Source organism: Asterias rubens, chromosome 14 (genome assembly GCF_902459465.1).
Source record: "Asterias rubens chromosome 14, eAstRub1.3, whole genome shotgun sequence".
In the NCBI taxonomy this organism is placed as follows: domain Eukaryota; kingdom Metazoa; phylum Echinodermata; class Asteroidea; order Forcipulatida; family Asteriidae; genus Asterias; species Asterias rubens.
Genome location: NC_047075.1, coordinates 8,717,479 through 8,778,426, shown reverse-complemented (window position 1 = coordinate 8,778,426; position 60,948 = coordinate 8,717,479). Strand labels below are relative to the sequence as shown.

The 60,948-nt window shown below is 39.0% G+C and overlaps 4 protein-coding genes across 4 annotated transcripts in view; 1 reads left to right on the top strand and 3 right to left on the bottom strand.

Moving 5' to 3' along the window:
• Positions 1-2,266: 2,266 nt before the first annotated feature.
• Positions 2,267-11,340, bottom strand: LOC117299090 (lactadherin-like). The gene is made up of 5 exons (XM_033782515.1): positions 11,284-11,340; positions 7,835-7,996; positions 5,870-5,992; positions 4,353-4,546; positions 2,267-2,682 (listed from the first exon to the last, which is right to left on the bottom strand). The coding sequence occupies exons 1-5, from the start codon at positions 11,321-11,323 to the stop codon at positions 2,536-2,538; spliced, it is 666 nt and encodes a 221-aa protein (XP_033638406.1). The 5' UTR covers positions 11,324-11,340; the 3' UTR covers positions 2,267-2,535.
• An 11,558-nt stretch (positions 11,341-22,898) lies between these two features.
• LOC117299636 (monocarboxylate transporter 12-like) lies at positions 22,899-28,832 on the top strand. Its single transcript, XM_033783185.1, has 6 exons — positions 22,899-23,130; positions 24,843-24,914; positions 25,010-25,243; positions 25,339-25,479; positions 26,487-27,329; positions 28,723-28,832. Exons 1-6 carry the CDS (start codon positions 22,899-22,901, stop codon positions 28,830-28,832), a joined length of 1,632 nt encoding a protein of 543 aa, XP_033639076.1.
• An 8,005-nt stretch (positions 28,833-36,837) lies between these two features.
• LOC117299635 (lactadherin-like) lies at positions 36,838-44,146 on the bottom strand. Its single transcript, XM_033783184.1, has 4 exons — positions 44,020-44,146; positions 41,737-41,859; positions 38,848-39,047; positions 36,838-36,978 (listed from the first exon to the last, which is right to left on the bottom strand). The coding sequence occupies exons 1-4, from the start codon at positions 44,144-44,146 to the stop codon at positions 36,838-36,840; spliced, it is 591 nt and encodes a 196-aa protein (XP_033639075.1).
• A 10,908-nt stretch (positions 44,147-55,054) lies between these two features.
• Positions 55,055-60,948, bottom strand: part of LOC117299516 — a 15,663-nt gene continuing 9,769 nt past the window's right edge. The window contains exon 3 of the mRNA XM_033783063.1: positions 55,055-56,033. Coding sequence (XP_033638954.1) covers positions 55,318-56,033 — 716 coding nt within the window. The 3' untranslated portion in view covers positions 55,055-55,317. The remainder of the gene's footprint in view (positions 56,034-60,948) is intronic.

Sequence of the window (60,948 nt, the reverse complement as noted above, 5' to 3'; positions counted from 1 at the left end):
AATCTTCAATTAATATACACATAATGAATGTTTATGAGTGCAATGGTGCGAATATGTTCATGAGTTGAAAGTTGGAATGTTCTATTCAACGAGGCGGAGCCGAGTTGAATGGAACATTCCAGCTTTCAACGAATGAAAAACGAATGAAAAACGAATGAAAAACATTCATTATTTGCACGAATGAAAAACATTCATTATTTGTTTTATATAACATCCTAGTAGAACCTTGTAATTTTGATTGAAAGATACAACTTTCAAAACAAACAATTTCAACTGTAGAAGCCGAATGCTAGCAATTTTACTATGCCTTCTTGCAGAACACCTGCTGCGTTACCAAAGACACGCGCACGCAGTGATGTTTTTACTCAGCTTTTTCGTTCCATCCGAAAAGTACCATTGCACGCTCCCAGCGTGCAATGGTACTTTTCGGATGGAACGAAAAAGCACGGTGAGTGACTCAGCGTGCAATGGTACTTTTATTTGCTATCACGTGACGGACAATCCTCCAATCAAATGGCAAGGATCTGCTTGGGTGTTATATAATATCGGCTGTTTAATCACTTAAAGACACTGTGCACCTTTAGTTAAGTTGTCATAAACACTTTTCTCTCTTGGTGTATCTCAACATATGCATACAGTAACAAACCCGTGAAAATTTGAGCTCAATTGTTCGTTGAAGTTGCGAGAGAATAATGGAATAAAACACACCCTTGTCACACAAATGGTGTTGTTTCAGATGTTTGAATTGAAGACCTCAGCTGCTGAGGCCTTGAATTCAAATCAAATAACTACGTTACTTCAGAGGGAGCCGTTTCTCATATTATGTTATACTATCAACAGCTCACCATTGCTTGTCATCAAGTAAGTTTTTATGATAAACAATATTGTGAGTAAAACCTATAGTGTCTAGTGCATTTAAACCTCGAAAACACAGTGCAATGGTTTGAGGCTGTTTTGTCCGACTCCTGCGACGCACTAACGGTTTTGGTTCACCCAGAACTGTCAATCTAGAGAGTTTTGGCATTTTGCGATTAGAAGTGAACAAACACTTGGCGAACCAAATGTATCAGACTAGCGTATTATAGTACATTAGATGTTCATATGTGTGTGGGATGTTTATTGGAGTACATATAAATTTAAATATGATTATAACACCCCTTACCAATATTCTGCCTTGTCATTGTTTTAGAGCGCGTCACATGATATGTCTTATTTTTACTAGAAGACGGCCGTGTCATAGTGCATCGGTTTGCCGTGCACTAGTCCGAAGACTATCACACGGCGCGCAGTACCCAGACGTTCGTTGCGTGTATACGATGATGTGATGTGTAATAGTCTGTAACCATTTCGGATTAATAAACCTTTTGTTTTGCCGTCTCCCCCTTTTTTCCCCATAGCCTTTTAGCCTGAGCCTCATTCACTAATATAAATTACTTTTTACCCAACCTCACCACCCTTGATGTTGTCCTTTGTGTTTCCATATTCTTACTTGTGGTCAAGCCAGCCCCCTTCCCTTCACCCCCCCTTTTTTTCCCCCTATTCATTGTACACCCCCTGCTTTTTTATGTATGCTTTCTAACCCCATTCATGTATTTCCACTTCACTGCTTATGTTTCACTTAGTTACCTGTTCATGTTTGTTGTGTTGTCATTTAGCCTTCGAGAAAGACTCTGCAAGGGTCGAAACGTCAGGCCATTAACTATTTTTTGCATTTATACTCTCGGTCCATTTGGTTGGTAAGTTGTTTGCAACAGCTAATTCTATTTTCTCATTTCGGATTACATGACAGTACATGCAACACAGTGAAGGTTTTCGCATTCTGCATTTGCGTCGTCCGTGGATTGTATAATTCGGGTCTGCAACTTAATAGTACAGTTTTTAGAAATGTTTGGGTGTTATAAAACAAATAATTGACTGCTTTTACTCGTGCAATGGTTAAAACTATGACTCCCTCGGTGATCCCCGGAGCGTTCTATTTTCCCACGGCTTCGCCTCGGGAAAATAGAACGCTCCGTGGATCGCCTCGGGAGTCATAGTTTTAACCATAGCACTCGAAGCAGTCAATATTTGTATAATAGTACACTTGCGGGTACAACCACGAGTAAAATCTCTTTTAAAGGAGTGGTGGCTCTGAAAAGAGCCGGTTTGGTCTCGACGTTTCGAACAGTATACATGTACTCTGCTAGTCTTCGTCTTCAGGACGAGCAGAGTATACTGTTTAAAACGTCAAGCCACCACTCCTTCAAAGAGATTATAGCCCTGGTTGTACCCGCATAATTATATTTATAGTTACTCTTATCTCCCACACCATGCAAAGCTTCAACACAATTTGTAAAGTTTATTGTTGCGTGATATTCTCCCCGTGATTATCCTTTAAAAAGGGGGACAAAGTACATAAGTATGTGACTCTATTATTCTGTGAAGGCGGCGGTCGGTACATAACAAATTGTGAAGAGGGTGGTACGTGACTGTTGAAGATATGGTTCAACTCGGTAAGCTCAAACGAAGTAACCGCAAACGTATGGTTTGCCGACTCTACCGACACCCCAACACCTCAAAGCGCAAACAACATAAGGATGCTTCCAGTTCCCATGTAACCGGGTATATGCGCAGAACCTGGGCGTACAACACTGACGAGAACCGGTTGGTCGCTTGAGCATCTCCATAAGAATTACCGGTGAACTGTTAACAAAATGAAATCAAGCCACAAATAAACAAAAATTAACATGGCGGTTGTCATTGTCAACTCCATAGATTGGATTGATAGACCTGCGACAACTCGCTTTTTGGAGATACTTTTGGTCACTAAAAGTCATAATGGACATAGACCTAAAAAGAGGTTTGAAATTTAATATTATCAGCGTACTGTACATAATTTCAGTTTGCGAAATTCGCTCGGTCCCAGCGGCCAGCAGTCTATCCAAGACCGCAGGGATGGACTAATCGCTTGCACAGATTCTGGTTCAGGAAGTACGACATGCGTACAGTGCATAGAAATATGGTGCGGTGTGGGTGTGATGCATGATGGGACTGCGCATTATTAAACCAAAGTGCGTGCACTTTTGATTAAAAACAAATTGGGGGGTCCAAACACGCTTAGCATATTCACATACTGTCAGCCTTGGCTGCACATTCGGTTGTGCTGAATTCGGATTACCTGGACATGCGGCAGCAACAAGACCAGACCATAGAATAAAAATGGTAGTCCCAACGTCGCAACTCATCTACTACAAAGTTATTTGTGTCAGGTGGATGTATCATCAAACAAACAAACCATGGTATGCATGGTTGGTAGCAATAATACATGAGTTGGATGTGTTGATCGTTTGCAACATAATATTTGTGTTCATAATACATAATACACGCCTCTTCCTCAAGGCGGTAGGCAGTTTAGACAAAGTGAAATACCTCAAGAGCTGACCAGGGGCCATTTTAGAGCTGCTTAAGCAAAATAAATGCTGAAGCACGAAATTAGCTTGCTTATTTTACACATGTTACTAACCCAAATTTCATGCCATATACATTGCTTGTGACTGGTATTTAGCTGTTGTTTTAAACTTAGTAATACTTAGCATAACAATTGAGTGGAGTCTTGGCAGGTTATCTGATTTTACTAAGCAAGTGTTTTCTGGCTTAAGCAAAATTTTGTGCTTAAGCAGCTCTATGAAATATTCTGCCCCTTACCAATATTCTGCCTTTTCATTGATTTAGAGCGCGTCACATGATATGTCTTTGTTTTACTAGACGACGGCCGTGTGATAGTGCATCGGTTTACCGTGCGCTAGTCCGAAGACTATCACACGGCGTGCAGTACCCAGACGTCCGTTGCGTGTACGATGATGATAAATTATTAGTATGTAACCATTTCGGATTACATGACACTACATACAGCACAGTAAAAGTTTTCGCAATCTGTATTCGCGTCGTCCGTGGATTGTAGCATTTAAGTCTGTAACTTAATAATAATAGTACAGTATTTATAAATATTTGGGGTGTTATTAAACAAATATTTACTGCTTTTACTCCTACAAAGGTTAAAACTATGACTACCTCGGTGCAAAGGTTAAAACTATGACTACCTCGGTGATCCCCGGGGATCACTTTGGGAGTCATAATTTTAACCATAGCAATCGATCGAGTGCTATGGTTTAAATTAAGCAGTCAATATGTGTATACTATTGCCAGGGTTGCGTTAACAACGGGGGTAACGAAGGGAATAAATATGTGCTTGGCCGGTTTTAAACACTTTGTTTGGATGCTTTCTGGATGTGATAATTACCCGACAGTCTTAATCTGTTGTTTGGGTTATCGAGAATACACGTTATAAGTTTTGCCTATTCTACGGTACTTACAATTTGAGCACTTCCACCTGAAGTTGTCACGTACATCAAGGAGGACGTGGAGTCGCCGTACTTAACGCTGTAGGTCGAAACGTAGTTGACGGCGTAATATGACCGCTCGGTGACCACACCAGTGATGTACACTCTAGCGTTGAAGTTGACCTGTATCCATGGAGTCAAATCTGAACCTGATGCGCACCACGCACCTTGGTTATAACATAGGTTAACGTAATAGTATGTAAACAAACGATTGTTTGTATTTTCCTCTGCATTAAAGGCAGTGGACACTTTTGGTAACTTTCAAAGTCTAGCATTCACAGTTGGTGTATCTCAACTTATGCATACAATTAACAAAACCTGTAAAAATTTGAGCTCAATCGGTCATCAAACTTGCGAGATAATAATTAAAGAACAAAACACCCTTGTCACACGAAGTTGTGTGCCTTTTAATGGTTGATTTCGAGACCTCAAGTTCTAAATCTGAGGTCTCGAATTCAAATTCGTGGAAAACTTACACCGTTCTCAAAACTATGGCACCTCAGAGGGAGCCGTTTCTCACAATGTGTTATACACAATTGGGTTGAGTGTAATCATTTTTTTTTTTAGACGTACACACTAGTTAGAAGTTCGACAGGGGCTGTCAATGTTAAAACAAAAGTAAAACAAAAACTGTCATCAAAAAGATGTGTGAAACCAGACCCCTGCCAATGACATTAATTGTTTATACACTATAACAAGGTGATTCACCAGGGGCTCCCTGCATTCCATTTCACTAGTACGAAGTTGGACAGCGGCAGTATCTTTAATGATAATTATACTGAATCAAGTCACATACAATCAAGGCCCTATACGTTTTGGGATTTGGCCACCCCAAAAGAAGTCGTGTTCTGGCTAACTGCCACCCCCTCCCATACACTCTAAAAACTCCCGGTCAGAAATGTCCCAGATTTGGGGCCCATTATATTGGTATGTTTGACCCGGATATCATGTCACTGTGACAAGAAATCCGATTCACTGTGACCAGAAATTTTGTTAAAGGAACACGTTGCCTTGGATCGGACGAGTTTAAAGCGTTTGTTATACAATGCATAATGGTTAGAAATATGCTTTGAAGGTAGAATATAATGATCCACACAAGAATCACGCAAAATTGCACGGTTTTCCTTTAACGTCACGAACTAATACGGTCGCCATTTATGGGAGTCAACAATTTAGTCGATAAGGTAAAACGAAAACCACGCAATTTCGAGGCATATTTTTGTACAACATTGTAATATTACTTTTACAACATCTTTCTACCCATATGCATTTTATAACAAACGGTTTCAAACGCTTTTTATAAACCAACTCGACCGATCCAAGGCTACGTGTTCCTTTAAAAATGGGAATTTTGACTCGGATTCCCGGACACAATGACACGAGAAATGGGTCTGGCCCACTGGCACCCAAAGTCCGGGTCAATTTTGACCCAGGGGTTTCTAGAGTGTACACTCGCACTCGTTAACATTGCATTCATTCTTAAAATGTACCTTGTCTGTTAAGTCTACCTCTGTGAGCTACATAATCAGCGAATGTCGTCGACGCAGAGAGATCGGTATCAAGAATGTCTCCATTATCCATACCAAGAGGCTCATCGAGGTCCACGGAACAAACTATAATATAAAGTAAACGTGAATAAATCAACAAAAGATAAACACAATAACAACAATAACATCCCGGAAATTCAATTTGCAGAGTAACGACTGGCTGCATTTGAAATGCGTTAACTTGAATGCATGTTTAAACTGGGATGATTTGTTGCTGTAATTGGCCGGGAAAACCTTTACTTTTATAAGCTTTTCGTTTACTGATTAGAGCCCTTGGACACTTTCTTAAAAAAAAAAAAATAAAGTTCACAGATTTACAAATAACTTACAGGGTTTACAGAAGGGATTGGTGAAAGACTTCTTTTGAAATATTATTCCATGAAACGCTTTGTTTTTTAGAAAACATTAAAAAATTACGGATTTATTTCAAACACATTTCATGACATCGCGAAACGTGCGGAAACAAGGATGTTTTTTTTCGTTATTTTCTCCCGACTCCGATGATCGATTCAGCCTAAATTTTCACAGGTTTGTTATTTGATATATAAGTTGTGATACACGAAGTGTGGGCCTTGGACAATGCTGTTTACCGAAAGTGTCCAATGGCTTTAAGTCGTGTTCAATCAAGGTTTATTTTTTTATTTTTCAATGAATTGCTATTTAGTGTGCGTGGGTGCGTGTGTGTGTGTGTGTGTTTTTTTTTCGTATACCTTTGTGTTTGATAAATGTTTTATGAAATTTGTTTTGTATTGTTTTCTGACTCTGGTTGCAATGACGTTTTTAATTTGCTGTTAGTGAACCATTCAATTAAAATAAATTCATTTCAATTAATTTGGTTTAACTCTAATACAAAAACTTACTTCATGAATTTGAAAGACTACTTAAAGTACAATTGCCACAACGTCAAGACCCGCGGACGTTGCAAATAATGGGTTATATGGATGTAACACACTTCTAACAAGACCAAAGTTGCTTAGTTTAAAGACACTTGACACTATTGGTAATTGTCAAAGCATGTCTTCACAGTTGGTGTATATCAACCTGTGCAGAAAATTACAAATCTGTGAACATTTGAGCTCAATCGGTCGTCGAAGTTGTGATATATTAAAGAAGGAAGAAAACAAAACAAAAACTTGTCGCACCATGGTCTACCGAATTTGTGTGCTTTCAGATGCTTCAATTCGAGACCTCAAATTCCAAATCTGAGGTCTCAAAATCAAATTCGTTGAAAATTACTTCTTTCTCGAAAACTACACTATCAACCTCTCTCCGTCACTAAAGGTTTTATGATAATAATTATTTCGACTAATTACCAATAGTGTGCACTGCCTTTAGATCAACTTGGTGTGTCTTTTATAAGGACATTCTTCAAATGGTGCCGAAATTACAAACTTGGGATGAAGCTTCGACATTCGAAGATCAACATTCGACAGTGACAGATATTGTACCGGTTACGACTTAGAACCAAATAAGATAAATTGTGATTTATTCTCATTTCTTAAACAGTTGTTGGACAGCATTCACAACAAAATTCGTGACAGTACCTCATTCTAACGACACTGTACACTATTTGTAATTGTCAAAGACTAGCCTTCACAGTTGGTGCATCTTAACATATGCATAAAATAACAAACCTGTGAAAATTTGAGCATAATCGGTCGGCGAAGTTTCGAGATGTTAATAAAAGAAAACATACCCTTGTCGCACCAGGGTCTCACGGAGTTGTGTGCTTTCAGATGCTTGATTTCTAGACTTCAAACTCAAAATCTGACGTCTCGAAATCAAATTAGTTGAAAATTTCTTTTTTTTCCGCAAACTACGTCACTCACAATGTTATATATCATTAACCTCTCCCCATTACTCGTCACCAAGGAAGATTTTATGATAATAATTATTTTTAGTAATTACCAATAGTGTCCACTGCCTTTAAAATGGCGCCTTTCGGGCATCCCCTTTGAAGTTTCTCCATGGCTGATTTCACCCAGTGGTATTTGTTATGACCGGGATCCGGCTCGGGTGCCAGTCCGTAGTAAGACGACATCTTTCGGCTCTCAACGGTGCAAATGTTCGCTGAAATACAAACATAAAAACGGAGACAAAATTGAACTTACACTTTAAAATTTACAATGGAAATCTGACGCAGTAGCTTTAAGGTCCATCATTTGCAAAAACATCTGTTGCAAACACATACACTTTACTGATGATACAAATCACTACTTTGTACTTTTTTGGGTGGTATTTGGGGTAGGCTTTCTGCTATGATTGTCCTCGGGCCCAGTGGGTTTGGCGTGGATCTGTGAGGTGCTCTCTGTGCCAATTTTATTTTGGTTTTTGAGGGTTTGTAATCCATTCTATGGTTTTTATTTTAAACTGTTGCCCCTTCCTCTTATCGCTGCGGTGTGTTGTTGTGGGTGTAGTTTTTGTTTTTCAATAGTCTGGTTTTGATTGTGTTTTAATGGGTTTTTTTTTGTGATTTTTAAATGTTTCAGTGCAATCACCTTTTTATATTGTATAATATTATATTTGTTATCGTTGGCAGGGGTCTGGTTGTACACATCTTTTGTGGACAGTTTGTATACTTTCGTTTTAACATTGGAAGCCCCTGTACAACTTGTAACTATTGTGTATATCTAAAGATTTAAAATAAATAAATAAAATAAAACAAATACTTCTGGCAAAAACAATGGAGTGAGCTTTTGAAGACAACAACAAAAATAAAAAAGTTCAGTCAATTCGCCTTAAAGGAACCCTGAAAAAAATATATATATAAAGAGTAAGCCAAGCAAAAATTGAAATGTGTTAATACTGTTGAAATGTTGTTGATGTGTTCAGATGAACGGTTGCTACTATACGTTTCCGCCGATGCCTGAACATATTTTTTAAACAATTCGACTTCCTTTTTTTCCCCGGAAGTTCATGTGTTTATTGTTTTCTTTTACATGTCTGAGCACATTGTTTCATTCCTACAACCACCGTGTAGTTGTCTTCAAAAACGTATGCACTGCTACAAAATGCAGGTTGAAGTTTGAAAACCGGGACAAATCGTTGCTTTTAATCAGGTGAAATGATTTCAACATTTCAGTCAATCACAATTAAATTGCAATACTCACGAGTGCCTCGAAAGCTGAATGTATAGTTTAACTTATTTTAATCACAAATTCCCATTGAATTTTAAAAAGTTCAATTGGATTTTGTGATAAATACAAAAAAATAAGGCACTTTGTCTAAACCACCGTAGCGTTCCTCCGCAGACAAGGCGCGGACTGGTCGGCATAATACAGCGTTGCTATAAGGACCTCGGACAGTCCGCCGTTGAAGAACGGTCTGGTCCCCTGAAGTCTGGTCCCCTGACCAAAGAATCTTAGGTCAGGTATAACCCACGGTTAAAAATAGTGCATGACGCAACTTGTCAGGGTCGGGGTCATCTCCAGGGAAACCATGTCTGCACTAGTTCGTTCCGATAACGTAACCCTCCTCCCGACGGCCGCTAGGCCGGAAGGTTACGAGATTATTTTGATCGGCAATTAATGACAATCTGGTTCAACACTGGTTCGACAGCTAGTCACCAGATTTGCCCCATTTTTACGACTTTCAAAAATCATGAAACTTTATCCTCACTCATGTCAAAACACCTTTGAAAAAAATATTTTTGAAGAAAAAGGACAACAACTTACCAGATCCCGGAGCGATTTCCCAGGTTTATATATTTTGAGCTTGTCGCATCGCTTTGCAAACGCTTTATTTTGGCACAACGCCTGCAATGGCTATAAATAACAATAGCTGGCATAAAAACTCCTGGATCTACGGCCGACAGGACTGACATTACAATTCCATACCGAACATCAACGATACTGTCCGAATGTTGACGACAACACGTTCGGAACATTTCGGATAACTTTGAAAAAGGAGGAATTCCTCCTTTTTGGTCACGTGATTTTGGGTGATATCGGACCCTAAATTCGACAGAGCCTGGACGGAGATTTTTGGGTCTGGGAACCAGACTAAGCGCAGCGAAGTTTATAGCCTTGATTCAAGGCTGTTGCGTAGTGTGCCCCGGCCCGGTGTGCGGCATGATTCGGCGTTCTGCACACAGTGCATACACGAACAACGTATACATTGTATGTACAGTAGTACATTGTACAGCGAGAACATCGCACGATCGTCTCTTCCTACTCTCAACCCCGTACCGCCGTACGCTTTTGTTGGCATAGCAATAAGTCTCAATAGATAACTTGGCTGGTAAGTAGGTAAAGGCTGGCTCGCACTATTACGAATGGGCACGCTACGAATTACAAATTGTAATTTGCCGTCAGTCATCGAGCGTTGCCGTCAATTTTCGCTGACGAACCCTCTAACGGCCGCAGCAGATGACGGCAAAAATCAGTCGCGCTGTCGGCAAATTTTTAACATGATGACAATTTTGTCACGGGAATTTGTTGTGTGTGATTCCGTTCAGATTTCGATAGAGAGCGCAACCCTTGACGTTTCCATGCCGTCATTTTAATTATTCACGGCATAAGATTACAATCTCATGCCGTTAAGAATGGGAACGCCAAACTCGAACATTTATACGACCAGCACACACACAGTTTAAAATTCAACGGATCAAACAATCTATCCCATCCTCTCCTTTGCATGGTTTGAGCAGCCAAGGATATTCAAATCCATCGCTACCACTTATCGACTAGATTGGTAAACACATTATTACAAATTCGATCCATTTCTCATTTTGCCATGGTATCCAAGGTTTTGGACACTTTCGGTAAACAGTATTGTCCAAGGCCCACACTTTTTGTACCACAACTTATATATAAAATAACAAACCTGTAAAAAATTAGGCTCAATCGGTCATCGAAGTTGGGAGAAAATAACGGGAAAACCCACCCTTGTTTCCCCACGTTTCGCCGTGCAATGACATGTGTTTAAAATAAATCAGTAATTCTCGCTATCGAGACTTGGTATTGTTTTAATGTTTTCTCAAAAAGTAGAGCATGTCATGGAATAATATTTCAAGACAAGTCTTTCACTTCTGTAAACCCTGTAAATTAGTTGTACATCTGTGAACTTTATTTTTTTTTCTGTAGCGAAAGCGTGTAATGGCTTTAAGCACGAGGTGATAGCAAATATTAATTATATCCTCTTACTTTTTGGTTTGGTTTGAGCAACGAAGCCTCATCACTATTATCTCCTTTTCTCTGCAGCAGCAAAATCATTTAACTTCTTAAATAAACAACTTTGTTTTGTATAAGTGAAGCATAAATTAAAAACAAAAATGTGTGGACGTGGGTATATGTTGACTGGTATACAGTATGAGATGAATTATCACTTTGCATGGTCATTAATGTGAAGACACTTACCGACAAAGCACGTATATGTCATCAGAATCAGAAGAGCCATCACGTGACTGATGTCTAGAATGGTGATCATGTTAGCAGAAAGCTTACTCCATATAACCCGCTAAATTGATAAAAATAATTCTTTGATCAAAACAGCAAGTTTTGTGTTACACGTATACTATTAATGTAAGAGCAACGCAGCTTCAACGTTGGATACCTCACGGGCGTCTGGCGCATCAAACGACTAGGTCAGGGAATTTGGTCACGTGATTGACACACCTTTTCGATGCATGACGTCATTGGTTTATCGATCCGTTTGGACACATTTGAGTAATTATTTTCTAAGCGATGTCATTTCCTTATAAAAACAAAAAATAACGTTAACTTTTTTTTTTCCATTCATTTTTATTACACCAAAACAACTGGCAGCACGAATCTGAATAATGTGGCATTACAAGATAACAATATAGATACACATTGAATATGTCATTAAGTGCCGCTAAACCGCTGAAATATGGAGACCCGGGTCCATTTTTAAAGGCTATGCTTTATAAAATGCATCCCGGTTTTCTTAAAACTGGGCAGTGAGTGTATAATTATGCCTAAAAGGGGAACCATGAAATTGGGCCTATTACTTTTGTTGTACACGTGTTTGGCGAATGATTGAGTCTTTACTGATGCAACAAACCTAGGCCACGTTGCATTTACGGCGTTGATATTACAATCTAATGAAGAATCTAATTTCGAGATGATGCTTTGTGCGTAAAAATGCGAAGTATCGGCTTGGATGAAAAATACACTGGACAATATTGGTAATTGTCAAATACCAGCCTTCTCACGTAGTGTATCTTAACCTATGCATAAAATAACACACCTGTGAACAAAAATTGACCTTAATCGGTCGTCGAAGTTGCAAGATAACAATGAAAGAAAAAAAAACACCCTTGTCTTGAAGTTGTGTGCTTTCAGATGCTTGATTTCGAGACCTCAAATTCTGAATCTGAGGTCTCGAAATCAAATTCACCGAAAATTACTTATGTCTCGAAAACTACGTCACTTCAGAGAAAGCCGCTTCTCGCATTGCTGTATACTTATTAACCTCTCCCTATTACTCGTTACCAAGTAAGGTTTTATGCTAACGATTATTTTGAGTAATTACCAATAGTGTCCACTGCCTTTAAAGCCATTATACACTTTCGGTACGGAAAGAAAAAAAACAAAAAAAACAACAGTTCACAGATTTACAAATAATTTACAGGGTTTACAGAACGTCATGGTGAAAGACTTCTCTTGAAATATTATTCCATGAAGTGCTTTACTTTTTGAGAAAACATTAAAACAATATCAATTATCGTTAGCGAGAACTACGGATTTATTTTGAACACATTTCATGAAACAAGAATGGGTTTTCCCGTTATTTTCTCCCGACTTGGATGACCGATTGAACCTAAATTTACACAGGTTTGTTATTTTATATATAAGTTGTGACACAAGAAGTGTGGGACTTGGACAATACTGTTCACTGAAAGTGTATAATCGCTTTAAATAAGCCATTGTAACTATCCTGTCACTTTGACTGATGCCCTTCACTCTTGGTTGCATGGTTGTTTACCAATGACCGGATTTTCCGCCAAGGGCGTCGTGATTTAACTCTTCATTCCATGCCTTTCATAACTGTCACCCGAGTGGAAAGTTGACGTGATAATTATAATATGAGCGTTAAAGGCAGTGGACACAATTATTGCTTATTACTCAAAATATTTATTAGCGTAAAACCTTTCTTGGTGATGAGTAATGGGGAGAGGTTGATGGTATATAACATTGTGAGAACTGGCTTCCTCTGAAGTGCCACAGTTTTCGAGAAAGAAGTAGGTTTCCATGAACTTGATTTCGAGAACTCGGATTTCGAATTTGAGGTCTCGAAATCAACCATCTATACGCACACTGTCTGAACAATCAATTTAAACCACTCTGAAACAGAGCTATTATCAAGCAACATAAACAAAAAGAAACTGTCACAAGAAGTTGTGTGCTTTCAGACGGTTGATTTCGAGACCTCAAATTCTAAAACTGAGGTTTCGAAATCAAATTCGTTGAATGTAAGTTCTTTCCCGAAAAATAATATGTCACTTAATAAGAGGGAGCTGTTTCTCACAATGTTTTATACCATCAACCTCTCCCCATTACTCGTCACCAAGTAAGGTTTTATGCTAATAACTATGTTGAGTAATTACCAATAGTTTCCACTGCTTTTAAGATATGAACCTAACCCATTTCTTATGAAACCCTTATTTAATACACGCTTGGACTTATCATCGTAAGCTTGAGTGACACTTTTGTTGTATATTGATGCCTTCGTTGTGCGGATAAAACAGGACAATGATGCGATATAGTGTTACAAAACAGGGGGAGGGCAAGAAATAAATAGACAATATATTCAAACAAATAATATATAGAATTTTGCGAAATACTTTGTTAGCTTGTATTTTCAAGTAATAGTTATCTTTCGTTTATTAGTGTTTTACCAATTTGCCTACCGTCAGCAACCAATCAGACCCTACGTGAGCAGCGAGATCCGCGCTTACGGTAAGCATATTTAACGGGTAAGCAGGGAATTGGTCGCTTGTTTACGTGCGTAATCAAATTTTCAAGGCATCCTAAGCACACACATTTAATAAATATGTCACAAATTTAGCGCTTGCACAGAGAGTGATCGAGGAGAGAGATGATCGTGGGTGCCGAAATCGTTGGTAAGCAAAAGCTTGCAGTTTCACTTTGAGCATAAATAAACAAAATTAATTCACCTTTTCCGGTGAACAGTGTTATCATTGTTTGTATGAGAAAAATAGTGCATGAGCAGTTTCCCTGTCTTTGTTCGCCAGATAAGGAAATACATTGGTTTTAACATCTCCAGTGATTTTATTAAATTCAATTATTTAATTAAACGAACGAACGCGACAATTACGTAGACTTCCCACACGCTCATTTGTATGCGTACATAAGACCCATATGACGCGCACTAGGCGCACACGTGTTGAGCACCGCGCGCCATTGCTGAGGTGTACATGTACCTAGTTTTGTGAACAAAGACATGAGGAAATCATGTTTGTGTTCACTCTTTGTGGAACGTAGTTGTTTTCCTCAACGACTATCACAATTTCCTTAACAGGACATCATGACCATTGTAGATCACTGACCACAAGTATTTGCAACAAAGTAGAAGCCAGATCAGCTTGAAAAAAGGTGCTTGTCTTAGGCGAGTTAGGGGTCACAGACGCATAAACTGCATCTCTAAAAGGATAACATCGGCAAGGTATTTTGTCAGAATGTTAGTATTTCACTTTCTGTTTAATTTTAAAAATGTATCAAGAATGTAGTACGTTGTTATATCAGGCAGCCACATCATCGGACATTTCAAAAATTTTCGAGAAAGACATTCAACTCCCATAAGAAGTGCAAGGAAAACGATTTCCCCATGTCTTTGTTCACCTCATTAGGCACAACGACACCATAGCAGTGGCGCGCAGCTCCCAGCCCATGTGCGCCTGGATCGGTCTATAACTCTAGGGGTATTACCCATTTCCGGGTCAGCTTGGGTGGGTAACAGTTTGATTAAGATTCAATTTTACCATAAAGTGCCATTTGTGATTCCGGGTTTACCTAACCAAGAAAAAGGTTAAGTACCATTGGACTCGCATTACGATGTGTTCTGGTCCAGGAGTTTGTAAATGACAAAGCTGATGGGGGTTACATTTGTACACTTATTTTCAGTCTTTGCAACCACCCCATGATCAAGAAATAAACCAAGAACGGCCGACATGTTTACAGTATAACAACAAGCAAACGGTTTAAGGCAATTTGTTTAGAGTGTGGTTGATTCATTTTCACGAGATAAGATGGTGCAACGTGTACAATTTCAATTATAAGTGTTATTTATAACTACCTTATACATTAAAAGTAAACATACTTTGATATAATTATTATACTTTGCAAACTTCAAATTAAGAAATGTTAATGAGCAAAAGATAAAATACGACAAACATTTCGAACCTTCAATAGAGACAATGGACACATTTGTTAATTGTCAAAGACATATCTCAACATCTGGACATAATAACAAACCTGCGAAATATTCACACCAGCAGCCCTCAATATTGATTGTTACCAAGTAAGTTCTTTATGCTAACTATTATTTTGAGTATATACCAATATTCTTTATTTGTATGACAATGTATCTGATTTTATTTTCAAGAGGCTGAGAGACTTCTAAATTATTTTGAATTTTTAGCATTTACCATTGTTTGCTAAAGGAGTTGAGCACCCTTACATGGTAGGTCTGCTGCCCTCTAGTGCCAGAGCTCTCAAAAAGTCTCCCATTAGTCATGATTTTCATGGCCCGCGTATTGCAGCGTGTTTTGCTCTGCGTTACCGAAATGCAGGGTTAAACGACCTACCTTTTTGAGGTGAGACATTTAAACAATATGTTATTGAAAATTATTCTTTTGCAAAGCTTACTATAAAGCATTTATCTTGCATAAAAATGACCGCTACGACCAACGACCGCTAATCCGATTTTTTTTCTTCAAAACTGCACTTAAATAGTTGAAATTCTGAATCAAAATGTAATTTCTTTTAATTATATTCTTGTTTTACTTACTGAGCCATTATGCCATTCTTAATAAGCATAAGATATACAATCATCAATATAATATACGTATAAAGTGACTTTAAATATATAACTGTAAACGCATGAGCCACCTCTGCCACGGTTGCCTCCTGCTCTGCACTTTGCCGTGCACCCAGAACACCGTCTTTCCACCAAGTCGTGGCCCCGTGCCGGGCCCCCACTGCAGCCGGGCGAGAGCCCCGCAGCCCCCCTCGGCCCCACTTTAATAACGGACCGGGTCTTCACGCTAACGCTCGTGGGGGACGGAGCGCCGCTGGCCCCCACGAGCCACCTCTGCCGACGGTTGCCTCCTGCTCTGCACTTTGCCGTGCACCCAGAACACCGTCTTTCCACCAAGTCGTGGCCCCGTGCCGGGCCCCCACTGCAGCCGGGCGAGAGCCCCGCAGCCCCCCTCGGCCCCACTTTAATAACGGACCGGGTCTTCACGCTAACGCTCGTGGGGGACGGAGCGCCGCTGGCCCCCACGAGCCACAACTGTAAACGCATATTAATTCGTTGGAACTACAAACGATAAAGAGAACAAAGAACATAAACTTCGCTTCGTTTATTGACTTTGCTGCTCGTATAATGCATAAACAGTATTTAAGAGATTTTGTAAAGATACCGAATTTTACTAAAAACATCCATTCATAAATATCCCATGCAGTTTATGTACTCCTATTGGTGGAGAGTGCGTCACGTGGGGGTGTTTAAACGGTTGATAATGACCAGTGTTTATAACCTGCTGGCTTCCGCATGTCAGGCGCGCAAGATTATCACGCGGAACGCAATTCGTAGCTATTAGTAATGCATTAAAGGGAAGGTACACTATTGGTAATTGTCAAAGATCAGCGTTATCACTTAGTGTATCTCAACATATGCATTAAATAATAAACCTGTGAAAATATGAGCTCAATTGGTCATCGGAGTTGGGGGAAAATTATGAAAGAAAAAACACCCTTGTTGGACGAGTTTGTGTGCTTTCAGATGGGAATACAAGACTTCTAATTAGAAGTCTTTAATTATTTAAGTGAGAAATTACCTCTATTTTTTAAATCTATAACTACACTACATTCCAAGGCAACGGTGATAATGCAGGCAAAAGAAAGCACATTAAAGGAACGATATAAATTAAGAAAACAAAAGACGTGCGAACTATGCTATATTCTGGGAGATACTTGACTCCATAACCGCAGTACAGTCTACCCGCAAACCATGCGTTATAATAAGCATTTGCCGGGTTTTATCTGCAGGAGTTCGAGTGGTTTTTCATGTGTGACCTCGGTTTGAATATATAATTAGTCCAAAGGGCTTCTGAAATTCAGTCTTTTTCGGCCTTATCTGAAAAGTATTGACATAAATAATGTAGCAGTACATTAAAATGAAGAGCACATCTGTCGTTTTGTATGAAAAAAATAATCGGTGCAACTCAAATTTTTAAAAGAGAAATTGGTACGCAAAAAATGGCTTCAAAAAGAAAGAAAACAAGTCACAAAAAACACGGCAAATTTCCCGTTAGGAATATCGCCTAACACAAATATTTACAAATAACTTACAGGGTTTACAGAAGGTAATGGTGAAAGACTTCCCTTGAAATATTATTCAATGAAATGCTTTACTTTTAGAGAAAACATTAAAACAATTATCAATTCTCGATTTCGAGAATAACGGATTTATTTTAAACACATGTCACGACACGGCGAAACGTGCAGAAACAAGGGTGGGTTTTCCCGTTATTTTCTCCTGACTCCGATGACCGATGTAGCCTAAATTTTCACAGGTTTGTTATTTTATATATAAATTGTGGTAAACGAAGTGTGATCCTTTGGACAATGTTTACCGATGTTGTGCGATTGCTTTAACGTACAAATCTATTTAACAAAGAAAAAAGAAAACAAACAAGTCATTTACTCTACCTTTGGCGTTTTGCAGCAGCTGTAGAAGCACAAAATAAGAAGGTGAGGATTCCAAACGAGACGTCCATTTCGAATGACGTTCCAGCAACAAGTGACAGCAATCACGATACTTGCCAGACAGTATCACTGTTTTATTAGTCGTGGTGAAATTTACTTAAAGGCACTATTCATAATTGATAATTGCTTTAATTGTTTTGATAGAAGTTGACAGAATTGTGAGAACAAGTCATCTCTGAAGTTTTTCAGAAAGAGGTATTTTATCACTAAAATGTTAAAAGATTTCAGACCTGATTTTCGTTATAGGCACATTGAAGCACACAAAGTGTGTGCAACATGTGGGTGTGTTTCCTTTGATTATTCCCTTGTAACATCAATGACCAATTAAGTCTAAATGTCCACCGAATCATTAATGTATGTATATGTTGGGATACACCAAGTGAGGATACTGGTCTTTGAAAGTTAACAAAGGTGTCCAGTGTCTTTAAGTCAACGTAAAACATGTACGTCATTGAGAACAATTGAAGAACAAGTAATCATTTGACATGGTGATGCACAAAGCGATAAAAGTGCCATGACCCGCATCAGCCAACACGATACAGAAAGCACATGAGTCAATCTGTCAAGTAAGCTCATCACTTACACTATCTGAGTTGAACTGAATTGAATTGAATTGAATTATTTATTCGTCGAGTATACAAAATACATGAAATTTGAAAATCCAATTGTACAGCAACATAACAAATATTATAATTCAAAATTCCACAAGATATACCACAATACCACAGAAAACAATAACATTAGAATAAAAAAAACTCATTAACATTTATATAAAAAAAACATTCATAACAAAAGAGTAGTGGACCCCTCTCCCAAACAAAAAGAGGCCAAATTGCACAGGAAATGGCAAAAAATAAAATAAAAAAGGAAATAAAACTAGAGGTACATGTACAGTTTTTGTTTACTACAAAAACAAGGTGTTCGTGGTGAGTGAGTGAATGAATTGGTGACAACATTTACCTCATCAATCCAATGACTGGTTAGGGAGTTATGATTTTTTTACAAATTAAACACCAACTTCCGGTTTGCATCGGATAAAAGGTCAAATGGGGGTTACTTTTTATGTAGCGCGTGATAAGTTTATTAAGACCTTTTAAATGATGGATGGGTTGTAAAAATCCAATATTTGGTTTAGAAGTTATGATTTTTTCAAATATAAAGTTTCAACTTCCGTTTTGAACCGGAAGGTACTGTCAAATGAGGTCACACTTGGTAGCGTTGGTGATGTCTTTTGAGTTCTTTCTTTTGACGTATAGATGATACAAATCAAATCATGTGGTTTAGGATTTTTTAATTTTTTAAACATTATATATCAGTTTCCAACTTTAACTGGAAGTCAAGGTCAAACAGGGTCGCATATTGTATAGCACGTGATAAGTCTATTAAGACCTTTCAGATGATGCATAGATTGACAAAATCCAATGTATGGTTCAGATGTTATGATTTTTTTCAAATATTAAACATCCGGTTTGAACCGGAAGACAATTTTGTCAGGTCACAAATTATAGCGTTAGTAATGTTTTTCAAAGCCTTATCTGACGACGTTCAGATAATAAACAACTAATTTCTGGTTCTGGGGTAATATTTTTTCAAATAATTAACTGCATCTTCCTGTTTAACTGGAGGTCAAGGTTTAATAGTCAATGTTGTGTATCGTTTCTTAAGTTGTTACATACCTACCCAATGACGTATAAATATATAAAAAATCAAATGTGTGGTTGTGAAATTATTTTTCTTCGACCAATTATTTTCAACCTCTGGTTTGAACAAGAAGCCAAGTTTAAACTGATTTCATTTGTGTAGATCCTGACTAGTTCATTAAAACCTTTCAGCTGATGTATGACTTGTAAACATTTTATAATTATGTGATGGACTATCTGAAGGTGTATAATGTATCTTATAACATCAATGCATATGTATTCCTACTTGTAGTTTTGGTGCGAGACGTTGTTCATTATTACTCAACTATTGCGATTCACCGCGATTCACTCAGCGCTCGATGTTACTAAAAACGTTACAGCGCCCTCTTTCGCTGGACTAAAGAGAGCACTTTTGGGAATTCCCGCGCTTGCACTGCATAGCGTACATAGCGTGGGTTGTTGATCAAAATGGGGTAAACGCGTGGGTCAACAGGTGCTTTGACGTCCCTTTTCGACTGATGTTAAGGTCCAAATTTTGTTATTTCTGTGCAAAAGATTGAGCGGGATTGCTGTTTTACAATCTGAAACAAAAATTACGTTGAAATGATCAGTAGTTTTAAAAACATGAATACGATAAGATTTCATGAAATTTTCAAATTTTGTTTTGCACTAGAAGTATTAAAATATTTTACGTGTTCTGTGAAGCATTTGTCCAACTTTTAATGATCTATCCGATGATGTGTAGATTGTCAAAATCCGAATCATAGTTTTTGAGTTATGATTTTTACAAATATTAAACTTTGATCTAACGTAATTCAATTTCCGATTACGTCATAATGACGTAATTAAGTATGTGTTGTCTTGATACTGAGGTTCAACTAACTGTTGAGTTTCAACATGCCATTCAATCTCAATCTTGAGTTATTCCGTAGAAAAGCTCGAAAGTTGTTTTTTGAAGAAAAAAACCCGAAGGTGAACTTCGACCCAGGGTAACGACCCGGATGCTAAGGTCGTACGATTTTGGCGTTAACTTTTCAAATGTTGCCCCAGTCTTGGTCTATCAGATGCGAAAACTTTGAACATCATAGCTTTCATATTCGTTGAAATACAGCAAAACGAAAATGGTCCCTTTTCAACTTTAAAAACCCTGTAATTTGACACCTAATGACGTCATCATGACGTAATGAAAACTGTGCCGTCTTCGTATTGAGGTTCAATTGTCTGGTGAGTTTCAATGTTCAGTTTGGCTTGAATCTTGAGTTATGCTGTAGATAAGAGTTGACGGTGAAGAAGAAGGAAGATGGAGAAGAAAAAAAAACAAAGCAATAACAATAGGTGTTCGTGCATCAGCACGGACACCTAATAAAATAATCACACACCAAATAAACTGTATCCGATGTTGCCTGCTCAGGACTATAATGTAATGTTCTCTTTTATGTCATATTGTTAATATTAGGTATTTAGTTTATCTGTTTATATTCACATTTCAATTTTATTGTTTAGCATTTATTTTACGCTTACCTGTTTTGTGTGTGTTCGATCTTCTTGTGAATTTGAACTGATTGGCCGCTACATTTTCGCTTGGGACTGCGTATCTACGAAGCTGTCCAAGCCACGAAGGCCTTGACAAAAGGCTACGAGACCAAGGACCCTAGTTTGACCATGGTTTGTTTTTGTCGTGTGAAAAGGGCTTACACGGATTTGTATACTAATCGTGTCAGCATACCATGGTTCATTGCGCACAATGCAGACTGGACAGTGTCTCTGTACATGTATATGTATGTGTACGTCGCTGAGACCAAACAGTGGAACACGATGTCGTTATGGACCCCTTTTTCTTCTTTACGGGTTAAAGGCAGTGGACACTATTGGTAGTTACTCACAATAATTATGAGCAAAAAACCTTTCTTGATGACGAGTAATGGGGAGAGGTTGGTGGTATGAAACATTGTGAGAAACGGCTCCCTCTGAAGTGCCATAGTTTTCGAGAAAGAAGTAATTTTCCACGAATTTGATTTCGAGACCTCAGATTTAGAGCCCGAGGTCTCGAAATCAACCATCTAAACGCACACAAGTTCGTGTGACAAGGGTGTTTTTTTCTTTCATTATTCTCTCGCAAGTTCGATGACCGATAGAGCTCAAATGTTCACAGGTTTGTTATTTTATGCATATGTTGAGATACACCAACTGTGAAGGCTAGCTTTTGACAATTACCAATAGTGTCCACTGCCTTTAATTGTGTACCCTCCATAATGAATACTTTGCAAGACGGAGATATAAATCATGGTTTGAATTGCTATGTTGGGATTATTTAAATCCCAAATTAGAGTAGGCTGTTTTGCACAATGCAGGTATAGAATTCTCAGGTTAGTTCAACAAGCTGTGGCCCTTTCACACCTTAGTCTAGTAAAGGGTTATTTTTAGAAATTTAAACAGTTGCCCGAGCCTGATCTAAATTAATTTACTTATCGACATTTTGCTCATGCTGGACCTTTTACTTGATAAGCAATATTGCTAGTTTTTATTTATACGACCCCTTTTATAGCGTACCCAAAACTTATTTCTAAGCTATGAGTAACTAACGTGCTTTGAACCTATAGAGAAATGACCGTTGTATTGACTATTTCGTTGAATAAAAGCAAGAAATCAGTAATGCGTGACCCGTGGCTGGGCAGCACCCTGCGGCTAGGCCATGCTGCAGTCCGTTGTCCAACTAGAATATATTATATCTTTATTTTGTCATAACCGGCCTAAATGGACTCGCCATGCACAAGACGAATGGTTGTACTTGTATTGGACCGTAAACTACATATCAAACGCATATCACGTAACGTACATTGTAGTGTACAAAAACCACTCCCATCTGCCTGTATCTGTATATTATGTGTATGTCGCAGAGACGAAAACTGGCGCAAAAGCAACTGGTGACAAAAAGTGTGTACATGTGTGTACTTGTAGATTTATTTGGAGGAGAGAGGACTGCGATTAAGGAGTGAATTGAAGGAGTCGACTTACTCCGCTGTCGACGTTTTCTTCCAGGTGGTTCCAGTCAATAATTGTTCTTTTGGCGAATGGGTACTTGGTAGTACTTTAATGCACTTGTTTTAGAAAGAATTATAGTCTAATTTCACGCTGAAATATTTTAGTTGACTTCGAAACCTCATCAGCCGAGGTCTGAAATCTGAAAGCACACAATTACCTTTGAACAAGGTTTTTTTTTCTACCATTATTCTCTCACAACTTCAAGGTTTGCTATTTTCTGCATATTATGGTGAGATGCACTGGTCTCAAATAGTGTCCGGTGCCTTTAATATGCCTGACTAAGTTTGTCTAATACTTTCTTGGTAGAACTTTAAAATGGCATCCGGGTGCTTGGAGCGCGTTTTGAAATATTCAAAGGAAACTTACCAAGATGGCGGTCACCATGGTTGGATTGCTGTATTGGGTTTATTTACGTGTTGTGTAGCATGGATTGGTATGCTCAAAGGCCTAGGTATGATGTTACCTACACTACAAGAACAGTTCGTCACTTCAACTTGGTTAATTGGCTGGATGGTTGCTTTTGTAGAGGCAGGTGCAGCAATCTCGGGTAAGTTCAAAAATATGTCGATGAATTCTAAGGATAATAATAATAATAATGATGACCTCTATAAAATATTTTGAACGAACTGTACGAACATATTATTAGATGTTGCTGCTTAAAATGTGGTACACTGTGTCAGAAACATTTCTTTTAAAGGCAGTGGACACTATATATAATATTGGTAATTACTCAAACAAAAATTATTAGCATAAAACCACGGAGGTAGAAATGTTTCTAACTCCGTGACAACAATTTCTTGGTAACGAGTAATGGGAAGCTGAGGTTGATAAATAATGCAAGACGTCTCTCACCCACTTAACAATTGTTTTAAATTTTATAGGTCAGGTATTCGTCTTTCTGTTTCTAGGACTTCACTATGCCGCACCAGACGATCATTTTGTTCATAATGCTATTCACATGTTCAACAACAATGCTAGCAGGGTTTCTAAGGGTCGTTGGTACTTGTTACCATGGTTTTGTTATTAATGTATATAGTTCGCTCTGTTGATTGATTGGTCGGGGCAGCGTTAGGTGGTCATGGCTGGCTACAAGGGGGTAGGAGTGGGTTTTTTCCTCAGCCTGTGGTCTTGATGTCCTATTGTGACAGGTTGGCGTTGTTTTGGCTGGTGCATTTTTTTAGTGTGCGGGTCTTTTGTATTTTGTTGCTTTATATATAGTTTTTATATTGATTGTATATACTTGTAATTTGGGCAGTGGATGTCAAGTTTCTATGTTTTTAACGTGGACAATACAATTATTCTATTCTATTTTCTTCTATTCTATTATATAGTATAGGACATAGTGAGAAACGGCTCGCTCTGAAGTAACGTAGTACTTGATTTCGAAACATGTTAGGGTCTCGAAGTCAAGCATCATAACAAAGGTGTTTTTTGTTTTCTTTCATTATCTCGCAACTCCAACGCCCTATCGAACTCAAATTAACAGAGGGTTGTTATTCTACGCAAATGTTGAGATACACCAAGTAAAAAGACTTGTCTTTGACAATTAACACTGGTGTATAGTGTCTTTAACATAATATTGTTTTGTGTTTTTTTTTCTCGTGCAGCACGGAAATTACCGTGTTTGCGCTGGTAGTTATGGAGCAGCCGTCGATTTCACAAAATCCTTCATAACTTAAGACTTATCTTTGGGACTTGGGACGAGTCCCAACCCTGCACTGTAGCATGCAGACCTTAAGATTAATCCTAAGTTAGGACGAGTTACTCGTCTTAACTCGAGATAAGACGAGTCCTACATGTAACTCTTTGTGAAATCGACGGCAGTTCTGTTACAATATTAGGTTATTAAATCAACATAGTTTTTTTTTTTCTACCTAAATCGTTTATTGATGTTCGTTTTTAACAAGTACTTATTTTTGTTGGTTTTATAAATGTTGCCATCGTAAAGTTTATATTTTACCTTTGGTTTAAATAAACATCAGTGGTTTTAAAAACAAAATTGGATTGAATCCGTTTGAAACTAGAAAAAAATAATGTTTTTGTCACACAGATCTAATCATGGATCATCTTGTTTCTGTTCGTTTTCTGAAAGGCACCCTAGCTACGGCACTAAAGGAGAGATTTGGCGCCAAGACTGTGGTGACAGTGAGTGGATTACTTGCTGGTATCTCCATGATAACTGCCTCATCCCTATCCAGTTTATTTGCAATCACCTTCACCCTTACCCTGTTTTCTTTAACATTTGCTCTTTCCGAACAGGTATCCTAGCAACGGCACTTAAGGAGAGATTTGGCGCCAAGACTGTGGTGACAGTGAGTGGATTACTTGCTGGTATCTCCATGATAACTGCCTCATCCCTATCCAGTTTATTTGCAATCACCTTCACCCTTACCCTGTTTTCTTTAACATTTGCTCTTTCCGAACAGGTATCCTAGCAACGGCACTTAAGGAGAGATTTGGCGCCAAGACTGTGGTGACAGTGAGTGGATTAGTTGCTGGTATCTCCATGATAACTGCGTCATCCCTATCCAGTTTATTTGCAATCACCTTCACCCTTACCCTGTTTTCTTTAACATTTGCTCTTTCCGAACAGGTGTCTACGCCACTAAAGGAGAGATTTGGAGCCAAGACTGTGGTGACAGTGAGTGGATTACTTGCTGGTATCTCCATGATAACTGCCTCATCCCTATCCAGTTTATTTGCAATCACCTTCACCCTTACCCTGTTTTCTTTAACATTTGCTCTTTCCGAACAGGTATCCTAGCAACGGCACTTAAGGAGAGATTTGGCGCCAAGACTGTGGTGACAGTGAGTGGATTACTTGCTGGTATCTCCGTGATAACTGCGTCATTCCTATCCAGTTTATTCGCCATTACACTCATCTTGACTGTTACAGGTAAAACATTACTGTCTAATAATCATGCATTTTAAAGGCATTGAACTTAATTAGTAACTAATTCAATTATTAGTGTAACCATACAAACTTAATTGGTTCAACAAGCAATTCAGACTTGTTGATATAGTTATACGAAGAAACAGCCCCCTCTGAGGCTGGTAACATCGTTTTGGAAAAAGAAGTAATTTTCAACGAATTCGATTTCGAGACCTCAAAATAAGATTTTATGGTTCTCAAAACATACAACTTCGTTTGACAAGGGTGTTTTTTATTTCATTCATATCACGCAACCTCGACGACCAAATAAGCTCAAATTTAACGGGTTTGTTATATAATGCATAAGTTGAGATACGCCAAGTAAGAATAATATATTAATTAATCCTAAGTTAGGACGAGTTACTCGTCCTAACTCGAGATAAGACGAGTCCTAACTCTTTGTGAAATCGACGGCTGGTCTTTAGCAATTACCAATTATTAATAAGACATTTGTAAAGCGCATAATGCAAAAGCCTCTAAGCGCATTAAAGAAACAATAAAACAAACAATTATAGAAAGATACAAGATACAAATAGGCAAATTACAAAAAAGAAGCTTTTAACAAATGAGTTTTCAACAAGGACGTAAAACATTGTAAAGTATTAGCTTGGCGAATATGCACAGGAAGACTATTCCAAAGAAACGGTGCGGCGTAAGAAAAAGATCTGTGGCCATAACAAATGGAAGAAGCTCTAGTAGCAGAAAGCAATGACTGTTGAGATGATCGTAAAGTCCGAGTAGGGGAATAATGATGAACAAGTTCAGATAAGTAAGCAGGAGATTGACATGTTTGAGCCTTGAAAGTTAACAGAATAATTGTGTAAACTGTTCGAAACTTAACTGGGAGCCAATGCAATTGCATTAGTACATGTGTAATATGGTGAGAACGAGGCAGACAAGAAACGAGGCGAGCAGCAGTTGTGCCCAGTGTCTTTAAAGTTGTAAAATATGTTTGTTGTTTTACTATACAGGGTCAGCTATTGGCATCAGTTACATCATAACAAAACATCTGGTTGGAAGTCACTTCACCAAATCACTCGCAACAGCCTATGGCTTGGGGTCAATGGGTACATCATTGTTCTTCGTGGGTCTTGTGCCATTGATACAACTCTTCCTAGATGTCTACGGCTGGAGGGGAACAATGCTACTTCTTGGAGCATTATTATTACATCTCGCTGTATGTGGAGCTCTGATGAAACCACCTGCAGCTAGTAGGAGTCAAGATGGCTATGAGGCAGCTCTCACAGACGAGGAGCAAGAGACCGGGGAGGACAAAATGGCACCAGGCAACCGTTTTGGCTGTTCTTGTTTGACCTCACCCTACTCATGTGCTAGAGAAACATTCCAGCTTGGTTTATTCTCATCCATATCATTCTGGTGTATTGTAATCGTATCCACCGTTCGGAGAATAACATACTGTGCTTGGTTAGTCTACTATGTTCAGTATACTACTGTGTTTAAGGGTTTCACACTGGAAGATGCGTCTCATTTCATCATTGCTTTTGGGGTCGGAAGAGCATTTGCTTGCATCGTGATCGCTCCGACAGTTCAGCAAGTGCAAGTTGTCAGCAATTACCTCTGGCTTGTTATAAGTCTACTTCTAGAAACCACTTATTATGCTATCGATCCTTGGTTGACGTCTGACTGGCCGATTACTGGGAATGCTTTCCTGTTTGGAATTGCGTTCGCATTGACTTCCATACTCCTAGATGTTGTCACTGCGAAGATATTTGGCAAAAAACAGCTGGGCAATGCATTGGGATGGACGGGATTCCTGGCTGGTTTGTCCTTAGTCCTTCTTCTATATTTCCCAGGTAAGTGTCTATGTTAGAACCAAGTTACAATTAAAATATTTTCGTACCTTTTGTGCTCCAGTTATTTGACAATGACATTAAAATTTAACACACCAGCGCGAGTGGAATACGGAAAATTAGTACTTCAGCCTTTGATTTCACAAAACTCTTCCTAACTTAAGACTAATCTTAGGACTTAGGATGAGTCCCAACCATGCACTGTAGCATGCAGACCTTAAGATTAATACTATTACTCGTCCTAACTCGAGATAGGACGAGTACTAACTATTTGTGAAATCGACGGCAGCGTCTCATATCCAATGAGGTCGTATTTATCTTCAATCAAACTTGGGGCGTGACATTGGACACTTAATACATAGGTTGTGATATGAGCAGAGTAATATTATACAAATATTGACTGCTTCGAGTGCTATGGTTAAAACTCCGACTCCCTCGGTAATCCCCGGACCGTTCCATTTCCCCTAGAAAACAGAATGCTCCGGGGATCACCTCGGGAAGTCCTGGCTTGAAACATAGCACTAGTAAAAGCAGTCAATAAAATAGCACCCCAACTAACTAGTTATCATCCTCGTACACGTAACATTCGTACGCGCATTGCAGATATACAAATGCAAAACTGATTGGGTTCGAGGTAGGTAAACAATACGTATTGGTAGGCTACCGGGCGCACCAGGTAATAGTCTAAAATTATAACACACCTCTTGCTTGTTTTGTATTCTGGTTGGCTAAAACACGGTCACGTGAGATGAACTAATATAGTCTATCGCGCGCACGTATTTGCGGGAACTAGTTCCCGAGCGGGCACTAGTCTCGGGAAATAGTGTCCAGTTACAACGCACTATATTGACTTGAATCGTGAACAGCAACAACAAAACTTACTTTCTTTTCCAGATTTATGTTCTTATTTCACATTTAAGACCGAGCTGTGTTATAAAACACATATTGACTGGCATAATTCGGTAACTAGTGTACATCTATTTCCCCTCGGGACTGTGAGTGACTTCGGCCTCGGGAAACGGGTCGCTCTCCTGGTCACTCAAAGTCCCTCGTGTGAATAGACGTATACTAGTTACCTCGTTGCAAGTCAATAATGTGTATACTATTCCATGGCAAACGACTATCACCCGGCCGACGGGTTTTTAGTAAAACTAAGACATCATGTGACGCGCTCTCAACCAGCGAAAATGTAGAATCGTTTACCTTTATATCACCCCTAAAATAATCTGTCTTTTCATTGGTTTACAGTGCGTTTACAGAAGATATGTTATTTAAGACAATAATGAAGGAAGGAAACCAAAATAATAAAGTTAATAATGTTTGAAGAAAAGAAAGGAAAACAAACAATGAAGGGATACAACTTAAACATTTTTGTCTTGATTTTTTTCTCCACCAGGATTGATTTACGACTTAACTGGAGACTACACCGTGGCATTCATTATAATGGCTGGTTTACAAACACTAGCGGTTGCTGCTGCAATTTTGTTACACTGGAGGCATAAATGAACATTGAGTTCCCAATTGGGTGCGTTTGATTAGCTTCCCCGTGTCGACCCCGCGGTGCTCATCCGGGTAAGCCCCTGACAAGACACTTAACACAATTCAATCAAAAACATTTGTTCACTTTTTATCAATGGGTTTGTTTTATTGTCTCCAATCATACGCATTCCAACATGTTCCGGTAAATAAATAGTTACAAGACCGTGCAAGTTTAGGCGCTTATTTCAACACTTCCAAACTGTAAAATGTTCCTGTTTAGGTTCGCTCAATTTAAACATTAAACTAAATATTAACTGCACTCAACAACACGCATTTTAATGTTTGAAACGTACGAACACGCGCGACACTTGCACGGTCCATTGTAGTTTACAGTATTTGATTGTATTTATAACAAGTTAAATTGCACTGGCGCCTTATAAAAATTGCTCAACAGAATGCAATGAAATATTTGTTTTGTGCAAAGCATGTTAAATACAGCTGTTTACGCATCTCAACTTATGAATGCCACTTATTGGGGAAAAAACATTGTTAAGCCATATTAGTTTGTATGATATGACCCTTTTCATGATTTCATTTTTTTGTTTAAAGGGTATATGTACTTTTTCCTAACAAAAAACACAATGTCAACAGATTTACATTAAACTTACACAGTTTGAAGATTATGATAGTTGAAAGCTTCCCTTGAAATTTTACTTACCGAGGTGCTGTAGTTTTTGAGAAATGAGTAAACGTAATAACTTTTGTCTCATGTAACAACGTATCAACCAGTTATGCTATGGTTTTGGTATGTTATCATAACTGGTTAAAGCAGTGGACACTATTGGTAATTACTCAAAATAATTACTAGCATAAAACCCGTCTTGGTGACGAGTAATGAGGAGAGGTTGATGGTATTGTGGCATGCAATTGCAAATTATTACAGGCAAATTACAATTTGATCCTTGGCCTAACTCTTCTCCAGGCTTAAAAGACCATCGAGGGGTCTAAAGGCTGTGAGACGGGGTCCGTTTTGGAGGAAATATACCGCCGATTGCGTAATGATCAGACTAATTCTGTTAGGTACACAAACTCAAGTTACACGTAAGCAGAGAAACCTTGACAAAATAATTGGCTGTCGGTAAAAGTGATCACTGGATCCTTTATTGCACAATCAATATTCAATCAACTCATATACATAATTGGGCATGGATTCGTTTATTAAGCACCTTTCTCTCAGGGTCAATGAATATACATTTGTACATACCATTAAATCAGTACTACAACATACCCTATTACTACACATACCCTTGCTCTAACGTAACCCCAAGTAACCCTTTGCTACATCCAAAGTAAACCCAAGTAACCAGCTGCTACATCCAAGGTAACCCCATTGCTTTGCAAAACTGTACTCGTCCCTTTTTGTGTAACCGTGTAACCCGATGACGCTTACTTTGTAACCGGATGACACTTACTTTGTAATCATGTAACCCTCTCTTTACTTTAACTTTATATATCTGTAACCCTTATACTTGTGCAACTGCTCACAGTGTGGTCCTCCAGATAGGTTTCCACTGCCCACGGAACACTAAATATAGGGTACAATAACCAATACAAGAAAGCAACAAATACCAGAAAATAACCACACCAAATCACGCTTCCCGAACTGCGTTCACCCTTACCGCAAGCCAAAAGCTTTGACAGTGTGCCTCTACACGTTCCTAGTGCAATACCATAACCACGAAAACACAACTTAATTCTTACACTACCAGAAGGTGTTCTTTACCTTGTCACAAGCCAAAGCATTTGCGACCATACACTCAACTAGCGTGTCACATAAACACAATCACAGCCTAACTTAATTCTTACACTACTAGAAGGTGTTTTTTTTTTTTTTTTTTTTTTTTTTTTTTTTTTTTTTTATCCCAGGGATTCTCATTTATTTTCCACTGTCACTTGTCTCAATATTCGTACAAACAGTTCTTACATGACAAATACAATATACAATAACATTAACAATAAAAGCAAGTTAACCTTGGCCTAAGATCAAAAATGAGTCCCATTTCTGATAAATCTTGAAGTTTACTCCATTAGTAAAAAAACATAAATTTTTCCATTGAATAGTACTTTTTCACCTCTCGTTTTAAAACTAAAAGTGATGGGCGTTTCCCGATCATTTTCATTGTATACACATAAAATCTACATATCAACAGGATCAAGTTAACCACATTGCTATTTTTGGTATTACCAAAAAGAAAAACTTCGTTATCCATTGCAAGGGAGAAATTAGTCTGTTCTTTTATCCATGAAAACACTGATGACCAAAAAGAAATAGTATGGGTGCAGGAACAGAAAAAATGGAAAATGGTCGCTTCTTCTTTTTTGCAGAATGTACAGAGATTAGTGTCGGTCTTATTGATTTTAAACAAAAATGAATTAGTGCCCAGGATCCGATGGATTAATCTAAATTGAAACCATCTTAGTTTAGTGTCCACAGTACATGAGTTGGGAATGTTAAAAATCAAAGACCACTTCGAAGAATCGAGGTTGGTATTAAGTTTGACGTTCCAATTGTCAATAAATTTCCTTTTGACCTGTTAAGATAGGACTAAAACATGATAGATTCTTTGTGACCCCTTTTTGTCCTTTAAAAGGACTTCAAGGTTGAAAGGTAAAAAAGGAAAATTAAGATGCGAGTGTTTTATCAAGATGTCCTTAAAGGACGACTTAATAGCTCTTAACACCCCACTATACTCCAGGAAGTTAGTGTGGACACTAAATGTGTTCTTGAAATCTTCAAGAGGGAGAAAATCCCCATTCTCGTCAATAAGATCACAAACAAACTTAACTCCTTTGCTTTCCCAATGTTTATAATAAATACACTTCCCACCAACTTTAATTTTATCATTAAACCAAAGCGTGCTCTTTAGTACCTCCACTGTAGTTGTGGGTAAGTGGACCCGAGTAAAATTAGACCACGATTTGAACACATCGAGCCAAAAATTATTATAAATTCTTTGCGTACCCACACATTTTGCTGAGCCACCTTCCAATAATAACAAACGAGTAATGCCAAAAATATGATTACATAAAGTGGACCAGTCTGACGACTGGTTAGCCTTGTAAAGTCTACGTAACCAGTTGATTTTTAAAGCGTCTACGTGTATACAAGCACGGACATCAACCATCCGCAACCCACCCAGACCATAATCTTGGAGCATTTAGTTTCTAGCAACACGGTCGTGTCCTTTCCAAATGAAGTTAAAGAACATAGTGTTTTATTCTTTGATCATATTACAGGGTGGGTCGGGGATGGTTAACACAAGGTAAGTAAGTTTAGACAAAAGTAAAGATTTGACAACGGCAATTCTCCCTAGAACGGTTAAGTGTCTCTTAGACCAGTTGAAGATTTGTCCACGAATGGAACAAATAACTCTATTGTAATTTAACAAAACCATGGAATTTAGGTCAGTAGAAAACTCAATACCAAGAGTTTGAAAAATGTGCTCATCCTCAACCCAGTTCACCTTAATCTCTTCACAAAGCTTTTCACCACAACCCTTCTTAGAACCAACCCAAATGGCGTTCGTTTTCTCAATGTTAACTTTCAATCCAGACATACTTGCAAATAGGTCAAGAATTTTAAACGCTGCTTGCAAAGACTTCTCGGTGCCATTCAAAAACAATACCGTATCATCCGCATACTGGGATATTCAAAATTCTGTACCCTCAACCTTAATACCTTCAAGAATTTTGTCATTGCATACCAACATGGATAAAACTTCTGCACACAAAAGGAACAAGTAAGGGCTTAATCCGTCTCCTTGCCTTCAACCTCTCCCGATCTGGAATGATTCTGAAAGGAACCCATTAACTAAAACTGATGACGAGGCTTGGTTGTAAAGTACCCGGATCCATTTTGTAACTGAGGGACCGAAATTAAATTTATCGAGCACTTTAAAAATAAAATCGTGAGAAATGGAATCGAAAGCTGGAAGGTGTTCTTTACCTTGTCACAAGCCAAAGCATGTGTGACTGGAAACTATACACCCAACTAGCGTGTCGCATAAACACAATTACATGAAAATACACACAGAAATACTCAACAACTTATGCAATAACAATTCCGTAGACCCCTGGCCTATCATATAAGAATACAAAGATAAACTCGTATAAGACCCTTGACCTATCACATAAAATGCAATGATAAACACAATATGCAAGAATGAACAAACTTATATACATGTACACTTTGTACAGAAAACTTAACTTACGATCTCTCCTGCTCCATCCACGACCTATTTACACAGCACCTCCTGTTTGGAGGTCTTCCGCTACACACACCTGACTCGTTACTGCCCTCTACACGCTAGCCCCGGTGCCATGCCTCTGCGCATGCCGTCCCAGATCGCTAACTGCGCACGCGCACCCTGCTAACCTAATCACTGCGCACGCGCACCATGCCAGCCTGAGTCACTGAAAGCGCTTAGGCTCCGCCCACTTGCATCGATCCCAGCCACACAGCAAACACATGCAAACGCATGGACTACACTAAACAGTCGCATGTCCGTCACTTGACTTTCCGCTACAGTATAAAACATTGTGAGAAACGGCTCCCTCTGAACTGCCATAGTTTTCGAGAAAGAAGTAATTTTCCACGAATTTGATTTTGAGACCTCGGATTTAGAACTTGAGGTCTCGAAATCAACCATCTAAACGCACATAACTTCGTGTGACAAGGGTGTTTTTTCTTTCATTATTATCTCACAAGTTCGATGACCAATTGAGCTCAAATTTTTACAGGTTTGGTATTTTATGCATGTGTTGAGATACACCAACTGTGTGGAGGCTAGTATTTGACAATTACGAAGTGTGTCCACTGCCTTGAAGGGGATTTTACATGCTAAAATATTTTTGGTCTCATGAGACCAAAACTATGTTGTGACTTGTTTTACTCATTTCTCAAAAACTACACAACCTTAGTTAGTAATATTTGAAGGGAAGCTTTCCACTATCATTATCTTCAAATCCTGTTTAACCACTTCTTTGATATTGTGTTGTAGTTTCGTAGGTGAGGCTGTTAACTGGATAATTTCGGTAAGAAATAAATTTCGAACGGTGAAGGTTCAGTCGGAGATGTTTTGTTTTTAGAGTGTGTACATCTGGTGATTAGAAGCGAACCAAAGCATAGCAAACCCACCGTATCAGACTATACTGCACATTATGTTTTACCTGTTGGATGCTTATTTTGTCAAGTCACTCCGTTAATTCATTAATTTACAATTATCATGTTATACTTATAGTTATTTTAATCCATTTTGTCTGGTCTCAACTTTCGGTCTTAGATTTTGAGTTGTGTGTGTGTGGTGGGTGATATTGTCCCCGTAATTGATTGTTTTTACATAGGCCATGTTACAAGTTTTAAATAATCTAACTTATAAATTATGTATTATCTATAAATATTCAATTAATTACCTGTTATCATCGACATATTTGTATCGATATTCTGAGTCTTTTTGAAAGAAATGTTGTTGTAACTACTGCTTATTTCTACCGATCTCATGTATACTGTCAGTATACTAGTAGAGATCAGTGGTTGTGCCGCATTTGGACCCGAAATTACTTCCAGCAACCCTGTAACCTAACGAAGGTGGTCCCTCTATCTTAAAGGCAGTGGACACTATTGATAATTGTCAAAGACACGTCTTCACAGTTGGTGTATCTCAACATATGCATAAAATAAAAAAACCTGTGAAAATTTGAGCTCAATCGGTCATCGAACTTGCGAGATAATAATGAAATAAAAATAACCCTTGCCACACGAAGTTGTGTGCGTTTAGATGGTTGATTTCGAGACCTCAAGTTTAGAACTTGAGGTCTTGAAAGCAAATTCGTGGAAAATTACTCTTTCTCGAAAACTATGGCACTTCAGAGGGAGCCGTTTCTCACAATGTTTTATACCATCAACCTCTCCTCTCCCCATTACTCGTCACCAAGAAAGGTTTTATGCCAATAATTATTTTGAGTAATTACCAATAGTGTCCACTGCCTTTAACTCTCTCACTACACAGCTCTGAATTCAAAATGACATATATTATTGGCATCCCTGTGCAGACATCTTGTTAGATTGCCCCTGACCCCTTATACACTTTATACACACAAGGACCCAGTCTTTTGAATAGACCGATCCAGTAGGCTCCGCCCACAACGCAAGTGTGAGCAAGAACATGTCAGCCTCTCCAAAGCCGTTATGCACAACTCTGCCGCGCGCGCCAAGCATACGCGCACGGATGTCGGACCTCAGTGTCGGACCTTCGTTGCGTTGTGATTGGTCAATACGCAATGGGGCGGAGCTTAATGGATCGGTCTATTCCCTATGGCCTTTATGTTCAGCTGTATGTATTATTATGTGTCTCCAAAACGTAGTCATCGGCTTAGGGCAAGCACGAGATATAAACTCCCAATCCCCCCAAAAAACAATGCTGATATCAAAACATACTCAAGAAGACTTTTCTCGGCTTCAAAAAGACTTGTTTTACTTGAACTTGTTGTCATGTCAGTAGTTTGGATACTTGCCCCAAAAAGTAACTTACCCCAAAAAGTAATACTCTACAAGTGCACTTTTGTTTTTCAAAACCGACTCGTTGCCCGAGTCAAATAGATAGGACTAACGTTACGCAACAATGTACCTATAGTTTCTACAAAAGTTGAAGATACTGAAACCCAGGTTGTGGAGGTTGTGGTAATTACACATTTTAATATAATTGCATTACCATTAAAAAAAACCTTTTAATCAATCTTCACGACCTTTTTTCCCGAAGTCATCAATAATGTTTGTTTGTTAGGTTCAACCCTTATCGGTCTCCAACCAATACAGTGTTATCGTTTTGTTTTGTAAAAACAATAGATCCTAACTTTAATTGCACGATTATTCTGCTGTGTATGTGAATTCATACTGTCACGGGAACACATGACTTTTTGAAATCATTCAAGTTTTTTTTTAACATCTTCCAGGTTGGTCTCCACACTTGACCTCAACTCATTCCCTAATGCTACTCTCACACTGATACGAATATGCTAGCAAATGTGCTTACGAAAGGAAATATTTCACCGTGTCTTCGTAAGCGTTGGTAACAAATTCGGAACGTTCACAAATTATTCCCCACGTCCTTACGAAGATCGCTCAATTTAGAAACCGGTCTTTCGCCGTCGATTTCCGTAATCATTGGTAACTTTGGTAAACCGTGCGTAGCTTTGGCATTGTTCGTAAAGGCATTGTCAATCTTTGGTAAGCATTCGTAAGGCATTGGTAAGGAGAGGGCCGGCCGAGAACGATATAGTGGTGAGAACGCTATCCAACCGCCATTTTGGACGAATTTAATGCGGAATTCAAATATTTATCTTCGTATGAACATACGCCACTTTGTGAGAGCGGCAATACGAAGCACTTCCTAATTTTCAACGACTGTTCTGAAGACGGTAATTCGCCATCGAATTTCGTAAGCCTTGGTACTGTCAGTAAAGCGTGTGTATTATGCGTTAGATATTGGTAAGGAGAGCTTGAGGGACGACAGAGAACATTCAATCGCGAGTTTCGAATATTCATATTTATTCGCTAGAATATTCGCATTAGTGTGAGAGTAGCATTACATGAACTTAAATACACTGTACACGTTTGGTAATTGTCAAAGACCAGTGTTCTCAATTGGTGTATACCAACACCAGCATAAAATAACAAGCCTGTGAAAATGTGGGCTCAATCGGTCATCGAAGTTGCAAGAAAATGATGAAAGAAAAAAACGTTCCTTTTTGGACTAACTTGTGTGCTTTCAGGTAGGAACATAAGACTTGTAGCTAGACGTATGTTATTATTTAGTGAGAAATAACCTCTTTCTCAAAAACTACGTTACTTCAGAGGGAGTCATTTCCAACAATGTTTTATACTATCAACGTGTTTAATACCAAGTCAGTTTTCAAGTTAATATTTGTTTTGAGTAATTACCAAACGTGTACCTTCCCTTTAACACCGGTTACTTTACCGACATCCCAACACCTCAAAGCGCAGACAGTAATAAAATTCTCCCTTTGAAACCGGGTTGATGCGCAGGAACCGAGCGTGCAACATTGACGAGAACCGGTTGGTGACGTGACTATCTTTATCAGAATTACCGATGAACTGTTGACAAAACGATATAAAACTCTATTAATGTTGTTTTTTACCCATAAACCGATGTGTGTTAACACTGTTTACTCAGTACTTTCCCGAGTCATGTGAAAACAAATATCACAGGCATGTTACTCGGGTATGATTCGAACCCTCGACCCTAGCAATAGACCCTTCCCATGAAATATGTAAATTACACGTAGCGCTTGCGCACTAACGTTTTGGTTGGCAACATGAGGGAACATCGCGCTGTTTTGTACACGGCTAATGGGTGCGTGACGCAGACGCAATTGCGCGTCTGCTTAGTGCACAACTCAACGCATGTGTAAAAGTACTTAGCATATTTCATGGGAAGGGTCCATTCTAGAGCAGTGTCTTATCAACTAGACTACCAAAGCAGCCCGGTAGCTAAAGGCAGTTCGAATCCTATGTTTTGGCAGCGGGTACCGCAACGATATAATATTATGTTAAATTTGCATCGGGGATAAAGAATATTAATTTTGTTTTTTTACCCATACACCGATGTGTGTTAGCACTGATTTAAAACTCGCTATTGGAAGCCAATTCTGGATAAAAAAAAACGCACACGACTACCAACAATCCCCTCTACATAGCCTCATTTCACGATTTTTCTTTTTGCGAAACCCATCATCAAGTGAAGGCGCAATAATGGTAGTAAGGCAGCGCTGTATATTGGGTGCGTTCATTTAGCTCCCCTGGAGTGGATTTCACAAAGGTAGTCATAACTTAGGACTAGTCCTAGGCAATGCTAAGAGATAGGACCAGTCCTAAGTTAGGATGAGTTACTGGTCCTAACTTAGGACTAGTCATATCTCTTAGCATTGCCTAGGACTAGTCCTAAGTTAGGACTACATTTGTGAAATCCACCCCTGGATCGACCCGGTGTGTGGCGGTTTTTTTTTCCCAGGACGAACGTGGGTAATTAACTGCACACGTTCATCCTGGAAAAAAAAAACGCCACACACCGGGTTCGACCCAGGGAAGCTAAACGAACGCGCCCATTATTTAGAGGGTGATGAAAACTTGTGGTTAGAAGCAATGTCAAAGGCACTTGAATTTTGAATGAACACAGGAGTCAAGGACATACAAAACTATTAGTACACAATGGGCTCTCACAACGATGACAAACTTCCGTCTCAGATGGATGTCTACACCAACAATTATGATTTAACTTTTATAGAGGTTCTTCTATGTCAAAACGTCGGGCCAATAACTATTTTGTGCACATTAGTATAAATAAAAGGCATTTCGGAAGTGTAATTCGTGTGAAACGTAGTACTGATAGTAGCCAATCCTCTGTCCAGATTATAAGGCCCTGAAATGCCTCCATAGCTGACATGCCTATTATAAGGCACTGGACACTATTGGTAATATTTTACTCAAAATAATTATTAGCATAAAACCTTACTTGGTAACGAGTAATGGGGAGAGATTGAGTATAAAACATTGTGAAAAAAGGCTCCCTCTAAAGTGGAGTAGTTTTCGAGCAGGAAGTAATTTTCCACGAATTCGATTTTGAGACCACAGATTTAGAATTTGAGGTCTCGAAATCAAGCATCTGAAAGCAAACAACTTCGTGTGACAATGGTGTGTTTTTCTTTCATTATCATCTCGCAACTTCGATGGCCGATTGAGCTCAAATTTTCACAGGTTTGATATTTTATGATTTTTTTTTTTTAGCTACACCAAGTGAGAAGACTGGTCTTTGACAATATTACCATTAGTGTCCAGTGTCAGTGTCTTTAATATTACTACCCGAGTTGTGCTAACAACCGGGTGGAGGGATATGTAATCATAATTTATGTCAGCGTGATGATAAGTGCCTATATTTGTAAAAAATTACCAATTCAAGGTACTTACCAGTTGAGCACTTCCACCGGAAGTTTTCACGTACGTCAATGTGGCTGTGGAGTCACCGTACTTAACTTTATAGGTTTTCACATAGGCGGAGTTGCTGGATCCCTGGGTGGTCAGACCAGTAACATAAATTTTGGCTTTGAAGTTGACTTGTATCAATGGATTCGAGTCATCAGAACCTGCGCACCACCCAGGGGGATAAACTACAATAAAGAGGTAAACATCACGACATAAGAGAAAATATTGCTCTATTTCCTTCAAGGACGATTGCTTTTTAAAGTCATAATTTTCGATACAGCAACCAATGACTTCAAAGTAGCCCTTTTCACACTATAGGTATTTCCCTGGAGATTCCCGGACAATTTTGGTCGATCTTGTCACACTAAACAAACAAAAACTTTGTAAAACATTTTTTAAGCTGCTCACACAATAACACTGTCAATATAACAAAATGCGGTATTCCTACGTTTTGACATAATCAATCTTTTTTAATTACCTGAAAACTAATAACAAAAAGAAACTAGGAGCCATGAAACAAAACAGAGCATTATGCGATCATAAGAAATAACGGAATCGACACAAGGTGTACCGACTGACAAACCCACGATGACAAACATGTACTTTGATGTCTGTCTCCCAACCCCTCCCAAGCTAACGGCGAGACCCACATGCTTGAAATTCATAGCGCCTGGGATTACACCTCCAGCCCCCCAAGAGACAAGGCATGCGCGGTATGGTATAATGCCCCGAGGCTTACGTTCTGATTGCTCCACGCCGTGGGGTCATATAACAAGCTTCCGATACACGGACTCTTTGAATGCGAATCTTACGTTAGATTTTTCACCATAGTTTACATTTTGTAACTGTTATCAATTTTTATTGTGACCGAAACCCGTGAATAGCGGTGCTAAGTTCAACAGAGGCCAGCTATCCCTTAGCTTTGTCAACCCCTCTAAACAAATATTTTGTTTTAATCCAAAATTATAGGTATCGCCGCCCGAAGAAAAAAAAACTTGCTCCCTGGGGAAAGAAATAAATAGGCTAAATACAAAAATTGTGCAGAAGTTGTTTGTGTGGAGGATTTCTTTTCTTCAAGATGCATAATAAAACTTTCCAGTTTACTTCACATTCACATGAAGTACACAGGAGATGTTGCTGGTTAATGTGGAGGTGCGATTGTGTCAGAATATTTGCCCCCAAGAAAATTAATTTCCGGCTAAAATGATGTGCAAAATCCTCCCGCTCATAAGTTCTATGCACGTGGGCGCATTCGACAAATTTACTAAACGGATTGGGACAAACTTGTGCGCAATTCGCGCTTTACGCTCTGCCGAACTCCGAATTATCAGCTGAATCTGATGAGAGAGCAAAAGCGTGCGCAATCTGCGAATTCGCGCTATTTATGTATGCCAGCCCAAGTTGATAATTCTTAAAAACTACGCGCAATCTGAAGATTGTGCATTTATTACATATAATTTTGTTTCCCCTGTCCGGCCCTAAGCGTGATAAAATGGTTGCGTTGCGTTAAAGCGGTAGACTGCAGGTCTGCAGTTGCTACCTCCATGGAAGGCAAGTCAAACGAGCTAGCTTTTTTTTCTCACGAGCTTACAGTGACTTAGACTGGGCCCCTGTCTTTATCCGCAAGGATTACAAGGATAAAGACAGGTCGCTGCCGCTAGATCCAGTGATTCCCAATGGATACAACGCACGTGTAGTGATATAGATGCCCAAATAGTCACTGCTCTTAAGTCCGCAATGGAATTTGACTGCGTATTTATATGTGAAACGACAGATGTCAGAGGTCAAACTACACGCCGGTTCTGCATTTTTTTGAGCCCGCTCTCTGGCGTTTTTCACGAGCCTCAAAGAATGACGTCAGACATTCAGGCTTATAGTGACTTGCATTCACCAAAGATAATTCATTTACAAACCGCTGAGTGTTTAGATTGCTATCTACTGGAAAACAGCAGGGGGTCTCACCACCAGGGCAGGTTTTTTTGTGTTTCACAGCTAGGCCTCAAAGACCTGGAGTATATTATAGTACACTTCTTTCTCGTTCTGCATTCTGGTTGGCTGAAACACGGTCACGTGGAATGAACTAATATAGGCTAGTGATCGCGCGCGCGTGTTTTGCGGTAACAACACCAAAGCGGGCAATAGTCTTTGAATATAGTGCCCGCGGTAACAGCGCCCTCTCTTGACTTGAACCGTGAACAACAACTACAAACTCATTTTTCTGTTCTTATTTGACTTTTAAGACCGTAACTAGTGTAAGTCTATTCCCCCTCGGGCCTGTGTTTGACCAGAAGAGGGGCCTATTTTCCTCGGCCTTCGGCCTTGGGAAATAGGTCGCTCTTCTGGTCACTCAAAGTCCCTCGGGGGAATAGGCGTGTACTAGTTACAATACTGCACATTGTAAATTAAACCTTTTGACCAGAGGTTCCCTGCATTCCACTTAACAATTACGAAGTTGGATAACGACAGAAACTCGAAACGATGTGAATTATCAAGACATAAACATGGCCCAATACTTTGTGGCTATAAAATTGTGTAATTTGGCCACCAACATACTTCGCTCGGCTCCAGCGGCCAGTCTATCCAGGACCGCTGGGATGGGCTAATCGCTAGCACAGATTCTTGTTTAGGAGGAAGTACCTCATGCCTACAGTGCATAGAAATACGGTGCAGTGTGAGTGTGATGCATGATGGGACTGCGCATTATTAAAACAATGAGCGTGCTTGATACGTTTGCCCATCCCATCGCCTTTGGTTAAAGCAAGGCGCTGGGGACGAGCGAACCAACAAACAAGTCAGATTGATGATAAATACGCCCCCCCCCCCCTCCCTATAGACTCGCGCATGCTAACATTGTACTTTCATTCGAAAATGTACCTTCGTTGTTAAGTCTTGCTCCGCTTGGTATGTATTCTAAACCGATCGTCGATGCAGCGATATCGCTATTGAGAATGTCTCCATTCTCCATACCCAGAGGCGTGCTGAGGTTCATGGAACAAACTACAGTAAATAGAAAACACAATAATAACAAAATTAATATAGCTTTTCTCGGTCAAAGGCAAATTAACAGTCAATTTCATTTTCATGCGTTCGAATTAAAGCTGTTTTGCCTCTCCAGTTGCCACTGCTTTTCAAATTCAGAATTCGGCCATTCTATTTCGTTTTGAGTCGAGACAAATTCCTTTAGCACTCTGTTCAATTTAGCGTACCATCATTCTGTTTCGTGCCTCAAAAAGCGTCTGCGAATTTGAATGCCTCTTGATGAATTGCTAAATTGAATTATTTTGTTAAATCGAATGACGCAACATTACATTTGACTATATCATCAAACGAAACCGAATGACCATTTTCAGTAGCATTCGTTTTAGCGATGGTTAAATTGGCTGCTCATTTTCCGAAATTGACCGAGAAAACCTATAGTAAAACCATTACATTATCTTTGGTCCCCCTCCCTTTTGTCACCCTGTTCATTGTTTACCCATTACTTTTTTTTTGTGTGTTCTCGAACTCCATTTATGTTTTGTTTCCATTTCAATGACTATGTTACAATTAGTTTCCATGTACATGTGCATGTTGTGTTGTTATCTAGCCTTCGAGAAAGACTCTGCTAGGGTTGAAACGTCAGGCCATTAATATTGATGGGATTTATACCACGGGTCTATTTGGTTGTTAAAGCCATTATAAACTTTCGGTACAGAAAACAAAAATAAAAGCTCACAGATTTACAAATAATATACAAGGTTTGCAGAAGGTAATGGTGAAAGACTTATCTTGAAATATTATTCAATGAAATGCTTTACTTTTTGAGAAAACATTATAATAGCAATTCTCGATAGCGAGAATGGCGGATTTAATATAAAAACATGTCATGACACGGCGAAACGTGGGGAAACAAGGGTGGGTTTTCCCGTTATTTTCGCCCGACTCCGATAGCCGATTGAGCCTAAATCTTCACAGGTTTGTTATTTTATGTATACGTTGTTGTACACGAAGTGTGAGCTTTGGACGATATTGTTTACCGAAAGCATCCAATGGCTTTTGGTTATTTGAATTAGCTAACTGTATTTCAATGTTTAGAAAAGCATGATATTATTAATAATAAAATATTGTGAAAAGGTCAAGGAAATCTGGTACGGTCCGATGGTATTGTAGCGTTGACCGTGGGTTGCGTTGTACACAGTTTAATGACACAATTGAAGGTACAATTAACTGCATGTTCTGTCCGTTTCTTTTGAGGTTTATTCACACAAAACAAGTCATACAGTTACACGAAGCTTGCCTGGGCCACCATAGCTTGGGCCCCTGTCTTTATCCGCAAGCCTCGAAGAATGACGTCAGACGTTCAGGCTAGGGCCACCAGCGATGCTCCAAAGGGGAGTCCGGCTGGCGCCCCCTACCGTTCGATCGGCACCGCCGCTAGTATTAATCTGCCGATTGGTACAGAGACGAGGGTGAGTAGGAGAGTTATCGATGAATTTGCCTATTGGAATCGGGCTATGTTCTTCATGATAAGTCAACGGGCAAATTACACCAAGCTGGTGAAGACAATGTTGTTGTTGTCCGGGGAGCGATATATATATATTTTTTTCCCAGCTCAAGTGCGGCAGAATCAACAGGGGGGCGCTGTTTGCGGGGAATTCAAATCGCGTCCGGGGAAAACATTATTGATGATTCTACACCCCTAAATTGCGTAAACGGTGAGCCGGTGTGTCCCTTTAAGGCGTTCTCACTAAATGATTCAAATACTGTTGTACCTGGCCCGAGAGCTTCGTAAGATTTGGCAGCATATCAAGGTTATTTTAAAACTACTTTATGATGGGACCATGGTTGCATAGTTGGAGTGAGGTTCTTTTACCAATAATATACGTTGATATGATAATCGTAACATATGTCATTGTCGTAAAATACAGTCACCAAAGGATATGTGGTTGTTGTTGTTGTTGTCGCTGTCGCTGCCGCAGCGCTGCCCGTGCCGCTGCCGCTTGTGCAAATATAGTACCGAGATTACAAACTTAGATGGCACTTGCGACGAGAGGATGCGAAGGTGAATAATATGTACACCTTTGTAGGTTAAATAAGATAAACTGTCATTGATCATCGTTTCCTAGGAAGTTGCTGGATATTTGATTGATGTTTAAGTATAGCAGTTAAGAAACATACCTCCCTCCAATGGGACTTCTTTCAGGCATCCGCTTTGAAGTTTCTGCATGGCTGATTTCACCCAGTGGTATTTGTTATAAGGCTGACCGGGATCCGGCTCGGGTACTGGACCGTAAAAAGACGACATCTTACGGCTCTCAACGAAGAAATTGTTCGCTGAAAATCAAATATTTGAACGGAAACAAACAAATAATAACATGTTGTAAAATGACGCGAGTAATTTAAGGTAACTTATGTCTTGCATGCACAAATCAATACTGCTGTTGATAAGAATCACTAGAGGGGTAATAGAACATGCATACTGTGAGTTTTTTTTCTGTAAAGTTATGTTCGAAAGTAAAATTGACGCACTTGTAGATTATCGCGTCATCAATAAAAGAGGTCAATGCATACCCAGTGAACCAAGCATTGCACACAATACATAACATTGGCTTTATTCCACACAGTGGTGCACAACACAGTATCACTTTCCACACTCAGCCAAAGTCCAACACCAGTGCCCCAGACCATTGGTACTCAACCACCCATAGTCCAACAGCAGAACAGACCTTCATAGTACTAAACCACTCAAAGTCAAACAAAACCATCTGTTGGACTTTGACAGCCCTGGAGGAGTACCAAACAATGCCCTAAGCTATATCATCAATGTCTCTCCCAATAAAAGAGGTCAATGCATACCCAGTGAACCAAGCATTGCACACAATACATAACATGACTTCCCTAAACATTGGCTTTATTCCACACAGTGGTGCCCAACACAGCACACTTTCCACACTCAGCCAAAGTCCAACACCAGTGCCCCAGACCATGGGCACTCAACCACCCATAGTCCAACAGCAGAACAGACCTTCACAATACTAAACCACTAAAAGTCAAACAAAACCATCCGTTGGACTTTGACAGGCCTGGGGTGGTTAGGGATTTATTAGACGAAACATTGTAATACATTTGATTTAAAGCCATTGGACACTTTCGGTTAACAGTATTGTCCAAAGGCCCACACTTCGTGTATCACAACTTGTATATAACATAACAAACCTGTGCAAATTTAGTCTTAATCAGTTATCGGAGTCATGAGAAAATAACGGGAAAAACCCACCCTTGTTACGCCTTTGTGTTTAAAATAAATCCGTAATTCTCGCTATCGAGAATTTGTATTGTTTTAATGTTTTCTCAAAAGTAAAGCATTTGATGGAATAATATTTCAAGATCAGTCTTTCACCATTACCTTCTGTAAACCCTGTAAATCTGTGAACTTGTTTTGTTTTCTGTACCGGAAGTGTATAATGGCTTTAAGAGGAGTCGTCCAAAAAGTTTCCCAACATTTGTTACGTATTTTGAATAACACGATCTATATTCTATGGTGGCCCTGAAGGGACATCGCACATCGCAAATATCTTTGCAAATATTTGCGATGTCGCAAATATCTTTTAAAATATTTGCGATGTCGCAAATATCTTCGCAAATATCTTTGCAGATATTTGCGACATATCTTTGCAAAGATCTTTGCAAATATTTGCGATGTCGCAAATATATTTGCAAATATCTTTGCAAATATTTGTGATGTCGCAAATATCATTGCATACTTGATCGCATACTTCGTCGCATAGTTTGCATATTTGTGTCCGATATTTGTTCAAGAGCCTAGAAGGTTGTTTGGGTTCCAGCCTTCATTCCATTACTATGTACACAGCGAGTTGTACTATGTACACAACGAGTTGGTATAGGCGCTTCGCGCTTTTTTCGTGCGTTACATTTTTTGGGCTGTGCGTGCTATCCGGTGTGCCGCGTGCGCCTTGAAAAAACAAACGCATAAAAAAAGATATTTGCGACATCGCAAATATTTGCAAAGATATTTGCGATGTACAATGTCCCTTTGGGGCCACCATAATAATCACTCTATTTGTTTCTAAACTGTAAGTTGATCACCGAGCAGTACAGATGTTGCACGTGCATCAATGTCGTACTTCTGTGTTTTTTCCCGTTGTATAAACAGGGAAGATTAAATGTGCAATTTATTATAGGACTCGGTAGACTTTGACCAATCGGAGTGTTCCGTCCACCTTTGGACTAATTCGCCGTAGGGTGTGTAAAACAGTTGACTTCAGGCAACCATGTGTTGGCTATCGGATATACTAAAAACCACAGTGGCAGACTTGGAACCAAGTCTAGCTTCTATGTGGTTTTAATATCGACGTGTAATTTACTAATTACAAAAGCTTTACTCATAATGATGAAAAAAGCCGTAAAGACATTCAAGGTTAAAAAGATGAAAGCATTTTCCCTGCGGGGATTATGCTCGACTTGTTAAACTTAGCCAAACTCACTTTGGCAAATTACTTCTTATTATCTATTCATGTTATCTTGAGCGAAAATTAAACTGCCTAATATGTATATACTGTTGACATAAGTTAAAGGCAGTGGACACTATTGGTAATTACTCAAAATAATTATTAGCATAAAACCTTTCATGGGGATAAGTAATGGGGAGAGGTTGATGGTATAAAACATTGTGAGAAACGGCTCCCTCTGAAGTGCCATAGTTTACCAGAAAGAAGTAATTATCCACGAGTTTGATTTCGAGACCTCAGATTTAGAACTTGAGGTCTCGAAATCAACCATCTAAACGCACACAACTTCGTGTGACAAGGGTGTTTTTTTTTTTTCATTCATTATTATCTCGCAAGTTCGGTGACCGATTGATCTCAAATTTTCACAGCTTTGTCATTTTGTGCATATGTTGAGATACACCAACTGTGAAGGCTAGTCTTTGACAATTACCAATAGTGTACACTGCCTTTAATAGAGAGGAGGGAGTGTTAGGAGTCTAGTATTGTATAGTTGAGGCGACATTTGTAAATGTGTTTTAGCAGTGTCCAGCTCTTTCGTTGCTATCTTTGATTTGTTTACTGACGTGCAATTAATGTTGATAAACACAAACTTTCCAAACGACTCTTTTTTGTTTCATTTTACAACTAATTGGATTAAACAAAATTCGTTGATAAAGTTTTACTACATTGGTTGGTTGAGTTACGCTTGACTGTTTGTGGGTGACTGAATATTAACCAATGGTACCTCATATAGTGTGGTGAGAAACGTAAGTCTGCATGCTTTAGGCGACAACAACATCAAAGTAACACGTTGCCTTGGATCGGACGAGTTGGTCTACTATAAAAGCGTTTGTAACCGTTTGTTATGAAATTCATAATTATGGTTAGAAAGATTTTTTTTAAAGTAGAATACAGTGATCCACACAAGTATCACTCGAAATTGCACGGTTTTCTTTTTACGTCGCGAAGTATCAGGTCGGCCATTCATGGGAGTCAAAATGTGTAATTCCTATAACTGGCCGACCGTGTTAGTCGACAGGTTAAAAAGAAAACCACGCAATTTCGAGGCATATTTGTGTAGATCATTGTATTCTACTTTTACAATATCTTTCGAACCATGTACATTTTACAACAAACGGTTACAGAACGCTTTTCATAGACCAACTCGACCGATCCAAGGCAACGTGTTCCTTTATTTTTAGTCCTAGACTATTTGTAACGATGGAGACCGCACTTGAAAAAAAAACCTTCCAATTAAACAAGCATTTGAGCATGTATAGGAGTTTGCTTCGTTGTGACCCCATGTTGCAACAAAGCAGCAAGACAAACCGGAGCTCACACAGTGGTAGTCTTGGTGCAAGACGTTTCTCGTTTCCTTTTCACGCACACCGCGGGTGGTGAGTGGACTATAAGTCAGGTGAGTCGGTGCGCGCGCTGTCGGTGAATTGGCTGCGGTGTGCGTGAAAAGGAAACGAGAAACGTCTTGCACCAAGACTACTACAGTGGGTGCGTTCGTTTATCTTCCCTGGATCATAGCCTTTGATGTCATTCCAGGGACTCATTCCAGGGGCTCACCCAGGTCAGCCCCCAGTGCCCTGCTTGTGGAGTTGGTCACTTGGGGGCTGACCCCGGGTAAACGACGTCACTACGAGAGCAGTGAGTGGTCGTTCGTTTAGCTCTTGTCAGGGGCTCACCCGAAATATATATATTGGAGAAAGATAGGAGACCTCCAGCTGGACGGCCGACTAAAGAGCGGAATTAGATCTCTTTGTACAGAACCCATGGTACCGCCTGTCTGCACCATTGCCTTCGTATAAATTTGAATCATTGGAGACAAGAATTATGAATACACACGTTTTCATTTACCGTTTGTGGTGTTTACAAGGAAATATTTTAGCATACTTTTACATTTTTTTGTAAATTTCCTGTCACTAGCGGTGGTTCAAAATGTGGGTGCTAGCACACTAGGGTGGTTGGTATTCAACTGTGTTTTTCGATTTGGTGAGCGAAAATTGTATCAGGTCTCCAAAAAGTTATTATTTTTGTTGAATGTATTATATCCATACAATTGCACGACACCATAGGTGAGTGAAGAACCAAGTGCGCACGCGCAACAAACCATGTACAAAGTTTTTTGAAAAAAAATATTTCTCACCTCCAATTTTCAACTGTTAAATTTTCTGCACTTGTATTATTTAACGCTTTTTTTTTTACAAAAGAGCATTTATGAAAGGGAATTAAAGAGTAGTGACTCGTTTTTTAAACGTCCGTTTATAACCTTGCAGGGTCGTTGCCGTGCGCTAAAGGCCCTCTCGACTCTGCCGTCATTTTAACAAGGGCCATTTAAGAACTCGTCGCTACCCTTTTATTGCCCTATTGACTTGCTTTTTATTTTGTCCCATCATATTTTGTTCTTTGTGTTCTTTGGAACGATGTCGAAGAAGGATTTGCCTGATGCGTGTCTGCGGTCGGTACACTTGGTACAAACAAACGTGAAATAAACAAAGTACCAGTATAAAGACATCAAAAAAGAGTAACACAGCTGTTGTAAAAGCACCTATAAGTTTAATTATCGGTCGAGTATTGTTGTCGCGGTATGTGCTTACAGGTGTAAAGTGCACATTTCCATTGTTGCAGTTGCTCATAATATTGACAAGAACAGCTTTCAAAAATTCCCGCTGAATCAGAGGAGAGACCAATCATGTCAATAGGAGTTACTGCAACAATGGAAATGAGCACTTTTCAACTGCAATCACATACCGCGACAACATACACAACCGATTGTTACAAACAAGGTGTCAAAATCACCGTAATTACATTGTCCGTCTCCTGGTGATTTCACTTATAGAAAATACGAGTAACAATTTTAAAATTATAGGTGCTTTTACATTAGCTAGGACACTTTTGTTAATTACTCAAAATAATTATTAGCATAAAACCTTTCTTGGTGACGAGTAATGGGGAGAGGTTGATGGTATTAAACACTGTGGGAAACGGCTCCCTCTGAAGTGCCGTAGTTTTCGAGAAAGAAGTAATTTTCCATGAATTTGATTTCGAGACCTTAGATTTAGAGTTTGAGGTCTCGAAATCAACCCTCTAAACGAACACAACATGGTGTGACAAGGTTGTTTTTTTCTGTTATTAATATTATCTCGCAAGTTTGATGACGGACTGAGCTAAAATTCTCACAGGTTTGTTATTTTATGTATATGATGAGATACACCAACTGTGAAGGCTTTTCCTTGACAATTACCAATAGTGTCCACTGCCTTTAATGATGTATTTACTTGTTGTTCTTGTTTTACATTTGTCGCTAGTTACGTGTGTTTGTATTACTTTTTTTTGTAACAAGCACCTAAACAAATGTTACCTATGGTTCTACATCACTATTACGATAAGCTCGTGTGCCCCTTTTCAGAATAAGTCAACAAGCCAATTTAACATATATGTACTTCTCACGCTGGGAAACTAACTCGTTTTAGCTGAGCAGAAAAAAAAAGCTGAAACAAAATTGTCTGCTGAAGCATTTAAAATTGAAAAAAAAAACCGTTAAGCTAAAACGTCACAAATGCCCCAAGCCACTGGGTGCGCATTGACGTTCGGCTCATAATAATATCAATAATATCGAAGTCTTACGTAGCGCACGTATCTACCAAACAAGGTACTCAAGGCGCTGAGTAAATACAAACTTTCAGAAAAATAGGTTATTGCAGTGATGAATTCTGAGACCCAATTATTTAGCACCTTATAAGGGTTTACAAGGTGCTACGGCGCATTAAGCAGCCACAACCAGGAACACCGGGGCGAACCCCTTCTCTTTTCGATAAGTGCACTGGGTTCTTTTACATGCGTTACACAACACATGGGACCAACGGCTTTATGTCCCATCCGAAGGACGAAGCAATGGTTAAGTGTCTTGTTTAAGGACACAGTGTCACGGCTGGGGATTCGAACCCACACTCAGCTGATCAGAAACACAAGAGTTTGAATTCGGTGCTCTTAACCGCTCGGCCACGACACTTCCAATAGTAGCTTACTTCGCAAAACCATGCTACTGTGTGGAGCACACGTGTAACAAGTCACGATAAACTCAAACAATAGTATGTAGTGCGTTTTATTATTCAAGTCATAACAAAGTCCTTCGATTTAATTTGAAAAAAAAAAAATATATATATATATATATCAACCTCAAAGGCAGTGGACACTATTGGCAACTACTCCAAATAATTATTAGCATAAAACCTTACTTGGTAACGAGTAACGGAGAGTGGTTGGTGGTATAAAACATTGTGGAGTAGTTTTCGAGAAAGAAGTAATTTTCCACGAATTTGATTTCGAGCCCTCAAGTTTAGAATTTGAGATCTCGAAATCAAGCATTTGAAAGCACACAACTGCTCGTGACAAGAGTGTTTTTTCTACCATAGTTATCTCGCAAATCCGACGACCAATCACGTTCAAATTTTCACAGGTTAGTTATTTTATGCATATGTTAAGTAACAGCAAGTGAGAAGACTGGTCTTTGACATTTACCAATAGTGTCCACTGGCTTTAAAACTTAGAATCAATTAGAATCAATCCATATCCGTGGTCGTTAGCATTTTCGTTATCGCTGCAGTGTGACTTGACGGTTTAGGCCCAGTTACATAGGCCTCGATAATAAGAACGAAAACCAAAACGTCAAAAATGCACTCTCTATTGGTTGAATTAGCAAGGGCATATTCTGCGTGGAGCAATTCAACCAAATGACCCCTTTCACGCGCGTCACCCGCGGCGGCGGATGCCACGCTGACCATGTTGGTGGTCAATTGGCTGACGTGTAAACGCCGCGTCACCTAAAAATTCGCACTTCACCGAATAACACACATTGACATTGACCACCAAAATGGCGCATCCAAGATTGTTCTGATGATGACGTCAGGTGAAATGGGTCAATATAATGCATTCTCTTTGCGTCGTGATCGTTAACATTTTCGTTATCGCTGCAGTGCGATTTAGCCCTAACTCGGCCTTTAGTCTGATAAATCAAACGACAAAAGTAGTGGTATCACTTTACGTTAAAGGCAGTGGACACTATTGGTAACTTCTCAAAATAATTATTAGCGTAAAACCTTACTTAGTGACGAGTAATGGCGAGAGGTTGATGGTATAAAACATTGTGAGAAACGGCTCCCTCTGAAGTGACATAGTTTTCGAGAAAGAAGTAATTTTCCACAAATTTGATTTCGAGACCTCAAGTTTAGAATTCGGGGTCTCGAAATCAACCATCTAAACGCGCATAACTTTGTGCGACGAGTGTTTTTTTTCCTTTCATTAATATTTCGCAACTTCGACGACCGATTGAGCTGATATTTTCACAAGTTTGTTATTTTATGAATATGTTGAGATACACTAAATGAGAAGACTGGTCTTTAACAATTACCAATAGTTTACACAGCCTTTAAACTAACACGAGTAAACACAATTGAATCAGTTTTTGCAGCAACAAAGACTTCATTGGATGTAATGCAATTTATATGAGTGTTTACCTTACCAGCATATGATGCAGTGATGAACAATGATAGAACTACCGTCATGTGAAGTTGATGCGACATTTTCATTGCACGTGTACACGATCAGCAATCGTTGATGTAGGTGTGTTCGTCACCGAGTCTAAATGACTTTGTGGCTCCTATGTGGTTCTTACATCAGTATGTAATTTGCTAACTACAAAAGCTTCAGTCAATGATTGAGAATTGCTGAAAGCCTTTGTTTTTTTAATTGGATGTAAGCATTATCTCTGTTGGAGTAATGCTTGACTTGTTGCAGTTAGTCAAACTCACTTTGGACAATTTACCTCTATTAGTTATATCTTTATCTTAAGGGAAAACATAAATGCATCCTAATCGTTGTCTTTATCTTAGGTTTACGGTATGTAGTTTTGACCCTGGCAGAGTCTTTATCGAAGCCAACACGTCTATGTTGTAGTTACGCTTGACTAACACAGTCTACCCGCAACTTATGCGTTTGAGCTTATTTGCCTGCCGTCAATTTCACAAAGAGATAGGACTCGTCTTATCTCGAGTTAGGACGGTAACTTTTCCTAACTTATGATTAATTTTAAGATCTGCATGCTACAGTGCAGAGTTGGGACTCGTCCTAACTCCTAAGATTAGTCTTAAGTTAGGAAGAGTTTTTGTGAAATCGACGGTTGGTTTTATCCACAATGGCTTCTGAAATTCAATTCTTTTTCGGCTGTATCTAAAAAATATTGACATAAATAATGTAGCAGTACGTTGACATGAATAGCATATCTGTCGCTTTGTATGAACAAAATCGGTGCAACTCAAATTTTTAAAAGAGAAAGGTGTACGTAAAAAAAAGCGCTTCAAAAAGAGAGAAAACAAATCACAAAAACACGGCAAACAGGAACACCGGGCGAACCCCTTCTCTTGTCGATAAGTGCGCTGGGTTATTTTACATGCGTTACAGAAACCATGGGGCCAACGGATTTACGGCCCATCGAAAAGTTGAAGAAATGGTTAAGTGTCTTGCTTAAGGACACAAGTGGCACGGCTGGGGATTCGAACCCACACTCGGTTTGAATTATGTGCTCTTAACCGCTCGGCCACGTGGAAGTGGTCCTAGATCCTAGATGTCCCGTTTCCCTTGACACTTGTTGCCTGTTACCAATTGTAGATGCTATGTCAGATTGTTGGCCCCAAACATTAAAACTATGTTTTTTTTTAGTGAATGGTTTTTCAAAGAGTATCACCCGCTCTAACGAAAACAAGTTTAACTTTTACTTTTAATGGTCAGGAACCATGACAAAATGTGTAAACGTTTCTTATAAAACACATAATAATTGGTCACGTGATATATTATCGGGATCCCGACAAAAACTAATTTTGAACAATTTATTTCACTGTTACTAATAATAGGCGGACTTTTTCGAGCAATGGCTCAAATGAAAGCTTGTAACTTTATCGACCCCCATAAAAATACCTATTGAATTTTAAATCAAAATGTTTTGGTCAAATCTGACATAGCATCTATAACGTTTACAAACGTAAACAAACCCAAAAACGATTTCAAGCTTCTGTTTGAGGGTGCATTTGTTTGTTTTATTATATTGATTAGAACTTGGTGCAAATTCCAATTAAAGTACTAACCTATAGATATTATCACAATACTTAAACATGCTTTTAAAACTGTTGAATTTAATTAAACGGAATGTCATCAAATTTCATCATCATTTACCCGGGCCTAAATGTATCCAACATTAGTCTATACAGGGTATGATTATCACCCCTCCCTCCCAACATTATCCTACTCGTTGAACACTGACATAAACCAATTTCATAGAGCTGCTAAGCACATAAAAAGCCTTAGCATGAAATTTATCCCATGACGAAAAAAAATGGATTACCAAACAAATTTAAATTTGTTGCATATTGCTTGTTGATGGTATTCAGCTTATCCTGAAAATAAAGAGGAAATTGTTTTCGAGGAAGAAATATAAATTTAAGTAAGTATTAATTTGTGCTTAGCAGTACTATGATATTGGGCCCTGGTCAGAATAAACCTAGACTTGATTCAAGTCCCATTCTCATGCGAGAGGTCCCTCATCACATATCGCACCAACTATACAACAAGCCAATTAGCAGTTCGCCCTCACCGTAAAAATTTAGCTATTTTGTCCCGAGATAGGTTGGGGCGTAGATGTTCTATGCTACGGTTGTAATGTCGGCTGGTCGCGCAAAAAACTTTCTGATGTTAGGTGCCTGAACTGAAAGTAAAAGGAATCTCACGGGATTGGGACTTGAGTCAAGTCTAGAATTGACCATGTTACTGGGTCAAATGGGGCCCTCATGGGGAATGGGCCGCCATTTGTATTTTAGTTTTATCACCACAAACCGGTCGTCCGTGTTAGTGCACGAATTAAAATAAAAAATAAAAAAATACACACACACAAAATGAGGCATTTATAAGGCTCCTTAAAGTTACTTTGGAAACATCTTTCTAACCACATTAGCCAAAGGTGTCATTTGAAGATGTTGTTTCTGTTAAAAATGATGTGCTAATATTTAATCAAACCCTACTTTGCATTTGTACAAAAGCACACTTCCCCCTTGACCGACCTTTAAGTTTAATCTTTGATCAGTCTAACTCTGACTGCATTTTGTTGTTTTTTATTTGTTAGTGAACCTACAGCTTAAAATTGTCATTATTATCCCAAAGTTGCCATCAAAAATATTTAAAAGCAGCACATTTGTTATGATTTATTTTTCTCCCGGAAAATTTGAACAATCACATTTCGCTTTTTGGCCAACATTTTACAAATGAATAAATACCACCTTTTTGTTATAGCAATATATCGCATAATTTGATAGGTATGAGTATCAAGGAGTAAAAACAATTCATTTCCTATGTTTTCTTGGTGTGATCAGCAACGGATAAACTAATACATCACACCTTCCCCTTTTCAGATGGGTTATAAGGCGACAAGGGATACCAATTAAAAACCCTCCTCTTCTACGACTTGGTTTATCGCCCAATTCTTACGTTGTTTCTCCAACCATTAACGGAGGTAAACAGCACAGTTTTTACATTAAAAAAAAACAAGTTCTAGAAAAGTTCAAATATTTATTACACGTTTTTTTTTTTTTTTTTTTTTTTTTTTTTACATTACCAAATAAAGTGCAAATCAAAAAATTGCAAAAGTGCAAAGTCAAAATGGACAGTACGGGTTCGATTAGACCATAATCATATAGTAATAATAAAAAGCGAAATGTAATAATAAAAGTAGGTGTTTGTAATGCGCCAAATCAATCTTAATAGATGTCAAAGGCGCATAATCATAACCATAATCATAACATTATAACTGAATTACATTCGCCAAACGTTATATAAACGATTCGCCAAACGTTATAAACGATTCGCCAAACGTTATAAATGGTTTACATCTGCTAAGCTTTTCATCAACGACTGTTTACTTTTTCATTTGCATCAGATTCTTGATCTCATCCTGGTTGAGGAGGCGATCAAAAACCATGAGATTGCTGTACGCAGCTGAACCACTGTAAGTGTTAGTTAAATACTCTGTATCGCATGAATTGGTCATACCCAAGTACAGCCTAGTACAACCATCAACACTACTACCACCCTGGGTGTTGATGTTATTCCCATTCATAAGTTCCCCATCAACGTAAAGATTCAACACATTCATTTCAATCGTTAGCGCCAAGTGAAACCAACTCTGTAATGGGATCTGTGACTGTTGGTATTTGTTGCCCATTTTGAATGTGGCCGTACGCACATGCAATTCAAACTCATTTGTTGTGCTTTTGTACAAAAACGCAACACCCCTGGCTATACCGGTTTGTCCCCCTGAGCTGATGTAGTAACGCTCACCAGTGAAACCTTTTGACGTATATATCTTGAGCCATAAAGACCACGTCATAGATTTACAGAGACCCGGGTCAGAGTAACAGGTATTATTGAAGTCGCCAAGATCCAGGTATGAACCGACCTCAGCAGACACTGCGCATGCGTGATCAGCTTCGTCAGGACCAGGAACCATCTTCAGGAGGGTTGGGCTCCCTCTGACGTCATACTCGGTGCTGCTGACCGTAATAGAGTTGCATTGTTTAGGGTTGCCGTCTCGGCGAAGCGATCGGTTGAGAATTAAGTGCTTCTCGAGGAGATCTGTAGGTTAGTTTGAGAAATCATACACTCGTTTTGAATTGTATGTTAAATTACACATGGTTTGGAACCGTTCAATGCGCAATGTTTTTGAAAGCAAGGGGCGCGCTTGATGGTATTGTCTTACACTTACGGATGTATATTCGATTCGTCCTGCACAGTTTGTATCGGCTTTATGTTTATGTTGTTGCGCCTTAGTTTTTAAGTTGCTTCAGAGGTAATACGGCTCCTTCAAAGGCAGTGGACACTATTGGTAATTACTCAAAAACTATTAGCATAAAACTTTTCTTGGTAACGAGAAATGGGATAGGTTGATAATATAAAACATTGTGAGAAACGGCTCTCTGAAGTAACGTTGTTTTCGAGAAAGAAGTAATTTTAGTCTACGACTTTAATTTCGAGACCTCAGAATTAGCTTTGAGGTCTCGAAATCAAGCATCTGAAAGCCACACAACTACGTGTGACAAGGGTGTTTTTCCTTGTATAGTTATCTCGCAACGTAAACGACTAATTGAGCTCAAATTTCAACAGTGTTTTTTTATTATTTGTATGCACATGTTGAGATACACCAAGTGCGAAGACTCGTCTTTCACAATTACCAATAGTGTCCAGTGTCTTCAAAGGTAATGTTGGCCGTGGTGACTGTTTTGGGTATGAATTATTATACACCAGAAGTAAAACGTTTGAAAGCGCCCTCACACGGTCAAAAGTATGGCGCATTTATACGTACGCAGGAAGGTGTTTCCAAAAAAGGAAACCGACAGTAATGGCTTTGTGTTTTGGGGCAAGACAACTGAAACATTTATTTTTACTTAGACAGTGTCGTGAAGTGATCTCCTAAACCTTGTTTCGTTTTCTTTCTTTTCAGATGTGCATTACAATAGTAACTAAAGTTGTTACGCCAAGCACATTAACAAGGTATTTTTTGTTTTAAATATGTAAAAGTATCGAATGGTCTTCACTTCAACATTAAAGCCATTACAAACGCCTTTCACAAGCATTTTACAGGCACTTCCGGTTTAAAGAGGTACCAATGTCAAGAAAGGGTCACCAACCAATACATTTTTGTGAGGTACTGCATCCCTTTCATATGTTGTCAATTAAGCTTATGTGGTTGAGGAAATAATATGAACTTTAGACTGTAGAAGAGATGAACTAACCGACGGTGGACATGTATGATTCAAAACGCCTTAAAGGTCGTGGACACTATTGGTAATTGTCAAAGTCTAGCATTCACAGTTGGTGTATCTCAACAAATGCATAAAATAAGAAACCTGTTAAAATCTGAGCTCAATTGGTCGTCAAACTGTCGAGATAATAATTAAAGAAAAAAACACCATTGTCACACGAAGTTGTTTGCGTTTAGATGGTTGATTTCGAGACCTCAAGTTCTAAATCTGAGGTCTCGAAATCAAATTCGTGGAAAATTACTTCTTTCTCGAAAACGTTGGCACTTCAGAGGGAGCCGTTTCTCACAATGTGTTATACCATCAACCTCTCCCCATTACTCGTCACCAAGAAAGGTTTTATGCCAACAATTATTTTGAGTAATTACCAATAGTGTCCACTGCCTTTAATCACGGACTTTACACGAAGCTACGTAGCGCGCCCTAGTGCACTGGAGCGTGACTCTGCACCGCGCACACTACACGTTGAACGTGTAAACTATGTAAGCACCACCAATGGGGAAAATACATAATTCGTGATGCATGTTTTTTTATTCCATCAACCATGATGAACACACTGTCGAAATGGGGTTACTATCATATGGAACGCCAAAGAGGCATTTAATCATCGGTGATGGTCGTTTGAACCGGTGATCAAATTTGTCATCGGTGGTGGTCCTATGCGATCGGTGATCAACTTTAGCAATCGGTGATAAAACACGATCGGTGGTCCATTTTAGCGATCGGTCATGCATATTCATGATCGGTGATGGTATTAGCGATCGGTCATGTATATTCACGACCGGTGATGGATTTTTGCAATCGGTCAACTTTAGGGATCGGTGATGGCTTTTTGCAATCGGTCAACTTTAGGGATCGGTGATGGCTTTTTGCAATCGGTCAACTTTAGTGATCGGTGATGGCTTTTTGCAATCGGTCAACTTTAGTGATCGGTGATGGCTTTTTGCAATCGGTCAACTTTAGGGATCGATGGTGGAATTTTGGGATATCCGAATTGTGCGTCCGGTCGGTGCAGGCCTACTTCAAAACCTATGATTGTGTAGATTGTGGATATTAATTGTTGTTATTTTCTAGTTCACATCACCATGGAGGAATAAATTACACTCACCAGCGGGTTGACTGACTTGCCAGACATTTTTAGAAGAGTACCATTTTCTAACTATGTAAGGGGGAACGCAACAACCATCAAATTAATTAGCTCTTTCTAAAAAAAAAATATAATAATAACAAATCGGTAGGAGAGGGTGTAGGTTAGGGTATCTTTAGGCCTTTTCACACGAGGAAATTAAGGGGGAGGGGCTCTTATATGCTAGTATGCAGCTCATGAATATGTATATCTTTCGTCAGACATCAGACAACACAGGATGTGAAGTAAATGAATTATTCATTTTGACGTCCAATCACGCACTTCTCTTATCACAACCTTTGGACCCTATCATGCTCACTGAGCGTCCGTGGTGGTGGTGTGATGTAAACATGTCTCGTCTTTCGCGGGCAATATGGTAATGAGTTGACCGTGGGAACTCATCGCATATTATAGTAATGAGGTCAGTGACACATTTTACGCCAAGTATCACCGATGATTATTTGCCTCTTTGGCACTGGCGCCACGCCAAAGAGGCAAATAATAATCGGTGATGGTATTTTGCGTCCGGTGCAAACCTATTTCAAAACCTTTGTTTGCAGATACGCCACTCACCAGTTTCTTTGACTGACTTGCCATACATTCATAGAAGAGTCCCATTGTATAACTATGTCAGGGGGACGCAACAAACATCAAACTAGCTAGCTGTTTCTAAAATGTAAAATAACAACGGGGTAGGAGAGGGTGCGGAAGGGGATCCATGTCCCAATTGGTTGTCGTCCTCCAAAAATGGTGTGGGAATACAAATATTTTAAAATGTTTTTTGAACAACTAATACGAGTCTGTACCGATAATTTTTCTGAATTTCATGATTGCTCTATGAAATTGTGACAAAATGCTCTCATTTTGTTTGACAAGTTACCCTACTCGGATTTCTCACATATTCGCTTTTGTTTGGCCATGGTTGGTGTGTCTTTGTGTGCATATAGTTCAGGGAATGAAATTTTGCCCCTTTGTTCAAAGGAGAAGTTAGCTTTGTTCAGAGGAGAAGTTTAAACGTTAGATACGGTAGATTTACAGATTGAGTTTGGAAAAGGAAATCACTAGTTGTTGTATGAGTATTTGAACTGGAGATTTCCAAATTCTAGAAGATAAAGACATACAGATGATCAATGAAGTGAGACCAGTCACTCAAGTTGTCCCCACGCCTTTGGGTATTGTGAATTTATTGTGTCCCATAGCCACTGCACTAAAGCTTGGTTCTTATTAAAACGTGGTACGGTTTAACAATTTTATAATGATATGCAGCCAGGTGGTTAAAGATACCTATACTACAGTACAGTACATGGACACAGGAAGACTCCTGCTGGGGACGTCCAGAGATGGGTGTTGATCGGGACATTCCTCCATGATTGGGAGATAAACTATGAGATAAACTGGTCAAGTGAATGTTTTTTTAATTTTTTTTTATATGATTATGTTATCAATGACTCCAACAGTGAGAGACCACACCAATAACATGTTTTCCTTTTCCAAACACCTCCACCCTCCCTGACACTGGATTTGGTTGAGAATTTCTCGCTCCTGTATTATTTCCGCTTTAGTACTTTATAACACCTGTTTCGCCTTGCGCCCCCCCCCCCCCCCCTAAATTAAGAACTTTATACAGTACGTTTTTCGCTTTGGATTCAATTAATACATGCCTCTCCGTTTAAAAGGAAATATTTGTATAATACTTTACCTAGCCTTTTATAAAACGTGTTGAGTGCGTCCCGGTTTTACTATATCTGTGCTTGTCCTAAAAAAACACATTCATATGATGCACATAAAAATTATGTTTTTTCGATCAAAAACGTTTTTTGTGTGGTCATAATGTTCTCACCTCCGGCTCTGTTTACACGGGGCTGCTTGTATGATTTCAGATTTCACCTAACACACAAAACTATCGGTTAAAAGACTTTTGTTCAAAAACATTTCCCTTCACTGAATATAACTATTTGTATTTCCCCGGCATACACCATTTCCGGAAGACGACAACCAATTGTGGGACATATATCCGCTTGCACACCCTCTCATACCCCTTTGTTATTATTATTATTATCTTTTTAGAAAGAGCTAATTAATTTGATGTTTGTTGCGTTCCCCCTTACATAGTTAGAAAATGGTACTCTTCTAAAAATGTTTGGCAAGTCAGTCAACCCGCTGGTGAGTGTAATTTATTCCTCCATGGTGGTGTGAACTAGAAAATAACAACAATTAATATCCACAATCTACACAATCATAGGTTTTGAAGTAGGCCTGCACCGACCGGACGTAAAATTCGGATATCCCAAAATCCCATCACCGGTTGCAAAAGTTGACCGATTGCAAAAAGCCACCACCGATCCCTAAAGTTGACTGATTGCAAAAAGCCACCTCCGATCACTAAAGTTGACCGATTGCAAAAAGCCATCACCGATCACTAAAGTTGACCGATTGCAAAAAGCCATCACCGATCACTAAAGTTGACCGATTGCAAAAAGCCATCACCGATCACTAAAGTTGACCGATTGCAAAAAGCCATAACCGATCCCTAAAGTTGACCGATTGCAAAAAGCCATCACCGATCACTAAAGTTGACCGATTGCAAAAAGCCATCACCGATCAC

Excerpts from the sequence above, each read along its gene's own strand:
- LOC117299090 (XM_033782515.1), bottom strand. The coding sequence starts at position 11,323 with ATGGCTCTTCTGATTCTGATGACATATACGTGCTTTGTCG. Across the intron at positions 5,993-7,834 it reads AAAGGCAGTGGACACTATTG|TTTGTTCCGTGGACCTCGAT; the intron begins GTAATTACTAAA and ends TTTATATTATAG. Across the intron at positions 2,683-4,352 it reads CAGGTGGAAGTGCTCAAATT|TTCACCGGTAATTCTTATGG; the intron begins GTAAGTACCGTA and ends TTTTGTTAACAG.
- LOC117299636 (XM_033783185.1), top strand. The coding sequence starts at position 22,899 with ATGGCATCCGGGTGCTTGGAGCGCGTTTTGAAATATTCAAAGGAAACT. Across the intron at positions 23,131-24,842 it reads GGCAGGTGCAGCAATCTCGG|GTATCCTAGCAACGGCACTT; the intron begins GTAAGTTCAAAA and ends CTTTCCGAACAG. Across the intron at positions 24,915-25,009 it reads AGTGAGTGGATTACTTGCTG|GTATCCTAGCAACGGCACTT; the intron begins GTATCTCCATGA and ends CTTTCCGAACAG.
- LOC117299635 (XM_033783184.1), bottom strand. The coding sequence starts at position 44,146 with ATGTCGTCTTTTTACGGTCCAGTACCCGAGCCGGATCCCGGTCAGCCT. Across the intron at positions 41,860-44,019 it reads AGAAGTCCCATTGGAGGGAG|TTTGTTCCATGAACCTCAGC; the intron begins GTATGTTTCTTA and ends TATTTACTGTAG. Across the intron at positions 39,048-41,736 it reads AGCAAGACTTAACAACGAAG|TTTATCCCCCTGGGTGGTGC; the intron begins GTACATTTTCGA and ends TCTTTATTGTAG.